The sequence below is a fragment of the Centroberyx affinis genome, unplaced genomic scaffold (assembly GCF_046629955.1).
Source record: "Centroberyx affinis isolate AG114_WGS23_722 - 3 ecotype Tasmania unplaced genomic scaffold, CSIRO-AGI_Caff_v1 ptg001725l_1, whole genome shotgun sequence".
In the NCBI taxonomy this organism is placed as follows: domain Eukaryota; kingdom Metazoa; phylum Chordata; class Actinopteri; order Beryciformes; family Berycidae; genus Centroberyx; species Centroberyx affinis.
In genome coordinates, this window is record NW_027280132.1 from 156,726 (window position 1) to 228,814 (window position 72,089).

The following is a 72,089-nucleotide window of genomic DNA, read 5'->3' on the forward strand; positions in this document are numbered from 1 at the left end:
CAGGGCGAGGGATCTCAACATGTCTAAAAACAAACTGGACAGTGGACACTGTAAATAGTTCAAGTTCATGGACTTTTTTTCCCGTTCTGTGTTGGAGACAGCCAGCAGCAGTTAAACGGGTGAGCTGAAATGATTTTCATTAATTACACAGCTAATTTACACATATTGTAAGTACAATATTAAAATGTTCCAAATGAACATGATATGGTGTCCAAGTTGAAATAAGGTGTACAGTAAGCCTACTTACATATTTACTGTAAGTATATGAATAAAAAACTGTTTCAGGAAATAGCCTTTAATGTTTATGGTGTTTTATTGATATTACAGTACATTTTGCAATTATAGCAATGCTGTTGGACTTTAAAAGGAACATATATGGATTTTTATGGGCATATTTTGAGTTCTGGTATTGGGCTGGTTTTTGGGCTGGTTTTGAGTTGCTGTTTGGCTACTTTTGTCTCACAGACCTGGCAACCCTGGGTTTCACTCTGTCCGCCATCTTGCTCTCCGCTGAGCTCCCGAGCCCGTTTCTCTAAGCAGGCTGACCTGCATGTAAGCTGAAGCTAACTGAAGCTATCTGAAGCTAAAGTAGAATCTGTACAATTATATCGTATCGCCAGTTATTTCGATGCATATGCGCGAGCTCAGTCCACCTGACGGCCATCTGTTCTGTAGCGGACAGACAAGCATGGAGGAAGCATGGACACAGACGAAGCATGGAGGTTTCTGTTGGGGCCGAGTGCACTGCCGACGCTTGCCGGAGTTTCCCGGTGGCACGCTGGCGGCCAGTGGTGGTAGCTGGACGCCGAATTGTTCCGGGTGGTCGGACGGAGATTTCGGCTGGTGTTTAGACGCCGGCGAACGGCGCTTTTGGCACCGATGGATACCAGAGCTAACAGGGCTAGCATCCGGAGCTAACTGAAGCTAACCAGGGATACAGTGCAGTCCGTGCTTGCGGTGGCAGGGCAGCGCCGGAGAGAGAAGCCGGCGAACGGGGTCACCAGAGCTAACAGGGCTTGCGTCGGGAGCTAACTGAAGCTAACCCGGGGGATCACCGTGGTCGCGGAGAGAGGAGCCGGCGGGGGCGGTGGACAGGACAGCGCCGGAGCGAGAAGCCGGCGAACGGGGGCACCAGAGCTAACAGGGCTAGCGGAGTTTTTATCAGATGGACTGATGCATTTGGGACAGAAGGACCGCGGTAAGTCAAAACAAACACACACAATCTGTACATTTAACGTTACTGGCGTTATTGCCCCTGGTGTGTAGTCCTATTTTTTTCCATTTAAATTTTTATTTAGGCTACAAGAGCTTGCTAGGCTATACAAATTAAATGTTTGAGCTCATTCATGTCAGTGCTTCGACACAGCCAACAGATGGCGACAAACACCATGAGTTGCCCACATAGGCGCTCTGTCAGACTCGGCTGGTGTGTATGGTGCATTCAGTGTCCTTGGAAAGCTGGGAATCTCTAGCTTTGTTCGATAGCAGACATATTGTTGTAGAGTGTTGAGAAAAGTATCCCAATGCCTTTGAACACAACTGGCTCTCATATTTAGTGAGTCTAGTCTTTGTCAAATTCGAAAGGGGCCAGTGTTAAAATCATAGAGATATAACACTAGAGGGGACATTCATTTGCATATCTGTATAGGCTACTGTGGATTTTAAGTTGATTGAAGTGTAGAGATGTTTGTTTTTACTGTAGTAGCCTACTTGTTTACATGATGGCATCTATATAAATTATTTATTTATGGATTGTAATCTTAATTGTAGGCTAAGATGTCATGCCAATAAAGTAAAAAAAAACAAAAAACAAAGACAATGTGAGGGCCTATGTCCATTATTACCTGCTTAAATTGGCTTAAAGCTGTCACACTATTTAGGCATTACATTTGCCTTTTATTGTATATTTTATCTGGGTGTATTGTTAGGTGTGTTTCAGTGTTGGTGATATTTAATTGTCTTAGTATGTCTATTGCTACAACAGATCATTTGGGGGGTTTTACATTAAAAATAAGCAGATTTTCATATATACTCTTAATGCACCTACTAAGTACCAAAGAAATCTGAGAATTATAAAGTCTTCTTGAAAAAAGGATTCATAGTTTCTGTAAAGTAATGCACCATTAAAATACTTCCAGAAGATAATCTTTATGATTGAAAACATAATTACTTAACATAGTTTAGCTATTTTTATCTACAAACTACAAAACATTTTAGACAGTCGTAGTGATGTCTCAATACAAAAAATATTAGCATTATAATGGCAGCATAAGGCACTATCACCACTGGTTCCAATGACAGTCAGCTGAGCAGTTGACCCAGGTAAAATGGCTGCCATATGTTCCCATTCCAGAATAGGAATTCTCTATGACAGCTCCCCTCTACTGTTATATTTATGGCTCTGTGTCTCTGTTGCTCTGAAACTTTCTTGCAATTCCCAATAATAGTTTTTTGGTTAACATGCCTATGCAAAATCATGAATGTAAGCACCTCAATGCTGAAATCTAGTAGTATAACATCATTTTACAGTTTTGGTTTATACAGGGTTGCTGTTTCTTGACTTAATCCAAGAGGTTAGGTGGTGTAGAAATGCAGGAAATTTGTTTTAAATTACTATTTTTTTTCTGAGGGAGTAGCCCTATATTTGTCCAGTGTAACTTTTATTTAGGCTACAAGAGCTTACATTGAACAGTTACGTGTTCAACATTTAAGATCGTGCTTTAAATGAAGACTTTTAGAATATTTAATTCTTGTGCACAGAGCCGCCAGAGACAGCTTTCTCTTGGTTTGGTGGCAAGTGGCAGCCGCAGCAGTAAGCATAGCCGCCCTGTAGGGGGCGGAGGGGAGCAGAGCAGCTATGATTGGCTCAAACTCCACCAGGATTTCAAAAGCAAACTAAACGTGCGATTTGAGTGGCTGACTAGGATCTAGCATCGCGAGACTGTGGTTGATTGCTTCTCCCCCGCTTGAATTCAAACAGTGGCCTCACAGCTACACTGATTGCAACAGCGTCCTTCTCAGGTGAGGTAAATTTTATGAATTCGTTGTAGTATTTGGATTAGGAGAATAATACTTTCCTTCATGTGGTAAAAGAAATGGAATTGAATATGTGTGGTGGTTAGAAAACGTTGTCTGAGCAAAGGTGCAGTTTTAGTCTGGTTGTCTTCCTAAGAAGGCTAGGCTACATTAATTCCACAATTTTCGTATTTCGTATTTTGCAATTTTCCACGGTTTTCGTATTGAGAGCTAGGACACCATTTTCTCCTCAAATGTGAGTAATTAATCTGATTAGGGTAGGTTTGCCAACCCTCGCGGATTTGCCGGGAGACTAAATTGTTTTGGATGTGTGTGTGCGTCGGGTACGTTGGCCGTCGTGTGCATCCACTGACTTTTTGCTGGGCTGTGCTTTTTACATATTTACTGTGTTGTTTTTCTTAGTTGTAGGTTTCATATTTAGCAATTGACAATGTGTGCTGATGGTAAACGGGACATGTACGTTGCGCATTTGGCATTGCCTAATGGTGAGGGGAACACGTAGATTTTGGCATTTAACATTGCGTAAATGCATGTCAGGAATGAAGTCATGTGCAAGTTTTTATAGTAGATGATCCTATTTTCTAGTTTTGCATGGTAACTGTGTGTGTGTGTGTGTGTGTTTGAGAGAGAGAGAGAGAACTGATTGATGCTGTGCGTCATTGGTGGCAATAACAATGGCATCATGTTATTAGTTTTAGTGTTTGTCTGTGTATTAAACCTATAAACCAGGCAATTTGTACCAGATAGAGCTATGTTGACAAAATACCAGCAATGGAAAAAAAAACACCAGCCCTGGAAAATTGTATATCCTACCATATGGTGTAATAATCTGCTCACTTAACTGTTACGGTTATGCATCGCTACATAATTTTAACTGCTGTTTTGTGTATAGTATTCAGCAGTTTATCTCTTTGTTCATAGATTGAGATACAGCTTGCGCCTCTTCACTGATCCTTCTCAGGTGAGTCGCCTGACAAACGCTGTGCTCATAAAAATGGCATTTTACATGGCTACATATTAATTTGGTACAGGGCCTCAGTTCGGCTACACCTTTAATTGACTAGGGGGCGACATAGCTCAATCAGTTGCAGATGACGTCTAAGTTGCTTTGCAGCAGATGCTTTAAAGTTACAACTGCCATATTTGAAATGAAAGACATGATAGGAGAGGAAAGAATTATTACACACAAATGACCTGACATTTGAAGTATTTGAACGTTTATTATAAGCAAGTGTAACTTTATGACAATATAATTCACATTAGTTGCACAGTAGTGAAAACATCTTAAAATATTTTGAAAATACCAAAAACAACAAGAAAAACATTGTTTATTAATATAAACGTTATTGGTGCTAGGTTATTGCCACACACTGCTGCCCCTTCAACAAACTCTGTGCAACAGCAAGTGCACAGACTAGTATCTAGTGTTTTGATAACCATTTGATAGCCATTTGATTGTTGAAGTGCCCTATGTGCTTGTTGTGACACAACTTAATTTCTTTATTCATCATGAAAAACAGCTGCTAAGTTGTTCAAAAAAGTGCCCCATTGTATCATTTCAACGAAGGCAATCTACAAATAAAAGTAGATTTCTTTGTTTAAATTTGGTGTTTATATGGAAAAAATAACCTACAGAGAATGAGTATACGGTGGAGGTGAAGCTCCTGAATTGGATCCTCCATAATCTTACAAGTCAGCTCTGCATGCAAAAAGTTTGTTTCACAGTCACCTATCAAAATGCCAACAATGCTGTTAACCCTAGAATACATATGATGTATAAAAAATGACCCATGTTTTTGTCTTCTTATCTATATGTGAGAGTAAACCATATTCATCCAAACTTAATTTTGATAAACCATTACACCCCTATTAAAATGACATTATGCAGTCAGTTACACAATTTGTGTTTAGCTGCTATCATTTTGTGTCTGTGAGGCTGAGTACTTTGTTTCTTTGTTGTTAGACTACTGTTCCAGTGCTACACCACTTCTGCAGTCCTTTTCAGGTAAGCCACCTCCATATTTCTAAACACATTTTTCATGGCATTACATAAAATGTTAAAGGTCCCATATTATGCTCTTTTTAGCTGTTTAAAACATTTCTCAGTGGTCTTTAAAATAAGGTTATGAATTCTGTTGCAAAAAAACACCCAAATCCAGGCTCTATGGGGCTTCTCCATCCTCTCAGTTTCTCCCCTCATTAACTATGCGCTGTTCTGAGTGGGCGGGGATGCTCTGATAATGAGGCGCTGCTCTGATTGGCCGCCTGATCGGCTGGGTGAGGGGGGAGGGTGCAGACGCGGAAAAACTCCAAGACCAACATGGCAGCTGCTTATAGAAGAAAACTCTGTGACACAACATGTAAAACCTACATTTTTGAGGCGGAATCTGTTAACCGAACAAGAGGAGGAAGCTGCCGAAGTTTTACAGACACGGTTACAGCAGGATGTCTCTGACTGGTAGGTTGAAATTTCACTGTTTTCGTACTTTCTCACCGTGTGTGTGTATGTGGTTGCGTCGGCTAACGTTATGTGGTCTTTCTGGATAGCCATAGCGGACAAATTTGTATCCCATAAAAACGATATCTAACGTTACCTGCTGGAGTGTCTCGCACTGTAACTATACCGTATGGTTTGTTTGATTCGTTTTTAGCCTGACGTTCACCGGTGCCGGTGGTTTGAGGCTGTCTAGTAAGCTCGTCAACACAGTAGGTGTCGGTAGCTTTTAGCTGGCTACTTGGATAGCTGCTGTAATGTTATTCCATGAAGTGTCTTCCAATTGCCGTTGTACTGGCTAGCGATAGGAAACAAATCCACACCAGACATTATGTAGTTATTATGTTCAAATACATCAAATTGATGTGAAGACGCAAAAGAACTCATCTGCAGTGGATACAAACATTGTCACGACACCGGCAAACATATGGTTATGTCCCATGCTATCTACCATTTGGACATATGACTGTCGTAATTTATGCCAGTGTTACTCAGCTATAACGCTAGCTCAACAGTTTTAGAACTATAGCTGAAATATTCAAAAACTGCATCTCATGGAGGCCTGCTGATCATTCCCCCTGTACATAACATCTTACCTCTTTTTAGAGTTGACACCTTTGTTTGTCCTGTACATTAGGTTGTACAGTACTCACATCTACTCTAAATTGTCTGTGCTAATAAACATATAATATAGATAAACGTAATCGTCAGTGTAATGTTCGTATAAAGCTTGCAAAATTCAGTAACAGTTACCCTTTCTCATTCCTTAGGTTACCAGAAGAATGAAGCAGCTTCAGGATCCACCTACATGCGTGTTGATCATCCTGGTCTGGAGCCTGTATGTTTGAATGTGTTCTCACTACAGAATGCAATGAACATTTATAAAGCAGACTACGGGCCCTTACAGCTTAGAGGTAGAGAGCAGTAAGTTTCTTTTATGCATTCTGTGCATGAATTGATTTGAACATGTGACTTTGGATAATACTTTACATGACAATAAATTTGAGTAAAATAACTGTGTGTTGTTATACTTTATTACACATCCATGTAGAAAAAACTTTAGCACACCTAAAAGTCTTTTAGTGACAGGGGTATAGGACAAAAGTTACTGAAAAAGTAATATAATCCAACACACTGTCTACACTTGCATGGTGCTTTATTACATTTCAGTCATTGAAGTGTAGTAAAGCACCATGTAAGTATAGACACTGTGTGTGGGATTATATACGTTTTTCCCTTTACACACCCATGTAAATTAAATGTGAAACCAATAAGTAACCACAACACTGACTGTTCATACAGAATACAATTATTTTATTTTAGAAAAGGCATAAAAAAGGCACATGTAGAAACATAACATATTGCTTATAGAGGACCATACTGGGCTGCTCATGTTACAAAATCTACATCTGTGAGTGTACACAGGGTGTATCAATCACAATAATGATTTATAATTTGATGTTTTTAGTTATCTGTTATGTATTCGTGGAAAACACCCAACTACAACCTGACCTCATGCCAGATAACCAAAACAACAATAGAAGTGACTAAGTATTCAAATGAAATATATTGACAGTATGTGTACCCTCTTCTCAGTGTCTAGCCTACAGATCCTTTGTCAGCTAGTGCTGGGGCTTTCTAGGTCTCAGGGTCAGAGTATTGATACCAGTGTGTGTGTGGTGCTGTGCAAATGCTGTGAGCTCCCTGATGCTGCCAGCTGCGTCGGGTTCAGACTGCCTCTTGATTGAACCGAGACACGTGGATGCAATGACGTCCTCCTTGGCTGGCCTGTCAGACCGGGCGCACAAGTCTTCTGGGATGGGGATCTTCAAAACCTGGCTCACATGAGGTGCAGGGTGCTGGAAGACTTGATCAAAGATGAGGTCCATCAACTCATCGACGTAATCTGTGGAGTAACAGAAACACAGAAGTCATCAGTTGTTCCATTACAAAAGAATATACATTGCATAGTGTGGCCTGACACTGGCGAGTAGCAAAATGTGCAATTTTGAGTCATAAATTATTTTATACAATAGTTTATACTTTGTTATAACATTTGTATATTTATTTAACGACTGTCTGAGATGTGCTGGCCCCATAGCAGGGAATAGCAATGTTTAATGCAACCAATTATCTCAAATATTGTTTAGGATATTGCATCATGAGTAATACCTACACCTTACAATATACTGCAATCCAGTAACATTACCACAAACTACAGCCTCAATAATTACCATGTAGTTGATTCTAAACACAGTCTCAAGTAAAATAGAACATTACAATCTCGAGAAAGGTAGCATTTATTGTAGTCTCATTGTTCAGGTTTTCTAGTTATTTTTTGCCACAACCCCAGCTGATTACAAGACTAGAGTTACCAGACTAGGTGCAAAGACAGAACGTGAAATATTACATGTCATCAGCCAGTAACTCCCTTCCATTCATTTGGTGTTAGAAGTGAAATGTTTGCGGTGACCAGAGTCCCCGATAAACAAAGTACTGTTCGAGTTTTGCCACGTTAGGTGCGGCTGTCTAGAAAGGAGATGTGTCCGCAAAGTGAGCCAGAGGAGCTAACCTTAGCTAACGCTAACACTAGATTAGCACGCCGCTAATGGCAGTAACTCCTAGCCTGGATCATAGTAGCTTTGTCCTTTCGGGACCTGGTTAACTAGACGATTGCTAACTGTTGTTGTCGTTGTGGCCAATAGACTTCCTCGTATCCACAGGCCCGCATCAAACTCCGTCCCATCGGGATTGGAGCTAAATTGCTACCCGATGCTAATCGGACTGAAACACCATAAACTACCGTATTCATTTCTCATTCTCAAGCTACGTTAGCGGACACATCTCTCCACACAAGGCAACTGATTTAGCAACAAAGCACCATAGACTGTGTTAAAAACAAACATGAAAACAATGTCGCAAACAAGCAAATGGAACATAAATTTACACACGTTAGCAAACCTCGACATGTTCTCAAGCCCAGCTGACTGTACCCAACTGTAAATATCATCACAAAGTGGCGACACTTACCGATTGCACATTTGCTGTTGGGCCACATCCAGTTGGTATAAATCCATCTTCCATCTTCCAGGAGCAGTGTTGATGTAAATCCTGCTTTGTATTGACACTGGTTTACGAAGCAGTCCGAGGTAAAGCGGTTAGCACAAACATGCAAATTTGGACTAAGTTTACTGTAGTCAGAACGTTATTGTAAAAAAATATCTTTTTATCTTCCGATGCTGAAAGGCAGTGTAGAGCTCCGTGTTCAGCCTTGAAGCCAACAACGGAACATTTAGCATGTTTTGCTCTTGCTTTTGACATCTGCTAAGCTGTAGTAGCGAAGGAAAACAATGGCGGCCGACAGCGCACAGAGAGCAGAGAGGAGTGGGAGTGGTTATCCACCATGGAGGTCGGCGTATGCAAATTGCTCCCCTTTGGACGTCACAAGGGGAGCCAAATCAAAACGGCTCGTTTTCTGGCATGTGTTCCCAGGGAGGAGGCTAGGGCAACAATGCAGAGGCATTCACTTCTCACATTCTGGGGGTTGTTAGGTTGAGGGATGACTAAAGTATATGTGTATGGGCAAGGAAATACGTGTTTTTCATAATATGGGACCTTTAAAGTTCAGTTTGGTTGGTATTTGGCCCTGTGTTGGATAATTGGTAGGTCAGCTGTTATAGCAATTGAAACAACCCTGCAAGGATCCAGCCTTCAAATCCCACTGACTCACACTGACAGTGTATGCAATAACTGTAATGTTAAGACCCTATCAATCTAAAAACTTCTATCTTTATCACTAAAAAAAATGGTCTTCTGATTGGTCATGTTTGCCATGTCAGATGTCTGACTGCAGTGTCTTTGTACAAAATAAATGTAAGCAAATATTATACTACATGTTTGCAACTGCTATTATATTCATTCAAACATTAACTAACACATTTAAGTCTTTTTCTGTGACTTTAAATTTAAAATACAGTTTTGTGAATATTTTCTGTGTGTGTAGTTTTATTTCAACATGCATGTGTTTTGATTAAAAAAAATGTATCTCTAATTAATAGTTGTATATCTCTATTACCTACAGGGTCACACCTGATAAGGGGTCCGGAAGACAAGTTGCACATTTACAGTGCTGAAGTTGTACATCTTGGTTAGTGTGCCACAGGATAGTTAACATGACTTTGCCATGTTGTCATTACAATTTCATGAACTTGCACTATGAAGTACAAATGATTGTGTGTTTTTGTGTACCGAAAGTAAAGATGCTCTTATTCATTTCTGTTTCTTTTTTCAGGCTCCCTGTGTTTACCATCTACCAGAGAGACCAATTACTTAAATCTTTTATATATTCATTTTGTAATTCATAGATTAGGTTTATATTGTAGTATTAGTTTTGAGTAGTTTAGATTATATTAGTTTAGTTTATATTGCATTAGATTAGATAACAGGTTATTAGATTAGGATAGATACTAGGATAGATATTAGGATAGATTACATATTAGGTTAGCAGTTTGATATTCACCAATACTTTTCAGGTGAGTGACTGAATACCTTTTTTCAAGACCTGTGCTCATAACAATGAAAATAACATTTTAAAATGGAATTGTGGTATGAGTTCCATCAAGTTCCATGTAGCTGCTATCACTGTATGTCTGTGAGGCTCAGTAGTTTGTTCCTTTGTTAAACAAATGTTCCAACGCTACAACAGTAAAGCTGGTTTGGATAAAAGCATCCATTAAATGGCAAATTGTTTGTGCACTATTTTCAAATCTACACATTATCAGCCCAGTCAAACGTTTCAAATTAGAAATCTAATTTCGCATGTAATTGAACAAAAATACATGTCAAGTGTACACAATGCTAAACTTACAGCTGTCTGTAATTTTGAGCTTTATGTCTTTACTACTTTGCAGGGTCACACCTGCTAAGGGAATCCAGGAGACTACTCATCATCTGATTTGCATTTCCGTGCCTCAGTAAGTTACATGTTTCTACAAACATTTTGGACACTGTCATGGCATTATGGCAAATGTTGCATCATTCCAGTGATACTGAAATTGTGAATCTACACATCAGCAGTCAGAGTACTATTCCATAAAGCCAGATTACCAGATCAACTAGATTAATTTCAGCAAGTCAATCTTATTTCCAGGGAATTAAATTGCACAGAGCATATTGAATGAAGATTGACATGAATTTCCATGTAAATGTAATCTACCAGACTTGCAACCCATGAAGCACCCAACTATTTTGGCTCCATAACAAATTATGTACTTTAGGTTAACTGCCATATATAGTACAAATATCACATTAACAGTCTGTCTGTATGTTATGCACATCAAGGTATTCAGTATTGTCAACATATGTACAAAAGCTACAACTTTAAAACTGGCTACCTATGAATTACACTAATACAATAAACAGATGATCTTTCATATAATGGTAAATCATGTCAAAATATATGTTTTAAATATTTTCTGGCATACAAAAACCATGCAAATGCTGTGAGTGGTGACACATTTGACATTGGAAGTGTACTGCACAGTAAATATTCACATTCAATTTCCCCATTCAATAGTAAATTCATGCAGGTCATTTTTGGCACACCTAGGTAAACTTGGCATTTTAACAAAAAAAATGTGTTTACTTCAAAATTAAAATGTGAAGGTAAAACATTTAATAGGGAGATATAAAACACAAATTTTGAATATTAAGTGGTGAAATGTTTTCACTGCAAAACAAATTGCATGAAAACACAGTCGGATCATTTTCGACCCACTTGTGCACCTAATTTAACTCATATCTGCCTTTCTTACCCTCCTTTGGGGAATAGGCTCCAGGTCAGAAGTGTCAAAATAAACATCCATTTGAAAGTAATTGAGCAAAAAAAAAATTTGTGCGTAAAGATTGGCCACAATAGTTGACCAGTCAAGTAGTGTCAACAGCCCCTATGTGACCAGGCTGATTGACTAAGTCCTAAATACTATAAATAATAAGTAATCTACCAATTTTATATAACCCAATCAAAGTTAAATCTATATTTTGAGCCTGTGCACAATGGCATGCACCACTGCATGCTATAGTTCATTTGTATATGTTTTTTCAGATGATGTCATAGTTGCCGAATCCCACTAATTTCATAAAGATTGGGAAAAGCTGTCTTAAACCAGCCCTATTAAACTTTCATGATTCATCTAAAATATGTCACGTAGAAAATGTAAACTAGATGAAGGCTGCAGGTCCATATTCAACAAAAACACAAAGGAAGAAATAGACCATAAAGATCTTTTACATTTCACTTTGCCCTTTTCTTAATTAATTTAAGGAGAAATTGCATTCTTCTTAAAAAATACACTGTTCATGTTTTCATCAACAAGATAACCCAGAAACGTATTCTTAAGGCTATCTACATTACAGCGCCATTTAGATATAGCCACTCTTGAGCTGACTACTTTACTAATCATTTGGACAACCCACCAACCACTCCACCTTGAGTAAGTGGAGTTTTGCATGTCCCTATGAAGTGTTCTCTTTTTCACAGCTTTATTTCATTATTACATTGCAGGGTCACACCTGATAAAGCAGCTCAGGAGACAGATTTTCTAGTGTTGCAACTTCTTGTCTTGGTGAGTGTGTCACAGAGTCTTTGACCTCTCACATTACTGTGTCATTCTATCTTCATGCAATATGGTAAATTGTCATTACAGATACAGTGGCTTGCAGTTAAGGTCATTGTTAATCTACTGAGTAAAAAGTAATGGTCGTTCTTTAAATTGCTGTTTCTTTTTGCAGGATCCCTGTGTTTACCATCCACCAGAGAGAACAATTTAAAGCTTCAGTCTTCAATATTTTCCATACATATATTATATTACATTTCATTAGCAGACTTTTGATAGGCCACAATTTTGCAAGAATTATTTAGTAATTACAACATTTTTGTTTGATATTTTTGAAGATGCCAAGGAAAGGCAAGAGATCCCAGGCTGCAAAAACCCGCTGGACAAATATGGACCTGGCAGATCCACAGACCATTCCGCCCGGCACCAGCAAAGAGGTACATTGTAAAGAATTGTGTATCCTTCTTCTGCATTTGACAATAATATCCAAGATATATTTGCACCTTTGTCTGCTAATGTCTGCTTAAAGGTCCCATATTCTACACTTTCCAGTGTTTTACTTTGTCTTGAGGTCTATTACAGTTTTTCTCAATCGCTTACACACTATAACTGGGCCTACTAACTAAACATCCCAAACCATGACGCCATCTACCAAAAGACAGACCCATTTGCCAAAACTATAAACACTATTCCCCTGTTTTCACACATATTCACATTTGTTGAACTTTTTGTGAAAAACTCTACACACAAATCCCTTCATATATCACTGGCTGCACCATGTGCTCATTTAGAAAGCACTGGTATTCAATATCATTAACTCAAGTCATCACAGCTCAAACCCAATTAACACACAATTCCCCAGGTGCAAACACTAAGACTCAAAATTGTTCACCCACCAATCAGAACCTCAGGATAAATACATAGATAGATAGATAAAAGAGCCATGGGTCAGTTCACTTGTTTTGGAACAATGGATCCACAAAGACCTGAAGGTAGAGGAAGAGGACACAGGGGAGGAGGTGGAAGAGGAAGGGCAAGGGCAAGGAGACAAATAGTTTCTGATGAGATTCTTAAATTGGGATGCTGAGGCAGAATAAATGTGATTTCTTTCTTTATCTACAAACTGTTTTTTTAAAATTGGTTTATATTGGTAAATACATGGACATTATTTTACTGTATTCTACGCTCTTTATCAGTTGCATATTTTTACAGTACATTTACTTTTTCACTCAATTTCAGTTTATTTTGCTACAGTACATTGAGGAATTAAAAATGTTGAAAATGTATACATGTGTTGTGTCTTTATATTGTGTTCATCATGTAAAGAGGTTGTTCTGGGGGAAAACCATAAGTGCCATTATTCATTGCAGTAACAGGTTTTTACAGTAGTGTTTTGAATTGATCTCACCAGTGTTTAACGGCTACTTTGTAGTGTGTGTGTGTATTTGATGGCTTTTGTGTGATGTCTGAAGGCAAAGTTTGGTTTAGATGTAAGATTACATGGTTTTGAGTGGAGAGTTTGATTTTGACATGGAAGTTTGAAGTTTGTGAAGATGAGTGTGCAGTTATGCATTTGTGTTTAGAGTTTTGGGAAATGGAGCATAATTTCAAGAAATGTGTCTTAGCAATCAAGAAAAACTGTAAAAGCTGTTTGTCTGGTATCATCTACCAAAAACACTCTCAATCCATTTTTACATGTTAATTTTGCACCACCTCTCTAAGCCTTTCCAATAACAGGTTGTTTCTGCTCCTGTGTCTTTAAGGCTTATTAATATTAATGACCCCTCTGTTGTGATTGGCTAACCGTTTCAAATTTCAAAGGTGACACACCACAGCACTGGCAGAGCAGGCAGCAGACAGGCAGGGAAAACTCTCCAGTAATAAACAATGACAACCGCTCAAACACTTAAAAAAAAACAAAAAAAAACACTGTTAGTCTATTATTTCTTACAAAAATGATAATGAAAGTTACGGAAGTCCAAACAGCTGGTTTAGAGGCTCGCTTTTCTAATATGGATTGTGTGGATTTAGTTGGCGACCGTGCATTTTGATACTTTCACGATGTTTAGATAGCACATCCAACTCCTTTATAATCAAAGAGGCAAGGAAAATCCTGTTGGGACCTTTAAAGAGCAAACACTTTGAAAAAATGACATGAAAATGTTACTATTTGTCATCAGATACCTGAAGGCCTGACAGACCAAGGGGCAGCAAAGCGCCGGCGTAAGATGGACGGGCCAACTGTACAGGCACCAGTCAAACAGGTACATACATTGTCCTACAGTGTACAGACACAGCATGGTGGTTCACCTCGGCGGGAACAGCATTGGCATGGCAGGGAACGACAGGCTTAGTTTAATGTGGCGGATGAAGTCAGATATCAGGGAAATTGATTTGTTGTTTCCCAACACCAAATTGATGTTCTCGGACATCCTCCCTCGCTGGAACTGGAGGGGTCAGACCGCTGCGAGCGGGTACGGCCTCGAAAGGACCAGGCGATGGCTAAACGGGGTCATGTTTGGCTTTATGTCAGACATGGGTATGGGATGCATTCTGCATCCCAACATTGGCTTCAATCATTTAGTTAGGGATGGCGTTCATCTAAATTTAGAGGGGAATAGAGTGTTTCTCCAAAACATTTGCACAGCTCTGGCCTTCGAGCTCCACTGATCACGCTGTCTGCCCTCAAAGGCTCTTTTAAGAGCCACCCACATTCTCATCAAAAGAGCATTAACCTATTAACTTACATCAGGAGGTGACGGGCACCTGTGGGCTACTCCCGACTCTCACATGGCAGCTAATGCAGTGTTTTTTATGGAAATTACATTTTATGATGAAACCGTTTCATTATTATTCATGATTAGGAAATCCTGCTTTTGTATAGCCTAGGCCTACTATACACATAAAATGATGACCTGTTATCCTAAAAAATAAAAAAATTACTTCAATATCAAGGTGACAGATAGTGACGTGCTGTCGTAAGTGTGACTAGCCTATTTCCACTGTAATACAAAATATGGGGGAAATAGACTAGTAATACAGCCTATGTGATTCAGCTGTGTCTGCTTTACTGTCACCGTAGGCTACTGATTTAAGGCAGTTTGTGGAGGTTAAAAACCTGGGATCTTGTATCCTCTGTCGTAACTGCACACCAACTGAAAATTATTCACTGTAAATTTGAACAGGTGCAACGCCATGTGGACATGAGGTTGCATTGAACTGCATTGCAAGGGGAGAGCTTCTAAAAGGCTGTGGTATGGTCCTCCAATTAGGCTATGTTAAGAAACTGTGTGATTCCCTGCACGCGATTGGACAACAGTAGGCTAGTTGAATCTAGAAAGGGACCGAGTCATTATGGTCTTGTGTGTGTGTATGTGTGTTGGGTCAAAGCATAGCATTTGTCGAATCAATAATCAATAATGAATATCGGAGAAACCTTATAATGGATATCTCAGGAAAGTAATAGGGCACTGCTTATGAGCCACACACTTTGATCGGAGCTCTCAAGCATTTCGGCCGGACGGCAGATCCTTCGTGACGCACGGGGAATGAGTCGCCCGCGCGGCGGGCTTGATCTGTCCTAGACACTGGCCAGCGTAGAGCGAGGAGCGAGAGCGAACAATTTTTCAAAATACTCCGCTCCCCCGCTCATTGGACCGTTTTGCAGACGTCATAGTCGCCGCCCCTCACAGGCAAGCGGACGTGTTTGAGGACAGCCTTTCTCTCCTAGAGTTGCCAACGTCGTTTTGCGTGTCCGCCGGCTACCCCGCCTCGAGCCTCTCCAGCCGTTTTGCCTCCAGCCCCGTTCTGTCTCTACCGGGCAGTGAGGCGGCATACAGCAAATTTCTCTCCTCCGCTCTACAGCTGTCTTAAATTAAACTTCATGTTCAGATGAAAATATTTCGCAAAAAGCTTTTAAAACCCATCTCAATGAACTGACTAAGAAACAAAAATTTAAACTGGGTTTTTTTTTTTTTTTTTAGAAATACGCAATGCCTTACCATGAGTAGTAGGATGCAGATTGTCCAAGCAACAGTTATATCAGTGCTTGATTAAGGTGCTGCAGGGTGATGCATTGTATAGGGATTGCTCTTGTTTTTCTTTTGGTTGTTGTTTTGTTTACTTGTTGTGTATACAGGCCTCTCTTGAAAACGAGAGCTCAATCTCAATGGGACTGACCTGTTTATATAAAGGAAATAAAACATTTTTTAAGGACATTATTATTAAAACTCTTTGTAATCAGACATAGTTTGGACAAAATACAGTTGGTTTACGGATTTACGGAGCAAAATGCTAAGGATTGCAATGCTACAGAGACATATGAGACATAAAAATGTGCGGCTTGTTGGGTAGCAGGGTGCTATTACTTTTCTAAGAGATTCATAATAAGGTTTTTGAGATATTAATGATTAAATGCCATTTTAGACGCAATACACACACATTGAAAATGATGAGAACCAGAGGGACTCAATCATAGGATCACAGAGCCAAAAAGTTAAGTTTCACTTTGTCCGCCAGTTAGGTTTCACTCTGTCCGCCATCTTGCTCTCCGCTGAGCTCCCGAGCCCATTTCTCTAAGCAGGCTGACCTGCATGTAAGCTGAAGCTAACTGAAGCTATCTGAAGCTAAAGTAGAATCTATACAATTATATCGTATCACCAGTTATTTCGATGCATATGCGCGAGCTCAGTCCACCTGACGGCCCTCTGTTCTGTGGCGGACAGACAAGCATGGAGGAAGCATGGACACAGACAAAGGCAGGGCAGCGCCGGAGAGAGAAGCCGGCGAACGTGGGCACCAGAGATAACAGGGCTAGCATCCGGAGCTAACTGAAGCTAACCCGGGGTATCAGTGCAGGGCAGCGCCGGTGAGAGAAGCCGGCGAACGGGGACTTGGATCCGGAGACGGGGATAGTTGGAGGAGACGGGGTGAGCTGGAACGGATATAGTATGGATGTATGGTACCAGAGCTAACAGGGCTAGCATCCGGAGCTAACTGAAGCTAACCCGGTGTACAGTGCAGCCCGTGGTCGTGGTGGCAGGGCAGCGCCGGAGAGAGAAGCCGGCGAACGGGGGCACCAGAGCTAACAGGGCTAGCGGAGTTTTTATCAGCTCTACTGATGCATTTGGGAGAGAAGGACCGCGGTAAGTCAAAACAAACACACACAATCTGTACATTTAACGTTACTGCCGTTATTGCCCCTGGTGTGTGGTCCTATTTTTTTCCATTTAAATTTTTATGTAGGCTACAAGAGTTTGCTAGGCTATACAAATTAAATGTTTGAGCTCATTCATGTCAGTGCTTCGACACAGCCAACAGATGGCGACAAAGACCATGAGTTGCCCACATAGGCGCTCTGTCAGACTCGGCTGGTGTGTGTGGTGCATTCAGTGTCCTTGGAAAGCTGGGAATCTCTAGTTTTGTTCGATAGCAGACATATTGTTGTGGAGTGTTGAGAAAAGTATCCCAGTGCCTTTGAACACAACTGGCTCTCATATTTAGTGAGTCTAGTCTTTGTCAAATTGGACAGGGGCCGGGACAGGGACATTGCAAGGGCGGCAAGCACAATTAAATTTTCTTTAGAAAATTTAGCCTTTTCTAGTTATTATTATTTTTCTGTTCTGCGCACTACTCCTCCTACAGTCTTTACAGTAGATAGACATATGAGGCATCAAAATGTGCGGCTTATTGAGGGGAAGTGTGCTATTACTTTTCTAAGAGATTCGTCGTGGGTTTTTTGAGATATTCGTGATTAAGTACAACTTTTTTTCCCATTGACTTGAATGGGATTGTGCAGGATTTTGCATAAAAGCAGCTGTAGCTCAGAAACCATAAGAGCTAAAGTTCCCAAACTTGGTGGATAGGTTCAAAGTCTCCCCTTCTACTCTGGTGTAAAAAATCACACCAATTGACCTGATGGTGGCGCTATAACAGCCCTTTTTACGTTTTGGTCAATAACTTTTGAACCATAGCATGTAGAATCAAAATTCTTTTTTCCTTGGATTCCCTGGGCCCATTTCCACCTAACTAGATTTTCCGCCATTTTGAATTTTGTCCAAAACAGTTTTTTCGCTACTGTTTGTCCAATCTTCACCAAATTTGGCGCACAGCATGTCTGGACCGTCCTGCTCAAATTTGCTGATTTGTTTTATGATATTCCATACCGTTTTGATGTTATACGCTTCCAAAGTTTGATCACATGTTGTGGGCGGGGCCTATGATTTAAAAATTGGTATAACTCATGAATGCATTATGCTATCCCATCTTGTACAGTTGTGCACATATCATGTCTCAGCCGACCTGTAAAATTTCGTGTAATTTCGCCAATAGGGGGCGCTACAGCGACCTGTTAAGTTTTAAATGATCGTAACTCAGTGACCGTAAATCCTGGAAACAATTATTTTTTCCCTTGGATTGTCTTTGTTCCCTAGTAACCTAGCAACCACCAGTGACACCCTAGCAACCACCTAGCAACACCCTAGCAACCACCTAGCAACACCCTAGCAACCACCTAGCAATCGCCTAGGAACGCTGTAGCGACCACTGCGCACCAGACAGTGCAGGAATACACAGATGATTGACAGTCTTTACGGTGATTGTATTCCATTGGATGTCCTTTTCCTGTCACAACGCTCACAAATCTTGCTGCTGTTTGCACATTGCTGTACTTCACCCAGCAGATATCTCTCTCTGTGTATCTATCTATCTATCTATCTATCTATCTATCTATCTATCTATCTATCTATCTATCTATCTATTTAGTTGGGCTTGCTTCAGCAACTGCCACTATTCCCACAATTTTCACAGCACATTTATTTTACATCAAACTGTTCATATACTTCTCCTCTCTCTCACAATGCCAATATCTAAGTGGTAGCAGTTGTAGTTTTGAAACACACACACACACACACACACACACACACACACACACACACACACAATACAGGTGTAATTAACATTAAATGACTGATTCTGCTTCCATTACAACTACTGCTGCTCCACCTGGTGGCCTATTCATGGCACTGTTGATTCTCCCTGTACAGTGGGAGCCCTATTGAAATAGGGTAAACGTCCCTATTAAGCCCACCAAATCCGCTTTTCAGACATTTCTAATATATACTGCCCCAATTTAAGTGAGAACATTTTAGTTAAAATGAAAGTCTAATTTCTCATTTGAAGTGTCAATAATTCATTTATACCAATTTCTAATGTTTTTATTGTTTAATTTGTCAAAATATGTCAAAAGTCTGGCATGGGCTTAATGGGTACCTAACGTACCCTTTAAGCCCATGGGTGTTCCAAATAAGCCCACTTCATGATTTGTTGATAAATAAATAAATATCTAAAAAATCTTAACAATACAAACTTGTTCTATTCAAATCTGTAATCTCTTAGCTCTCAATAGCTTTTTTCATTTTGTCTCCACTCCTATCCTATGGCCTGTACAACATGTCGTCTTTGGAATGTAGCCAAAAAACTATTTACGAACAAATTCAAAACTATAGTGGAAATTACTCTTCAATACTTCAGCTTTCAATATGTGTTGTCATTTTGTCTGTATCTCTATCCTATGGAGTGCTGTTGGCATTTGAAATTGGCCAAACTTTCTGGTCCAGCCAGCTGGTTAAAAGTGCAGATATTTTTATGAAGATTTCTGAAGACCGACTGACTGAAAGAAAAACAGTTTGAAAAAAAAAAATATATTGTTAATGTTAGGATAGAATATAGGCCTATCCAGAATGAATTAACCTATGCAATATCACTGATATTTAAATATGGGTATTAACTATGTGGATTATGGAGCTGATACATCAGGTGAGGTCAAAGGTAGGGAGGAAAATGGTTCAAAGGTCAAAAGGGAGAAAATCCCTATTGCAACACAGTCAAGTGGGCTTAATGGGAGCAGATGGGCTTAAAGGGAACATCAGTGAATTTATGGTTAAAAGACAGAATATTTTATTATACGCACATGACATTAAAAAAACAACTATATGAAATAAATCTATATATGGTGCACTAACATAACATGAAAAGTATAAATTGATCATGCAGAGAAGTAATTAGCTATACTCATTTACATCCACCCCAGACAGTGTGATTTTTTTGCTAGTGTCCCCTTTAAGCCCACCAGGTAAAAATGTTAATTAAAAAATAAATGAAGATAAACAAACACATTTATTGTCTATTTAACAGTATAATAATATAAAGTGCATACAAAAATGTAAACTATACATGCTTATCATGCTTTATGTCAATGCAGTGAACCATACTATGCAGCTACTGTACTGATGCAGCATGTGGTCTGTTTGCTAGCATGCTAAAACTCATATTTTGATTTCAAAAGAAACAATATTTCTAATTCAAGTAATATTCTAACATATGTCTTATTCAAAACACTAATCACTTAAATTCTGATAACAAATGAGTACTAACCAAAAACAGGAGTAGAAATATGCAAAAAATGTAATGTTCTGAGGGTACCAAAATCACCAAAGTTTTTTTGCAACTTCTTCTGGGATCAGCAGGCGCATGTCACACATATACGTCGATAACTCAATATCGACAAATCTGATTGGCTTACAATAAAAAGTGTAATTTATATAACAAGCATCTTCATTGGAAGAAACATCACACAGCAAAAAATGATGATGTAGTTTTTTTAAATTTGACTCAGAAGTTGCAAGTGGGCTTATATGGTACGTGGGCTTAATAGGGACGTTTACCCTAGTACTGTTAACATTGAAGACTTGTATTCAGTCACTGCCACCTAATTATTCTAAAGTTTTTCTAAAGTGATCCAGTCATTTGCTGTAGTCAAACATGACCATCTACAGTGTATTTCACTGTGTAACATACACACACATCTCTACTACTACTACTAGTAGTACTAGGCCTACTACTACTGCTGCTACTACTGTTACTGCTACTACCTACCTACTACCTATTAGAAATAGTAGTATTAGAAGTAGTAGTAGTAGTCTACTACTTCTTCTTACTAGTAGCTATGAGCTACTACTGCAAACAGCAGATCAAAATACTCAAAATGTACAGACATTTAAACACTTTGTCATCAATTCAACTGTCTTCAACCTGTCTTGCTGAAGCAAGCCCACAAATTTTCTTCAGAAAATGTAACCTTTTCTAGTCTATTTCAATTCAAAGGGGCTTTATTGGCATGGGGAATACATTCTCTCTCTCTCTCTGTGGGTCTCTCTCTCTCTCTCTCTCTCTCTCTCTCTCTCTCTCTCTCAGTGGGTCACAGTCTGTCTTCTCCTGGAGCCAGGTCTGCCTGTGGTAGTCTCTCTCAATGTCAGTGCTTCGACACAGCCAGCAGATGGGGACAAAGACCATGAGTTCTCCACATGGGCTTGCTGTTGTTTGTGGTGCATTCAGTGTCCTTGGAAAGATGGGAATCCCTAGTTTGGTTCGATAGCAGACATACTGTTGTGGAGTGTTGAGAAAAGTATCCCAATGCCTTTGAACACAACTGGCTCTTGTATTTAGTGAGTCTAGTCTTTGTCAAATTGGACAGGGGCCAGGACAGGGACATTACAAGGGCGGCAAGCACAATTAAATTTTCTTTAGAAAATTTAGCCTTTTCTAGTTATTGTGCTTGCCGTAGGCAAACTATTATCTCACATACTTATTATTATTTTTCCCGAAAATTCTGCGCGCTACTCCTCCTACAGTTTTTACAGTACATAGACATATGAGACATCAAAATGTGTGGCTCATTTAGGGGAAGTGTGCTATTACTTTTCTAAGAGATTCATAATAAGGTTTTTGAGATATTAATGATTAAATGCCATTTTAGACGCAATACATGAGAAAATGATGAGAACCAGAGGGACTCAATCATAGGATCACAGAGCCAAAAAGTTAAGTTTCACTTTGTCCGCCAGTTAGGTTTCACTCTGTCCGCCATCTTGCTCTCCGCTGAGCTCCCGAGCCCGTTTCTCTAAGCAGGCTGACCTGCATGTAAGCTGAAGCTAACTGAAGCTATCTGAAGCTAAAGTAGAATCTATACAATTATATCGTATCACCAGTTATTTCGATGCATATGCGCAAGCTCAGTCCACCTGACGGCCCTCTGTTCTGTGGCGGACAGACAAGCATGGAGGAAGCATGGACACAGACGAAGGCAGGGCAGCGCCGGAGAGAGAAGCCGGCGAACGTGGGCACCAGAGCTAACAGGGCTAGCATCCGGAGCTAACTGAAGCTAACCCGGGGTATCAGTGCAGGGCAGCGCCGGAGAGAGAAGCCGGCGAACGGGGACTTGGATCCGGAGACGGGGATAGTTGGAGGAGACGGGGTGAGCTGGAACGGATATAGTATGGATGTATGGTACCAGAGCTAACAGGGCTAGCATCCGGAGCTAACTGAAGCTAACCCGGGGTATCAGTGCAGGGCAGCGCCAGAGAGAGAAGCCGGCGAACGGGGACTTGGATCCGGAGACGGGGATAGTTGGAGGAGACGGGGTGAGCTGGAACGGATATAGTATGGATGTATGGTACCAGAGCTAACAGGGCTAGCATCCGGAGCTAACTGAAGCTAACCCGGTGTACAGTGCAGCCCGTGGTCGTGGTGGCAGGGTAGCGCCGGAGAGAGAAGCAAGGGCGGCAAGCACAATTAAATTTTCTTTAGAAAATTTAGCCTTTTCTAGTTAAATATAACTACAATAGCCTTAAGTCCTTGAGTAACTGATCTGTTATTTTGAAAAGATTATTACATGTGGAATTATTTTTGAACTAGGCTATTGAATTTTCTAAAGTGTTTTTTGTTGTAGGCCTATTGGATTTCTACAGACTGGATTCTTAATTTCACACACTGATGCCAAAGATGATTACAGAATGGACAGGTTTAGTATTCTTATATGGTACCTATATGACACACACATAGCTCAACTTATTTGATTAACTAAATTAATTTCATTTAATTTATTAATTCAAAACATCAATATTATTTAAGTTTCAACAGTGTCAAAATATGTTCTGTTATTGAAATAATTTTATAAATAATTTTATGTTCCATGTTCTGTTATCTAATATAATATTCCATTACTTTTCCTTATGTTTTAGGTTTTTGCCATGGTATTGTTTCGAAACCAGTATCACGATGATTAAGCTGGTATCAGTATCAAAGTCAAAATTTTGGTATTGTGACAAACTACTACTACTAGGCAGTAGGGGCTAGGGTGTGGGGTTAAAGTATGTGGACATGAAAAAAAAGGGGGAAAGTGTTGTTATTATGCCTGAACTGTTGTTATATGTGTGTTATATGTGTACACTTTGCTATCCCTGAACAAAAATGTAAAAAAAACAAACCAAAAAAACGCCAATATTTACCTCATTGTACTTGATTTTCCCCACTCACAAAGCTCTGGCCGCCCTTCAGCGATCTGGCAAAAGAGTCTTGCTGCCTTCAAGTGCTCCTTGTAAGCTCCTACTTCTGAGTGGAAAGTCGTAAATACATCTTGTTATTTTTGGTCAGAAATAACAATAGACCCTGAAACAAAAGTAGCTTTATTGGTGACTATTTTAGAAACCATGTGGTACAGAGGCACTTTGTGCTGCAACGGCAGAATGAAGAGAAGAATGTTTGCATCAGTGCTGTAATTGATATTTTAAGTTTATTGGATAAAAGCTCCGTGACACCTAAAATCATGTAAAATTTGACCTTCCCAGTCATATTTACCACTTTATTGGGTCGTTCAAGCGTGCTCTACCCATAATTACAATATTTCCAACTGCATTTGAAGGCAGCATCTGCTTGCTACTGTTGTGTATGTTACTTCTACATACTACATGTTTAATTTCATCACATTTATAAATGAACAGAAAGACAATTATCCCTTTTGAGTTTCATGCCCTACTAGGGGATGGGAGATCAAAGGGGGGACCTACAGCTTGTTGCCTGGTGTTTCCCATACTGACAAATTTTGAGATTTGAACGCTGGCTTGTGAGGAAAGCATATGTGGGGAGTAACACTGACAAGTTGGCTTCGGTAGAGCTGTGTTTGGCGCTGGCATAGCCCCATCCGGCTCAGCAACATCAGGATGTCCCAGTGAAATCCCCTTGTGAGTATAGCATAGAAAAATGGCTGTGCGCAAGAATTGATAGGATAGAAGAGCACCAGCAGCACCTGTGGGGACAAACAGATTAGTCCTTATTTTAGCTATCAGGAAAAGAAATAATGAAAATTTACTGAATTCAAACTCAAGAGTGAGTCAAACCTTTGAATCTGTGACTGATTAGTGGTCGGTGGAGAGTTGCAGACAAGCCATAGAAGGAGATGGGTGCTAGACATAAGAAGTTGGTAAAAATAAGAACAGCCATGCGTTTGGCCATGCTGGCATCACATCTGCTCGACTGGTGCTGGGGACAGTATATGTGGAAGTAGCACAAGCATACCACTATGAAAGCCAAGACATTGAGCATCAGGATAGAGACCACATAAACTTGACCAGCAGTTGTCTCAGTATCCATAGGTAAGCAGATGCTCACCCTCTGATAACTGCTCACACCAACCACTGGCAGCAGCGCTAGGATCAGACAAAGCACCCAACCAACAAGCATCAACACAGCTGCATGGCGTAGTCGCAGTTTCCTCTCTGGCCTCATTGCAAAGAAGATGGCGTGCTAGCGTTGAAGGGTGATTGCAGTTAATGTGTAAACAGACAACTCGCTGGCAAAGATGGATAACGCCCCTGCTAGATTGCAGCCAGCTCCTGTCTGCCAGGCAATTGCGTGGTGGTAATATTGGGAGCGTGTGTAGAGGTCAACAGATGCAATGAGCAGCAAGTACATCCCCATACAGAAGTCTGCAAATGCCAAGTGACAGATGAGGAAACGGGTGACAGACAGCTTGTGGTGGCTGGTCAGCAAGACGAACATTACCAGGAGATTAGCCAGAATGGCTAACAGACTAACTACCCAGACAGACACCCTCAGGAATCCTTGGCTTATCACATCCTCACATGGGTTGAACGCATCAGGAAGGGGGCTGCAGGGAAGCCCATGATCATCTGTGTTAAGTTCATTGCACAGTGCATAGTCAAAATCCTTGTCAGGACGCTCTGTAGACAACTCTGTGTAAAAGCCGTCATTTTGACACTCATCCGGAGGACAAATGTAGCTGTTGTAGTAGTAATGATAGTGATATGGGTTGCCAGTGGTTTGGAGAGCATAGCTATCTTTCAGATGTGGATGCTGGTAGTAGGTTTTGTGTCTCCTATAACTCTGAGAGACAGTTCCAGAAGATTTCTGCAATTGTTGTCCCGAGCCAGCCCTGGTCAGGTTGCAAATAACTGCCTCAGTGTGTCTTGAGCACAGAAGGCAAGGATTATTCATCAGAGAATAACAAGTAATTAACTGCAAATTAATTAAATGCATATGAACTTTGAAGTTTGAACTAAAATCATTATAAAAATTATTTAAACTAAAATGCATAAAAATGAATACCCCAACTGACATAACTCTTGTGGAACATACAGTAACTCAATAGATGGGGGAAATGTACAAAAAAGAAGAACAAATACCAGAAGTAATCAAGTATAGCGTGGAAAACATTTTTTAGAGGACTTTCTATTCTCTTACTCACCCTCTCCATCTTTTCAACTTTTTGAGGCCACAGCAGTGGCTTGGGAAGGTCAATTCAGCACTCTGTAAATGGAGAAAGGCTCTAAGTGGGGGTAGTTTCTTGAGGGTCCAAGTGTTTTTAGCTTGGAATTTCTCAATGGCCTCCAGTCCTATTGACGGCAAAGAGTTCACTCTGGTCTCTGAAAGGTCTCTGGGAAGACAAAGAGAACGAAGCTGAATTTATATGGATACAAGTAGGGCTGCAACCAACGATTATTTTCATTGTCGGTTAATCTGTCGATTATTTTCTCGATTAATTGATTAGTTGTTTGGTCTATAAAATGTCAGAAAATGGTGAAAAATGTTGATCAGTGTTTCCCAAAGCCCAAGATTACGTCCTCAAATGTCTTGTTTTGTCCACAACCCAAAGATATTCAGTTTACTGTCATAGAGGAGTAAAGAAACCAGAAAATATTCACATTTAAGAAGCTGGAATCAGAGAATTTTGACTTATTTTTCTTAAAAAATTACTCAAACCGATTAATCGATTATCAAAATAGTTGGTGATTAATTTAATATTTGACAACTAATCGATTAATCGATTAATCGTTGCAGCTCTAGATACAAGGCTAAGGCTGTTCCTGTCTCCTGTTTTGGTTTACAGTCTGAGCTCAGTGTGTTTTGTAGGGGTAGAATTAGGATATTCTCTGATTCAGTAAAATACAAAATTATGAAAAAAAACATATGTCTAGCTGATTTGGGGTTCCTTCAGAGAGAACAGATAATTAACGATAATCCCTGTCTAGCAAACACTGTATACTTTTCAATCACTCACAAGAGAGTTGGGCCATGAATCACGCCAGAAAAAGCAAATTCATCTAGTCTTTCCAAATCCACATTCCTGTGAAGATACCTGAGCAAATGAGAATAGATTAGGGGCAGGGGAAAGTGGCAATATTTAGGAAGTTTTGTAATTGATATCATTCCTTAAAGTAATAATCCACGAAATTTTCATATAAATAAATGTCCGTTTTGCTACTCTCTATCACTGATTGATATGACACAATAGTGATCCAACCCTGTTTATGAAAGCTTTTACATTTGCTGTTCTAAACCTGGTGTTGGGTCTGGTGCACAGGAAGTGATGCGTTTTATGTTTCCAGTTTATTTGGAATAATCTACATTTACAGAAACTCAAATTTCATCAACAGAAAATCCAAGGAAAAGTATGTCACAATAATGAGCGCTTAGCACCAATGATGGCGACAAAATTTAAAAAACACCACAGCAATAACCTCTTGGCATCAAAGATGGAGACAAAATTTAAACACCACAGCAATGACTGCATAGCACCAAAGATGGAGACAAAATCAATAAAATTACAATCTCGTGGATTACCACTTTAAACTTTTGTCAACAACACAATACTTAAGAACTGCATACACTTTCTCAAGTCTGCTCCCATTGAAGGCGTAGCAGTGGATCTCTTTCAGGCCATTGCTATTCAACATACTACAAAAACACATTGTTATTCAGTTATAAATCTGAAGTACCTCAATTTCCATACAGTACATATTTGGGCTCAAGTTGTCTGTCAGTGGCAGTAGGTTGTACTTTCCTGTGGCTGTCCCATGTGATGTAACATATTTAATACTTTGATGTGCTCATGTATAATGTAAGCAATGTCCACCTGGGGTCACTTTGTCCACATTCTTTATCCAGATCAATATGCGAAAGGCTTATTCCTGTTATATGTTCAGATGTTCAGATATGCTTCATGAGACTGCCCTGAGCCTATATGATGATCACAACAATATGGCCAAAATCATGAGGAAATAAATTAGGTAATGCAACCTCACTAACCCCATAAGAGATAAAAACTCTATCTTCATTAAACTTCACATAAATATTCACTATGTAGCATTTTCGTAAGACAAAAATTTGTATTTGAGCTGAACAAAAAAATCCACCCAACAGTGATCCATGAGACTTCCTGATTTTGCCCATATGAGCCCATTTGATCAGGAAGGACCACTGATGGGAAATCTTCTCTACATACAGGAAGTGACAAATCAAAATGGAAAATGCATGCTTTATCTTTAAAATAAAAACACATGGTATGAATTTTTCAGAATTGATCACAGATCAGCTGGGGCTGTGTACAGTTTACTGATATCACCTTAGATGATATCTGGATAATGAAGTCCTCAAAATGACCTCAGAGTTAAGTCTCGCTGCCATTTGGGGCCCAGCTAGTAGATAATAGTAGCGCAGAGCTGGACTAATGTACATATTATGGTAATATCAAAGAAAAGCAACATTTGAGATACAGAGGAAGCAGAACTGTCTAAATCCTACTTACATGGATAGATCATTTTTAGATAGGGATGTAACGATACCAAAAACTCACGGTACGATAATACCACGATAAAAAGTCCACGATACGATATTTATCACGATATTCAAAAAAAAAAAACTAAGAAAAATTATGACTTGAAAAAAATGTCCTTTATTAAATAATAAATCTGACGTGTCCAGCATTTTTTATTCATATAAACTTTGTTTTTCCTTTTAACTTAAAGTGCTTCTGCTTTCCTTCTTTAATAAAATAAAATAAAAGTAGCCAGCCATGACCTAAGCATGTGCAAAAAATTGGCATGAATTGTCTTTGGCAATTAATGATTGAACTATGTACAATTGCAAAACAAAAACAATGCAGCAGTCAATAGCAGTCCTTTAATAAAATAAAATAATAATATATTATTGCAGCAGCTGGATCTTGTAAACAAAACAAGTCACACTCACAGTGGAACATCAGTGTTTTTTAGTACCCCCTAGTAGGCTAGGCAGGCCAAAAACATAAAGTCAAGTCAGACAGTCAGTCACAGACTGAAACAGGAACATCCAGTGTTTTTTTTTACCTACTCTACAAACAGAAAGTAGGCATTTTCTTAGTGCCACTGCATCTCACACATCAAATAACAAACAAGGAAATAAAATAATCAGACCCTGCAATAAAATAAATCAAGTTTCACTTTAGTTTTTCAAGTAACTCAACTCAAACAAACTGTAAACTCAAACTCACTCACTCATCATCAGACAGGTTTTTTTTTAGGAATATGAGCATGTCCACATTTCCAGGTAGAAGCTGGGATCTTTGGGCGTTGACAATGTCCCCTGCTGTAGAAAAAACTCTCTCGCTCGGTACTGAGGTTGCTGGGACAGAGAGATATGCTTTGGCCATGGATGACAGCAGTGGGTAAAACCGTGCATTGTCTCTCCACCACTTGAGAGGACAGTCAGAGAGTAAAATAGAGGTCTTTTTGTGGTACAAGTCAATTTCAGTCTGGATCCCAATGTTGGGCTGTGCGCCGTCCACTCCTTCAGTGAAAGATTCCCCAAGGAGATCTTTGAGTGCTGTCTTTTTGGAAGGAGGAGATTGTTCCTTCTCAGCTCTATGTGCTGTGTGTGGCAGGCCATCACCAGGCTCAGGCTGTCCAGCTGCATGTGTGGGGCTGCCCAGTGCTGCTCCTTCCCCTTCTGTTTCATTAGGGTTCTGTAGAAGCAAGCAGAGGTAGAAAAAACTTCCTAAATGTCTCATCTTGTTTCTTTTCACAAAAGCAACAGAGCAACAGAGGCAAGCCCTGCACAGTCACACTCACTATCTCATACACACAACTTAAAAGTTACCTGAACAAGTTACACACACACACAAAGAATATTTAAATAAATACCTGGTTCTGCATCTGTGTTGCTTTCACCTTCAGCCTGTTGAAAACGTCCTCCCTCTGTCCGTCGTTTAGCTGGCGCAAGCTCCGGAACCGGGGGTCCAACGCAGTGCTTTCTAGCAGAAACTTGTTTTGCTCCCCTTGGTATCGGTCTGTCAAGTCCTTCAGTATGGCTCTCTTCATTTTGGCGATGGTGGTGGAGTCCTCATCGCACTCTGCCATGCTCTGTTCTATCATGTGCTTGAGGGGCACAATGAGAGAGACTGTAGGTCGAGACTCAACGCACAACACGGTGGTTGCTTTACTTGTGAGAAGCCTTACTATGTCGGCTCGGTCCAGAGTGTCTATGTCATGTGCGTTGCGCCTGACTTCATCACTCAGTAGCGCTGCAGCGACTGCTTGTTGTTGCTCCAGGTAACGCTCAAGCATGTCGAGCGAGCTGTTCCATCGTGTGACTACGTCCATTATCAGTTTATGTACTGGCAGGTTTAACATTCTCTGTTTGGAGGCCAGCACAGCTGTGGCAGTTGAACTGTGGTGAAAAAACGCTGCTACACGCTTGACTCGACCCAGCAGACGACTGACGCGGCCTATGTTCAAACCCGCTTGTGACGCAAGGTTTAAAGTGTGTGCAAAACACTTTATGTGTGGGGACAGTCCGGCCTCTCTTACTGCTACATCCATGTTTCGTGCATTGTCTGTAATGACAATAGTGTCTGTGTCACTTTCGCTTTTGTCTCTTGGTACAGAGCTGGTAACACTGTGCGACTAAAGTATGGCCGTGATGGAATAGTATACTTCGGCTCCAGCGTGTTTACTAACCTCCAAAATCCATCGTTGTCGACCACAGAAAACGGCCTTAAGTCTTTGGCTATGTATTCACCGATGCATCTTGTTATTTCTTCAGCTCTCGGACTGTTATGAGGAAGTGGGGCTCCAAATGCTTCTTTCAGGGTCCTTTGGCCTGGCTGAAGCTTTTTCATCACAGTACATTGTTGTTGTGGTCGGAGCTTTTCTGGGTGGTGATGTGCCAAACGGCTTCTCATGTTTGATGTATTTCCCGTGTTGTAGCTGACCGTCGCCCGGCAGTATTTGCACATTGTTTTGCATTTGTCAGTTTCCTTTTCGCCATTGTCATTTCTTGAAACGGGAAAACCGAAATGCTGCCACACATCAGCTCTAAAAGTCGATGGAGCATCGGCAATCTGAACTTCACATTTTTCATTTCGTGGTTCTTCGCAACGTTCATCTTCTTCATCCGCCATTTCTCGTTGGGTCTACTCTGAGCCTGTCAAGACAAGACGCAGTGCTTGACTTGCACGCAAAGGATGACGGGAGTCTGTCTTCTTGACTAGTATGATTGCGCCCTCTGCTGCTGTTCAAACAAAAACAATACAATTTTCGACAAGGAGACATAGTAGAACGCAGCTCTACTAGCGAAATAACCATGTAATATCGTGGTAGATTTCCCACGACGGCATCGAGACATTTTTTCATCACGATACCGCGAAATTCGATATGCCGTTACATTCCTATTTTCAGATATTCCATTGAAAGAATTTGCAGGTATTACTATGAAGATATTATCCACTATCTCCCTGTTGAGATGATATGGACATTTCACACCAGACAAGAGTAAAGTTCAGCTACTTTGACTAACAAATGAGATGTGCCATTAGGTACAGTATTCAAATGCTACATACAAGATAAACTCCTCTTGGTTGGATTGAATGTACTGTAGGGCAGGAAAGGAGGTGAGACCTGTGTTGAAAATACCACTGTATCAAAACAAATTTCAGTTAGCAATAATGACACCAAAGAGTTAAATTCTAGATAGGAAACGATATAGCATCAAGCATATTAGCACCATTTATGTATGGTTTTCCTGTGAAAAACGTGATATACTTATGTAGACTAACGAAAGCAAATGAGATTTAACTTACAGATACTAAATTAGGCAGATCCTTAAATGCTTCTGGGTCAATCTGTGCCAGTGTTTTGATACTTCTTACTTCTCTGTTGGACACACACACACACACAGACACACACAGACGCATACACAAACACACAGACAGAGACAGACACACACACACACACAAAAAAAAAATCTGTTTCACATGCCAGGTTTCAAGGCATTAGCTTCCAGTAGCTTGATGACGTGTGAGCTGGCTTGTAGATTCTGCAGTTATAAATGGCCACCCTAGACCACCACAGAGAGGCTTCCTCATTTTTTCTCAGATTTCAATACAAAACCTAATAATAATAATAATAATACATTAGTCTTGTATAGCGCTTTTCTAAGTACTCAAAGACGCTTCACAAACAGGGTAAAATCATTTAATAAGTGTATTTAAAAATAAGAAAATAGTAAAAACAAGAATAAAAGTAGGTGGTTAAAACTAGAGGAATCATGAGGTGGACGGACGGGAGAGAGAGGGAAGGAGGTTAGCAGGTGAAAGCAAGCTTGAAGAGGTGGGTTTTGAGGGCCTGTTTGAAGGATGGTAGGGTGTTAGCCTGACGGATGTGGTTGGGGAGGGCGTTCCAGAGGGAGGGTGCGGCAACTGAAAAGGCCCTGTCACCCCAGGTCCGGAGCTTGGTCCTGGTGGTCTTTAGGGTGGTTGTGGCCGCAGACCTGAGGCATCGGGTGGGGGTGTGTCGGGGGACGAGGTCGGAGAGGTAGGGAGGGGCCAGGTTGTTTATGGCTTTGTAGGTGATGAGTAGTATTTTAAAGTCAATCCTGTATTTAACCGGGAGCCAGTGGAGGTTGTGACAAGGTTGTGAAACATACCATTTTGTAGATCTGATCTTGCTCTTCCATAAAATGTAATAGACGCACTCGGATCCATAGGTGCTGATTTAAGTTGTGTCACATGCTGCATACCATTGTATTTTGCTTTAGTTACATTCAGCTGTAAAAAAAAAAAAGATGAGTTAATATGAGGCAGTTTGGTTCATATGGCCCAGGTGTTTACTGCACTGTAGCTTCTCTATTCACTTTACAGCCTCCAGAGGCTCAAGAAATAGCCTCACAACCAGACAAAATTTGTGTTACATATGGCAGTTCTATGCTATGTAGCAATGATATAGTAATTCAAGTTTTTACTGTCCCATATCTGTGGGGGGTTGTTGATCAATACCAATGACAAAACAATTACTTTTTAAAACAATGACTAATTACACTGTACTTACCTGGTGATTTTTTTTGGTCAAGATTAATGCAATATGCTTCCACAGTAACAACTCTGACGTGAAAACCAAGTCAAACTTGTTGTGCATGTATTGAACAGTGCTTGGCGGATAAAGGTGCTTCTGATTTGGATTCTGAACCAAATTGTGGGACAGTGGCCAGTGCAGTACTAATGCAGGATAGATGCAGCATGATGGAGAACTACTCCAAGGGCTACCGCAGTGTTCATGGTGGCGCTGATGGAGTGGCTTCATTTTAATCACAATCAAGTTGCAATGTTTAAAGGGTACTTACATGTGGGTTGCCCAGGGCAGGTTATGGAAAGAATGCCTCTCCAGAAGTCTTAAAGTCTCATTATCAGAGATGTAGCTGAAAAACAAATCAGAAACCAAAGGTCATTCTACATTTGGTTTCAGAGACATGGTTTGCACTTAGGCATACAGTTTTAATATTTTCAGATATTGAATAAAGATACTACTCTTGTACATTTTTGTCCTGCATTATTTTTTTTTTATCATTTATTTTTTATTGTAACACCGTCAAGTTACAGACAATACAACAGGTTGCCAAATACATTTTGATTGTTTAACCCAACTATCCGTCTACCCCTCTTGCTGATGATAGTTCCAGGTAAGGAATGTCCAAAAAGCTCCGAAGCCAGTGAGTACTTGAAATATCATGAGGAGGTTTCCAATGCTGGACTACAATCTTCTTAGCTGCAGTCAGGCCTGCCAGCCAGACTTTGCGTGTTTTTTCCGTAAGGGAAAGGTGGGAATCATCATTTAGAAGATGTACAGCAGGGTCCATTGACAATTGTACCCCCGTTAGTTCTGCAAGGGTACTAATAACCTTCCCCCAAAAATCAAAAACCCCTGGACACTCCCATACAACATGTATAAAGGAGCCAACGGTACCCTGGGAGCAAAATGAGCAATATGTCTAATTCTCTGCGTTAGATATGCTCTATGACAAAATTTCACCCTGCATTATTTTTTAAGTGGTTTGATTATGAGTAATCTTTGAGAAATTAGAAATATAAGCATATTTGAATGAGAACCACTGAATAAACCGACTATTGACTTGAAAATAACACGGCTATAGCCAAGACATTTTACTTTTATTTTCTTGATCAATATATTACATTGTTATATGAATCATATTGACACTATATTCTAAATAATTATAATCCTTGTATTCTTATTTTTTTCTGATTGATGACCGTGTTTTTTTAGACTGTGCAAACATTGTACACATACCATACATAAATGTTCAGTTCATTATAAAAATAAATAAAATGGAGTTTACATTACAACATAAAGAATAAATATTGTTTATTCTTCTTTGTAAAAGAGTTATGTTATGTATGGCAAATGATGCTATTTTAAAAGAAAATCGTACATGTGGGAAATGTTGACCAAATTGGCAAAGGCATCCTGAGGAATGGAAGAAAGTCTCGTCTCTACCATCCACCTGAAATGGGAATACACATTCTAGTGGGATTTAAATTGTTTAGCCATAATAAAATAGTGATCCACAAGCTGAAGTCATTGTTGAAAGATTTTTGGCAACTTACACCTCCTCTGTGCTGGGATGGAAAACGGGCATGACTTCAACTCCGAAGCATGAAACACTATGAGTGTCCCATTCACATTGGCAGTGAACCGGGCAATATTCCAAATTAAGTGTGGCCTCAACACTTGTGATGAAGATGAAAATCAGGTGATGAAAATCAGGATTCATTGTGACACGCAGTTTGAAAGCAGTGGCGAAGACTCCCAGGTTACGCACAGTGAGAAGGGAGGGGAAGGTATTCACTGGGCCGTCCTGGATTTTGGCAACTAGTGTCAAGCAAGCCAAAATAACAAGAAGGACTTCTGGTCACAACTTTCAAAATTATAAAAATATTTTTTGAGTCATACAAAGTACAGAAGAAAAAGTAAAGAATGCATTTAAGGAGCAATTTGTAGTAAATGAAAGTACAGATGCTGCTTTTCTGTATTTTTGACAGATGCTATTTTTCAGTTTTTCATATTAATAGCCATATTGGTCTATACAAGATGCATACAAGGCTGCCAAAAAAGAAAAAGAAAAAACTCAAAACTTATACCAGACAACTTGCAAGGGTTCTACTATTGTCCATTTTAACCCATTTTCAATACAGTTGTACCTAAAGGCTGTCAGGCAGCGGCCTCCTCAAATTTTTTTTTAGTTCATAGGAGAACGCCTTCTGGCTCTAGGTAGTACTTTTTTGAAGTTTAGATTTAGAACTTTCAAAGACAGATTAATCTAGAACCCTTACCAATTGGTTACATCTGTATCTGTATCTGTTGTGTTCCATCATTTATATTAGTGCTACTTTCTACCACTAGGCGGCACTGTCGTAAAGTAGGTACTAGTTGAGACGCTGTGTATAGACAGATTCAAGATGGCTACTACTGAATGTACGATGCTATGCCGCTACTGAGAATATGTTTTGCTTTGCTGTTAGCCTGTTGAAGTAAACGGCACTTGTTAAGAGTCTGGCGTTTTATTCATGAGCCTACACTATAGTATCTGTATCAGTAAGTGGTTACATCTGGAACTGGGGCTGCAACTATGATTATTTTCATTATTTTTTTGATAAACTGATTAATCATTTAGTCTATAAAATGTAAAAAATAACGACAAATGCTCATCACAAGTTGCCAGAGCCCAGAGTGATGTCTTAGTCTTACCAGCATGCCAACCCCCAAATGTAATCAGTGATGGAGCAGATACTGAATGATGGTAGCGCTCCACTCACACCGTTCTCTCAAACTGCAGCCAAAAACAAAGCTGATGACGGCCATTTTGTTGTCATAACAACATAGTTGTTGTCGCACTCTGTTGTCATACGTAGTATTGTCCCGCCTACATCGACTGTCCAATCAGGTATATGTCAGTAACTGCCGGTGAATACGCTTGCGTCCCAACCCTTATGAATCGCCATGCAAATTCAAGGGGGATGAGGGAGGGGAATGCAGGGGGCTCCCAGATACAGTGCCCCCCCCCCCCCCCCCAGCTCCGAACCCCGACCACAGGGTGGGCGGCCCCAAAACACAAGCAGGGGAGAAGGCAAGACAAGGGGGACAGAGGTCAGGTGACCAGCATTCATGGGTGCACCCGTCTGAGGCAGCCCCCCAACCCTTAGGAAGGAGCTTGCCCATCACATATTGTGCTCTATGTTCATCTTGGTCAAATTTTTATTTATTTATTTATTTATATATATAATATATATTTATTTTCCCCTTTTCAATGATGTGGGGATATTTCCCAGAGAGACCCCAGTTCCCCTCGTATCACCACCAACACTCACGCTCCGTGTCATAATCCTCTAGGGATTGTCTCCTCAATAATAAAGGGTATGTAGCTGAACTATTTTTTTTAACACTCAATAATAAATTTAACTAATTAAATATAGCCACTAGCAGTGATGGCTGGGTTCATGGCAGCACAGCAGTCAGAGCTGAAACATGGAAGTTTGCATAACTGTCAGTTTTGTCATATTAGGCTGTTGATCCATCAGGCCCGAAGCTATCAAGTTCTGAATGTAATAGCAAGTTAAAAGATGTCGGGGGGTTAGGGAAATGTGGACTTTGTGGACAAATTTTGAATGGGAACGTATTGCCATTGTACGCAATGTGGTCTCAATGGCTTTGAGACGAAAAAAAGTGTACAATGCCAATGCGTGGGAATGGGCAAGTGGACGCTGCTCGTGCCGACCTCGTTTTTCCTCCGGGGGGCACCAGCGAAGCACAGGGGTGTCCGCTGGCCAGGCCTTTGTCCACTGGCAATACCCTCAATGTTAATTGGACACTACATTGTTGTATATGGGGGAAATTAGACTATAAGTGGGTATATGTGTTTTTTTCCTCCCAAATCAACATTTTTTCATGGAAACTCGCTAAATTTGGCCCAAAGGACCTAAACAAAACACTTTTGGCGGGGACGGGGCCCAAAGCAGTCCGGGTGGCTTACTTTTTTTTTTACTCGTCCTATCGAGCTGATATTCGGGGGGTGGCATGGCGGACCCAAAGACAATTGCTAGTGTACATTTCAATCAGAGGGCTCGAAATTTTCATGTTGTCCAATCGTCACCAAATTTGCCGAGCTCAAAGTCGGGTCCCCCTGGAGGGCTGCCTGATAGTCGGTGGACCTCAATAAAAGCGTGCTTCATTTTTATTGGTCGTAAAAGTTTCCCTTACTTTTTGCCCATTGAAAGGTATTGGAAGTGGACAGTTTGTCCACTTGCCAATACTTTTGCATTAAAGTGCATTAAAGTGTCCACTTGCAATGTAAAGGTATTGCCATTGGACACCCCAGGGTATGGCAAATGGACAGTGTCCAATGGCAATACCCTAACATTAGGCCAAAGGCAATGTAAATGTATTGCCATTGAACACCTCAGGCATGGCAAATGGACAGGGTCATATCTCAGCAATGGGTGAGTTGGAGGGTGACATTTTAACAGTAAGACCCTCTCATCCTGAGGAATCAATGCTGCAAAAACCAAACAATAAATAACAAGTTGAATTTTCACACCGTTTCTCCTTTTATGTTTAAACAAACTTGCAGGGAGTGTGGAGGGAGAGAGCTCTCTCCGATCTGCTTGAACTTTCATTGACCTCTCAGTCAATTAAGGGTTTTTAAAGTGATCCACAATGAATTTCAACCCCAAAATTGACTCAGTTGATCTATGCAAACACCTCTATGACTGTACGTTGCTTCCGTGTCATTTCGACACTCCTGGAAGAAAGTAGCCTTAGGAAGGAGTTAGAAGCCTGGAACTTGGCACACTAAGAGTACCCCATGGAGGGATGAACATACTGCAGTTTCAGCCTCCTACCCCAAGACACTTTGGAGATATGGCCCTGTCCATTTACCATACCCTGGCCAATGTTAAAGTATTGCCATTGGACACTGTCCATTTGCAATGTTAAAGTATTGCCATTGGACACTAGTAATGGACAAACTGGACTATGGACTAACCCTAACCCTCAAATTTACTGTACAGGCGCCTTGATCCATCTAGTTTACACTCCTAAAATTTGGGGGTTCTAGGTGCTGTAGAAAAAAAGCCTTCCATTTTTCTCCCTCTACCCACATCGGACGGGGTCAGCGTCTTAGAGCATGAGAAGATCTGTGTGGAGTCGGTCATTGTGGGGCAACGTTTTTTCTACTGCATCATTGGGGGCTGAGGTCAACATATGTTGATCCGCAGGCCCCCTAGAGCAATCTAAGCTTGCATTCATATCTCTGGGATGTTTGTATGCTGTGTGGGAAAGTGTCCGTTTGCCATTAAGAATGAATGGGGTTTTTTAGTAAGGGTAACTCCATTTAAAAGTATTGGAAGTGGACAGCTCATATTTTGGACAATAAAGCTCCAAATGCTCTGAATTGACAATGGAAGTTGTTTTCCACACTCTGATGTAGGATATTCAACCCCAGGCTCCCACCTCCTTCACAGGGCTATTTTCTTCCAGGAGTGTCAGAATGACGTGCAACCAATGTACACTTCTATAGGTGTCTGCATACATCAACTGATTCAATTTTGGGCATGAAATTCAGTGGGGATCACTTTAAAACCCCTTGATTGATTGAAAGGTCAACAAAAGTTAATCTGCCCACTTGCCATACATTTGTATTAGAGCCAGGGTAGTGCAAATGGACAGGGCTGTATCTCCAAAGTGCCTGGGGGTAGGAGGCTGAAAAAGTAGTATGTTCATTCCCCCATGTGGTACTCTTAGTGTGCCAAGTTGTAGCCTCCTAGCCCAAGGCACTTTGGAGATATGGCCCTGTCCATTTGCAATGTAAAAGTATTGCCATTGGACACCCCAAATGTATGGCAAATGGACAGTCCATTTGCAATGTAAAAGTATTGCCATTGGACACCCCAGGGTATGGCAAATGGGCAGGGCCGTTTCAGCTTTGCAATCATACTCCCCCCAGAACCCAAAGACTTTGGTTTCCCGGACGCTGCCCAGTGGGTCATGGGAATGAATCATGAATGTTTTTTGCCAACCATTTTTCTAAAGCATGCTGAACAGCTTTAGATTTTTGTATTAAATCTACCATTCCAGGTGTTCATTGTTTTTTATTCATTGCTTTATATCATATAATCCCACAGTGTCACTCAGTCAGCCTCCCCAGTGCAAAATTCACTGACCACACTAAATTGTTAATTTTAACCAGGTAGGTTGTGCTAGCATGGAAAGCCTGGGCTTGTTGGAAAGAAGAGAATGTAAGCTTTAATTTGATGTACAACATTAAAAGATTGGATCATGTTTAGGAGTAAAAAACAGGAAGAAAATTTAAACATGAATATGTTGAGACCCCGTAAAATGCAGCCCATGTGCTGGATGGAGGAGGATGTTTTCCCAGTCTCAACGATGTAAGCATTGTTCAAATTTAAGTGAAAACTTAAACATAAAATGTATTAACAAATCATATATATTACTTTATTCCTTTTTTTGGAATTCCTTGCTGTCTTATTTTTCTCTCCATGTTTAAAACCATTTTTCTCTGTCTGTCTTGTTGCACTGTCCCCAGCACATAGCCTCCCCAGTGCAAAATTCAACCAGAAGCAGTTTGTCAACATTCTTAAAACAGAGACCTGTAGTGTGCCACAGTGATTAACCCCTGAATAGATTCATTATAGTCCAGTCAATCTGTGGTTTTACCCAGGGAAAATTGCAATAGTAATCATTCAAGGTTTTGTGTGATCCCTAGGGACATCCAAATAACATATTAAAAGTATACCATTATATACTTAGTGGATCAATGTAAATTCAGGGGTTGAAATTTGGGGCCTTCATGTCACAGCATCACACAAAGAAGTGCGTATCTCTGCTTCTGAACATGCTATTTTCATATAATTTATGTCTATACATTGGTTTTCACATACAAATTTGTCTTAGTAATATGTTTTTCCATGAAAACCATGATGCATATCAGCACACAGATTGAAACCTTAAATGAGATCAAGCTTGAAACATGCCTTGACTGTAGGCCTACATGTAATCTTCACTCCATGTCCTCATCCAAATGTTGTGCCGACATATTCGTGCACACACCTCTGCACTCTGAACAGGCTAGGGAGCAATCAAGTCCTTGACGCAACCTGACAATTGCAGCGCACAAGCTCCAACAAGGATTGAGGAGCGGAATGGATGGGAATGAGGCATGAGTATTGGATCCTCCAGCCCCATTCCTCCAGTGGTAGCGAGTTACCCATCCATTCCTGAACCTGATGGTACACTCTGAAGTTGTGAAACATGGCAGACAAAGATGTTGCTGATTTTAAGAGGGGCATAGTTACTTCCACCGTTACCTGCGCTTTATTGCATTTCTTCACTTTGACATTCAGAAGCACTGGGCAGAATTCACATCGTTGTCAACCCCACCGAGGCGGAGCTGCAACAATGTAGGACCTCGGCCATGGACAGCCCGCTCGTCGCCACCAATACCAATCTATTGACCATCGAACTCCACAACCATGGATGCTCTGCCAGCCGCCACCGATACCTTCTCCATATTGACTGACAGAGAGTATACTTGAACTCAAGAACTGAGCCAACGTATACGTCCATTTCGTGACATTTAACGAGGCACGTCCTCAGGGGATCACCCACCCCTTCGTCATCCATAGTCGGGGATTCGACCACACCGAGGTGGAGAACAGCCCAAGCTCTTCCAAACTATTGAACGCAACCAAATAATTCCCTAAGGCACTGTGACAGAGTTCGGCTACTATTAAATGCTTCCCTGGCCCGGCCACCCCTATACAAAACGACCGAGGGATGAACGCCCAACGAACACCGGGTTTGAACGCCCTAAAAGAACCGGGGATGAACACACCCAACTGACTGTTATTGTTCGGAATAATTTAATAAAGAACACACAAACGAACTTTCTCAATGAACCCCAAATAACAGTCTAACAGAACAATCAAATAAATCACGCAACAAGTGCATGGAACACCTTAAGGGTGTCCACTGAATACAGCAAAGTCCTCCTGCTAAACAGCTTTGCCAGTTGTTGCCGCCTTCGCAGCGGGACTCCCATTCCCTCCAACACCCATTCATTCCTCTTTAACCACTTGCCCCTTGCTCCCAGGGGAAAACCCTCAATTCTGACTCTCTGACAAGTGGCCATCTCAGACGCACTGCCTTGCCCAGCGGTGTGTATTTGAGAACCTTTTCTTGGTATGCATCCTTGAGTGTCCCCTCAGCCGACTCAAATCTTACCGTCACGTCAATGACCATCGCAACTCGTGCTTTGATCATGACCAAGTCAGGGACATTCATTTGACCATCTGCATTGGTCAAGTGTGGTTCTCTGTAGACCTGCCAGCCTCGCCTCTCAGCCTCTTGGGCCAAGATCTCACACAACTTGTGTCTCGCCATGCGGTTCGGTTTAAGGCTCTTACAAGCGCTGAGAATGTGCTTCACTCGCTCTTCCACACAGTCTACAGAGCTTCTCACACTCACCACCACCTTTGCCTCTTGACCCAGTAATAGTGTGTTGTCAGTAATGACGTCCTGTAACCCACAAGCACCATCATAAGTTATATATGTATATAAACATCGAACAAAAAGTTCGGAAATTTGTGTTTGGTAGATTATTTCTCTGTTGTAACAATGCTTCTTGGCAATACATTTTATACCGTTGGAAAGCCTGTTTATTTCCCTTTTAAATGGTGCCTCATTTGTAAGGAACATGCATTTGTGGGATGAGCAGCACAGCTGAGTATGTGGGTTGCACTCATGTAAAATTTGCCAAATCTTCTCTGCCAATGCCAAACAGCTTATTCTGCTGTTGCTATTGGCTCTTGTTTGGTGTTGTTTGGTGGATTGGATGACTGAAGTCTATCAGTAACAAGGAAGAAACAAGACATATTGGCAATTTTACAATTTATTCATTTAACAAACAGTCAGGAGCCTCAGTAGCGTGTGGAAGAACCATACACAGCCACAACAGCCTGGCACCTCCTCCTCATGCTGGTCACCAGCCTGGTCACACACTGCTGTGGGATGGCATTCCACTCCTCAACCAGGATTTGTCACAAGTCAGCCAACGTGGTTGTGTTGGTCACTCTAGCAGGAACAGCATGCCCAAGCTGATCCCATAAGTGTTCAATTGGGTTGAGGTCAGGACTGTTGGCAGGCCATTCCATTCTCTCTACTCCCAAATTCTGGAGGTAGTCTCTGATAAACCCCGCTCTGTGGGGGCGAGCGTTGTCCTCTTGGAGGATGGAGTTCGGTCCCAGACTGTGGAGATATGGGATTGCCACTGGTTGCAGAATCTCATCTCGATATCTCTGCATTGAGATTGCCTCCAATGATGACAAGCCTCGTTTTTCCAGTGATGGAGATGCCGCCCCACACCATCACACTGCCTCCACCAAAAGGTGTTACTCTATCGGTGCAGCAATCAGCATAGCGTTCTCCCCGTCTTCTCCACACTTTGACCCTACGATCCAACTTCCGTAGGCAGAATCTGGACTCATCGCTGAACATAACGTTCCTCCACATGTTCAGGTTCCAGTGCAGGTGTTGCCGACACCAGCGCAAATGGGCCTGACAGTGAAGGGCAGTCATGGCAGGCCTCCTGGCAGCCCCATGAGCCCGGAGATTGGCTGCGTGCAGTCTGTTCCGGATTGTCTGGGCCGAGAGCCGTGTGCCATATCGTCCTGCAAACCTTGACTGCAAATCTGTAGAAGACAGCCTACGGTTCCTAAGTGCTGAAAGGGTGAGGAACCGGTCTTCTTGGGGTGTCGTCTTCTTGGGACGCCCACTTCGCGGTCTGTCTCTGACATCCCCCGTTTCATGGAATTTGGCCTTCAGTTTGGAGATGATACTATGGCTCACTCCAAATAATGCCGCAACTTGCTTTTGTGGAACACCAGCTTGAAGTCGCCCTATCACACAGGCCTTATTGAGATCAGACAAACGTGGCATGCCGATTCTTGGAGCAGACACCAATTGACCACTGTAGCAGGGCCCATGCTCACAGGTGCTGCCAATCAGGTGCCAATCAGGTACCTGATTGTCAGCACCTGGGGGTACCGGAAGCTCAAAACAAGAGTCAATAGCAACAGCAGAATAAGCTGTTTGGCATTGGCAGAGAAGATTTGGCAAATTTTTCATGAGCGCAACCCACATACTCAGCTGTGCTGCTCATCCCACAAATGCATGTTCCTTACAAATGGGGCACCATTTAAAAGGGAAATAAACAGGCTTTCCAACGGTATAAAATGTATTGCCAAGAAGCATTGTTACAACAGAGAAATAATCTACCAAACACAAATTTCCGAACTTTTTGTTCGATGTTTATATAACCTACTATATATACATATTTCCCCACGGCCATCCTTGCCTTCGTTTTTTGATCCCCATGATTTAGGTCAGTGCATCAGTATCATCAGTCATAGTGTTATGAGCCACGAGATGTGGATTTTATCTCCTCTGTGTGGTTAGGGACGTGGACAAGCTCGGTGTGGGGGGTATATGTTCCCATATGTGGTGACGTCAAGGTCTCGACTGAAAGAGAACGTTGGGGCTATAACATAGCCCTGGTTCTCTGAGGGAGAGAACGAGACGTCACCACAGTGGGCCTCGCTCTGTCCGGTGCCTCAGTGTGTTCTGGCCACCGCGAATTAAGGGTAAATGAGGTAATTTCCGCTGTCACATCATATATATATGCTCAGTTGACGAGGGATGATTGACAGCTCAATCAGCCATTCTGGCGTGGTTTAGAGGACTTTGGAGCAAAGCGCCTCAGGAAGGCGTATCCCATATGTGGTGACGTCTCGTTCTCTCCCTTAGAGAACCAGGGCTATGTCATAGCCCCAACGTTTCACTGACTTTACAAGTTTTAAACTTGAAAAGGATTCTTTTCCTTTCTGAAAGGATTTTATTCAAACAGCTGAAGATTTTTCTTCTGCAGGAGGACATTTTCTTGAGAAGATTCTGAAGTTGTTTTGGGAAAAAAATTCTTGATGTTTCTATTCTATTGCATGTGAAATTTGCTGAAATGCATTTCCTCTGTCAGAGAGACAAACTCCACAAACACACTGTATATAGAACTATGTTTATTCTTGCTGGTTTCACTGTACAGAAGGTGATTCTCACATGTGTCTAATGGACAATCCAGCCACAAATTAAGGAAAAACAGTCTTAATTTTCACTGTTATTATTACTCTTATTACTTACTTATACTATATATATATATAAACACTGTTTACTTTCTCTCTTTTTCTCTCACAGCGAGAAGGATCGACGCATCATCCACTGCCTGCTGCGCGAGAAACCCCAGGACATACTGTCTACCCACCTGGCCAGGGTCTGCATGAAGAGCAACACCAACATCTTACACCAGGGGTTCTCAACCTTTTCTACTTCAAGGCCCACCTATTCATACTTGTAACGGGCCAGGGACCATTAAAAAAAAAAAGAACCCAAATTATTTTGGCTAATCTATTCTATTCTAATAATCTAATCTAATAATCTATTCTAAGTGTATTAATGAACTACAACAACACCACTCCCTGTTATACAGGTGGGAGCCCTCGAATTAAATAAATACAATAAAAACAAATAGGTTCTTTAAAATTGTATGGGTGTGCCAGAAGCCAACATAAAACCATAAAAGCAGGGCATTCTCAGTCAAAAGGGATTTATTATACAAAAAAAAAAATTCAATAATTGCCACAGCAAACAAGGAAGTAACCCGTCTTTAGGTCTACTCAACAAGTTGCTCAACCAAGCATAATTCAAGAGTCGGGACCCCCGACAACGGACGTTAGTGTTTCCCACAGGCTGGACATGTTTTCTTTAGGGTTAATTACTTTAAATTGTCTTTACATTGTGTCCAACAGAACCCAACTGGTGGAATATGCAGTGAAGTCTCTGCACTGCACTCATGTTAACTTTATGAGTGTTGAGCAGCGTTAGAATTGTCCGATTGAAAAGTATCAAGTTACTCTTTACCGTTACAACATGTGCGAGTTCGGCGAAATTGTGGAATTTTATATTTTTTTACGAACGTTTTCAGAACAGGAGACGGACAGGTTGAGTACAGAGCTGCTGCATCGCCACATGACAGACATGACGTGATGCACACAGACGCATTACAGAGCGATTTAGATCCATTTCAATACATTGATTAACTGTTTATGTTGTGCCGGCCATGCCGATATTGTGGCGCTGTCACAGTTTATGTATTGGAAACAATGGCACGACAATCTACTGTTTTATTTAAGAATAAGAGCGTATCTACGTGGTCAGGGATGAGTCCAGTGCGCAGCCTGGTGACAGTCAGTCCATCCGCTGAAACACACGCAAAAAGTGAGCTTCAACTTGAAAACATTTCCCGGCCCACTAGACGGCGCTCACGGCCCACACATGGGCCGCGCCCAGTGGTTGAGAAACACCGTCTTACACTATAGTAGGGCAGAGTGTATTCTGCTCTCTGTGTTGCTCTTTGCAGCCTGTAGACTTATTAACATCTCTATAGTGTGACAACAGGCTCATTGACACACACACACACCCCCATACACACAGAGACTGCAGCTCTGTGTGTCTACACACAATAATCAGTAATAACAGTTATTAATCAGTAATAACCACAATAATAACTGATTTAGCCCTGCGTTATCAATTCACACTTCTTCTCTTCCTCTTTCATCACAGGTAGACAATGTCTCCAGGATGCTGAGGTACATCCAGCCGAGCGGGAATGAGGTGAGCATGGACTTTCTCCTGAAGAAACCCAAGACTTCCTTAACAGGCTGAAGGGAGTGCAGATGGGTCCATCCACCATCATAAACTACATAAAGAACATGATCTGGTTTGTCCAGTATTTCAAGACACGCCTGAATTTGGCTGCAGCGGACCCAGACTTCCACAGGAAGTGTCAGGCGTACATTGAGCTGCTCAACACCTTGAGGAAGCCAGTGGCAAAGGCTCTCAGCAAAGCCACATGCAAAAAAAGGTGAGTTGTTAATCTCCCTACTCTTTCTTTCCTTTAATGACTTCTCTCATGTGGATAGTACTTGGAAGGCTGCCAGGAAAAATCTCGAACTCCTCCTCATTGGTGTTTTGTTTTATCATATCATTCTAGGTACGACCACTTCATTAATGGCCAGCTGGCTCTCCATGACTGCCAGAGAGTCCTCCGCGAGTCAAAGAGGGACATGCTGGGCATCTACAAGAAGCTCCTTAAGCACCAGCATGTGGAAGAAGAGGAAAAGACGCTGTTCCGCTACTACTGCGAAGCCATCCTGATATCCTCATTTGGTACAAAGTATTGCATGTAGTCAGTAGAAAATATTGCATGTCCAGATTCAAACAGAACACGGTTACTTTGTTCATGTCATTAATTCCCACTGTGTCCTTCATTGTTTTCCAGGCATCAGAGTGGGTCAACCAGAAGCCCGTCAATGGACGAGTCTGTGTGGGAGTCAGCCATCATAAAACGGCCACAATGCAGATTGCGACATTTGCCCTCACCGAGGAGGAGGTTGCAGTAAGTTCTCTAACAGGCTGAAAAAACTCACCATGAATAACTGTAACACCAGAATCAGAATCAGTTCCTGCTTTGCCTTGCTGGTCCATTTCTTCACTGTTTTGACCAAAGGCTCCATCAATAATTTCTCAAGTATTAACTTCATTCATATCTTATCTCCACAGATGCTGGATGCATACTACCATGGGATCTGCCAAGGATGTATGCAGGACGGTGTAGATGATGAGGGCAAATTTATCTTGTCCAAATCCGGTGGACCAATTTCGAGCTCCACCAACGACCTCAGGCGTCTGCATGAACAGTAAGTATTAGCAGAATCCCATGTACTAACATGTTAATATGTACTGTACAGAGAAAGAAGCCAAGGATTACATTGATAGACTGGTTTTGTACTCTTTCTATAATATTATTCAAATAATATTATTTTCTGTAAAAAAAAAAAGAACTGAAAGAATTCAGGGTTGAGAGTGGGATTGTAATCTGAGATTTCTTCTTCATTGCAGCTACAAATTACCAAACATCACCAGCCAAGAGATCAGAAAAGTTGCAAAGGAGCAGAAAACTGCAGCGGCACACTACATGGCCCACTCTACAGCGGTGGCCAACGTCCACTACAGGATTAGGACCCTGGAGGGTATCGTGGCCACCGCCAACCTGTTCAACAGTTTCGGACGGTATGTGTCACCATCCAAAACACACAACATTCAACTATTCTCTCTCTCACAGCTGCTTCCAAGGTCAGTCCAGCTATTTGTCAGTGTTTAACCATGAAATCTTCTCCATCGTGCAGCTCTTCTTCTGATGAGTCGGGATGAGAGGAGTGGTCAGGGACAGAAGAGAGGCAGAGACACCGCTGAACAGGACGGCAGAGACGTTGCAGCGTTTCTCCAGCACTTCCCGGTGATAGCAACTGGCCAGCAGGTGGAGGGCTGTGCAGTATGGCAAGCGGGAGGAATACCTCTTGTGTAAGTGTAAATACTTTATTATGCAATGATTAAATTAAACGATTAACAACATTTCTATAAACAAAAGTAATGTAGAATTCACAAGTGTGGACAAGAATTTTAATTTAAATTTTCTCTCTTTGACAGCCCAAGGACAGCCCAAAGACACCCCCCAACTGTCCAGAAGGTCGCAAAGGTCATCAGGGATGAGGGGTGGACTGCCAACCATCCCCGTCCTGAGGACATCGTTACAAAGTGGAAACCAGCCAAGAGGGTGCAGGTTGAGAGTGATAAAAGAGTGTAAAAATGTCTTGTGAGCAGGAGAGCATTAATCCAGCAGTCAAACACTTAGATAATTATAAGCCTATAATGGACAAGCACACTAATGTCACCTTCTTTTGACCACAGGAGTTGTTGCCACCAAAGCCTTTGCCAAGGGCTCCATCATTTGTGATTATCATGGCAAGGTAATCACAGCAGCAGAGGGCAGGAGGATGATGGAGTCCATGCAGGATGAGATGGGCTACCTTTTTTTTTCAAGGCTGGTGGTCGCGATCTCTGCATCGACGCCCAGACGTTCCCCTGTGAGTGTCACCCATCTGAAGACACAATTGGCAGAAGGATGAACCATTCGCGGAAGAACGGCAATGCGAGGCCACTCCACTGCAAGATGAACTTCCCAGAAGGAGCGAGGGATGTCATCCTGTTCCAGGCCTCCAAAGACATTTCAATTAGCGAAGAGGTCCGGTTCGACTACGGAGTGAACCGGAAGTCTTTCCGGGGAGAAGGACTGGACCTCGAGTGGCTGGATGACTGACCAACATAGCAGCAGGTAAAGTTACACAGTCCTTTCATCAGTTTGACTAAGGTGTTGTGGCTTATTAGCATCTCTATAGTTTGAATGCAGGCCCATTAAGAGACACTTGTGTGTGTGTTTGTGTGCCAGAGTTGCCAGTGAGGGGCCCTGCAGGCCTCTTCTTTTCTTTCACTGCATCAATAAATTCATACTACTTCTCTTTATCTTTCATCACAGGTGGACAGTGTCTCCGGGATGCAGAATGAAGTCAGCACAGAAGAGGACAGCAGCAGCGCTTTTGATGAAGAATTCTGATGAAGCTGACCTGGTGCCGGCAAAAGAGGCCAATGTGAAGTGTCCGCAGGTGGTCATCTCTTTCTATGAAGAGAGATTCACTTGGCACTTTTTTCGCTGAGACGCTGGGCATGGATATCCCTGACGGACCAGAGATGTTAGACTGGGCACATCGCCTTGCTTCTCGGCCAGGCTTGGGTCCAAATGCTCCCCCTAGACCCATGATTGTAAAGGTACACCATTTCAGAGTGAAGCAGCACATCCTCCAGCTGGCCAGGGAGAAGGGCCCGCTCACCTTCCGTGGACACCCGGTGCACATTTTCCCGGATTTCACAACTGAAGTCGCTAAACGGAGAGCCTCCTTCAAGAACATCAAGCAGAAGCTCCGGGCTGCCCACATCAGATACGGTCTACTGTTTCCTGCTCGGCTACAGGTTTCGTTCGACAGCGGGAAGTATAGCTTTGTCACACCGGAGGAGGCAGAGAAATTCTACGTGGAGACCATAGCCCTGACACTCCTGGCAGGTCAAGCAGACGGCGCTAATGGGTGACTTTTCATCGACTCCCAGTTTCTGTTACATAACAGCCGCACAGGCTGACCATTTTGGACGGCTAAGGACATTTGGGACCCATGTTAAAATTATTCCTTTTTAAGTCGTAAGTATCCTACATGACTGAGTGTGGTGAGTCTGAATAGCATTTCGGTTCTGTTCTGTTTACAACCTATTTTTATTACAATATTTTTTCAAGACGTTTATAATTATATATTGTTACATGTGGAGCACTGGTTTAGTGCACACATTTTTTTTTTTTATTGATGTTTTTGCGTAAATCTTACAATATAGTACAGTCCTTACATGGTATAAACCATCACCATCATACAGATTTACATTATTTTTCTCAAAGAAAACAACATAAAAAACAAACCAAAACAAAACATTCATGCCACAAGTAAAAATGAAAATAAACAAATAAATAACAAAAAAATGTTTGTGAACCAACCGACCGACAGAGCGAGCTATAGAGCTGCTGGTCGCAGCTAAAAACAACGGTGGACACCGGTAAACTCCTGACGGAAGTCTCTGGAGCATGCCGCCGTCGATTACCGTAATTATCGTAATGCATTGCAGTAACAAAAAAACGGCTACCTAACGAACCCCAACAGAAGCAGATCAGAAAACAAGGAGGCTTCATACTAAAATATGAGCAAATATACTTGTCAAACAGAGGGAATTAGAAATAAAGGCCTGTCTCTAATATAAGCCTGCTTCCAATAAAGGCCTGGTCCCCTTTGCAGTTGAGGTAAATAAAGGCCCGGGCCAATATTAGAGGAAATACGGTATATCGTTTTCCCAACTCAATTTCAAACCTTTCAACTTGGGTGCATGAGCATCCCTAATAAAATCATAAAACCTTGAAGCACTCCCTCTTTTGTGCCAACCTCTATAAAATAATTCTTGAATCCCAGTTATAGGGTCAGGTGAAGTTTTAATCACTGCCGCTATACAGTGCCTAATCTGTAGGAAGCTCCAGAAATTTTTATTATTTAGACTATAATCATTCTTAATTTCCTCAAAAGGTCTTAACCCATCTTCCCCCGCTACATCCCCCAATACATGAATTCCTGATTTGACCCATTCCTCCCACATGAAGGTCCTCTTATCAATTTTCAGTTTTTTATTGTACCATATGGAGGCTCTTGGTGTGAGATACAGGTTAGCTCTAGTTAATTGATGTGACTGGTTCCAAGTTTCTCTAACAAAATACAGAAGAGGGTTCTTAAAAGGCACAGCTCTGCCTGATTGGGTTAGGAAAGCCTCTAGAGAAGAGGGGAACACCAATTCTTCCTCAATCCTGACCCAAACTGGTGCTTGTTCTGCAGAATGATTCATCTTAGATAGTTGGGAGAGTGAGAATGCATAGTGATACCAGTCTAATTTTGGCAGAGATAAACCACCAACCTTTTTCTTTGGCTGCATATAGTTTGGTATGGCTAAACAACGGCCTTTTTCCCGCCCACAGAAAATCACTAACTATTTTATTATATAACTTAAGCAACTGAAGCGGGAAAGTTAAGGGAAGCATATATAAGAGGTAGTTTAGCTTGGGAGCTATTATCATTTTCACTAAATTGATCTTACCAAGAAGTGAAATATTCATTTTGGCCCAATTCTGCATCATAGCTTTAATATGTTCAATTACTGGGGCAAGATTAGCTTGCATTATTTATTTCAATCCTGGAATTAACTTTATTCCTAAATAAGTCATATCTGAAGGCCTCCACCTAAATTGCCAGTCTTTCCTAATAGCTGGTGGGCAAAACCTAGATAGAGGCATAGCCTCTGACTTATTCCAATTTATTGTATATCCAGATATTTCTGAGAAGGACTCAGTGACTAAACCAATATTTAGAGCTGCCGTTTCAGGATTGCTGGAAACCAGCAAAATATCATCCGCATATAACAACAATTTGTGTTCCTCTTGCCCTGCCATTACCCCTTTGATATTTTGATATGCCCGTAATGCAATGGCTAGCGGTTCCAGAAACAAAGCAAACATTTGGGGAGAGAGTGGCGAGCCTTGTCTAGTACCCCGTCCTAAGTTAAAGGACGAAGACATTATCCCATTAGTCAGAACAGAGGCCAATGGATTTGTATATAACAATTTCACCCACCTAGTAAATGATGGTCCAAACCCAAAACGCTCTAAGGTGTGAAACAGAAAGGAATACTCAACTTTGTCGAATGCCTTTTCAGCATCCAACGAAAAGGCTACTATAGGCTCTACATCATTCCTAACTTTCCACATAATGTGTAACAGCCTACGGATGTTATCAGCTGAGTTCCTACCCTTCACAAATCCCACTTGGTCAGGGTGCACCAAAGTTGGTAGTACATCCTCAAGTCTATTTGCAAGAATTCTTGCTAGGATTTTTTCATCAATGTTAAGGAGGGATATGGGTCTATAATTCCCACAAAACTGGGGATCTCTACCTTTCTTCTGAAGTAATGTAATAGTGGCAGATCTCATGCTAGTTGGCAAGGGTAGCTTGCCAACTGTTATTCTGTAAAGAATCCTGATAAACCTTTAACAATCTTGGAGATAAATCCTCACTCAATCTCTTATAAAAATCTGGTGTAAACCCATCATCACCTGGAGCCTTTCCCACTTTAAGACTACGAATAGCAGATTGTATTTCTTCAATGGATATGTCCCCTTCCAACGACTCCATTTGTTGTTCAGATAGTGATGGTAATTCAATAGTAGAAAAAAACGCTTCTATTTTTTGTTGGTCTATTGTTGCTTGTGATGTATATAAATCCTGATAGAAGGTCCTGAAGACATTATTAATTTCTTTTTTGTCCGTAGTAATCATGTCATCTTTAGTATGAATTGAGGGTATGATATTTTGATTGTGTAACTGCTTCACCCTATTTGCTAATATTTTACCAGCCCTCTCCCCTTGTTCATAATATTTTTGTTTAGTACAAAACAATGCAAATTCAGCTTTCTTTTGAAATATATTGTTCATCTCATACTTGTATGTATTTAACTTATTCCATATTTTCCGGTCTGGTTGTTGACTATGTTGTTTCTCAAGCGTTTTAATCTCTTGATCTAACTCAATCAGTCTCTGATTCTCTGCTTTCTTTATGAGTGAACTATATTGTATGAGCCGACCTCTTACATAAGCTTTAAAAGCATCCCACATTATGCCGGTATCATCTATTGACCCCTCATTAAATTCCCAAAAGTCGCTAAACATAGATTTAATAGATGAACAAGATTCTTCACTATTTAACATTGAGTTGTTAAAGCGCCATTTTAGTGATCGCTGCCCATCCACTTTGGATGATATAACCAACACAACTAGTGCATGATCAGATAATACAGTGTTGCCTATCATACTATCAATTATTTGACTCACCAGCGTACTTGAGACCAAAAAATAATCTATTCTGGAGTATGTGGAATGAGGAATAGAATAAAAAGTATATTCCTTTCCCTGAGGATGTAATATCCTCCAGATATCCACTAGACCCAGCTCGTCCGACAATACATCTATCACTATATTTCCTTTATTATTGATAATGCTAGGCTGAGAAGATATATCCAACAATGTGTCTCTGACTTGGTTAAAGTCTCCACCTATAATTATGTTACTATTCCCTATTTTCCTAATAACATCACAAACCTTGTGAAAGAAGTCTGAGGATGTTATGTTAGGTGCATAAATAGTAGCAACAGTGATTCTCTGACCCTCCATACTTGCATCTAGCACAACCCACCTCCCCTCCTGATGAGAAAAACTAGCATGTACTTTGAAGTCTATGTTCTTTTTTATTAAGATAATTACTCCCCTCTTCCTTGAAGAAAATGTGCTATAATAAATTTGACCCACCCAATCCCTCTTCAGTTTGGATTTGTCATCATTTAAATGTGTTTCTTGGATTAGAGCGATATCTGTCTTGTTTTGCTTCGAATACGTCATAAGATTGTTTTTCCTTTTAATAACATGATGGCAGCCATCTATATTCCAAGATATTATTTTAAACAAACCCATTAACCTTGATATCTAAATGCTCTATACGTATGTGAATCAATAGACAAGGCATCATTAACCATGATCTATCCATTATAGTCTTATGCATGGGACCATACACTGTAATTGGTACTGTCAAGGAAGATACTATAGAACAATGAACTCTACAAACACACAATTGGCAGAATACCCAATCGAACACAGAACCTAACTTCTTATCCGTAACACTTGAAGGCCCCAGCGATGGCTCCCTCCAGCCCCGTCAGCACCTCATCCCATACCACGATGGAGGGCCTGATGTAACGACCGTTCCCCACCATATATCAAAAATAGTGACCGTTGTATCTGAGTCCTTTACCCAGGTCTTTCTTGAACATATTAACAATCGATAAAAACAAGTAATAGTTTATATCAAGGATATTTATGACACTTAAGAATAAGGTTGTCAGTCCTCCGTGTCCTCCAATGCGCAGCGCTCCCTGCAGCCGGTGTGTCCCCCGTCACTCCCATACCGATGAGAAACTTCTTCACCTCCGCGGGGCTGGATGTGTTTTTGGTTTTCAGGATTGTGTTTGTTTAGTTTTTATGTTATTGAACATAAAAACAAACAAAAAAAACATTGGTATTGTGCTTCTTTGCATTTTCTTTGTCTTTTAACATCTTGGGACCATGTTGGAAATAAGTGTTTTCACTTGAACATTTTTTTGTTTTTTGTCTGCTAATCCATAAATAAAATCAATCAATCAATCAATCAATCAATCAATCAATCATTTAATCAATCAATCAATCAATCAATCAATCAAAAGGATACTGTTCAGACCAGAACATGTGACTATCAGGTCCAGCTGATAATGACTTGTGCAAGCGTGTGTCCTCAATGCTTTGTGCTGTCGTCTTGCTTTGAAAAAAGGAGTTTGTGATGCATAGATTCATTAGATATGGGCAAAGTTCTAGGAGTGTCCATATTCATTTTTTTTTCTAATGCTAAAATGACCTAGGCAGGTTGGTCATGAGTTGTTGTCTGACAGAGCCCTGCCATTGTAAGCAACTACACAGAGATATTCTAAGTGTGGTGTGACTCTAGCAATCTTTGACCCCAGGTCAGTGGGAAACCATCAGCCATAAGGTATTAAACTAACTAACTTTTTATGTGTGCTGTACGGCACAAACGCAGACGTGCACTAGCTACAGCTCTCGCATATGCTACAGTCAGTTGACTTACTATGTTTTATATTGTGTAAGTCAAGTGTCTGAGTGAGAAGCGTTTAGGTTCAAACTTGTGAAGTATAGTGCACTGTTTTTATGGTCTTGGTCTTTGAATGTGTACTGTAGCTGAGATAATTTTGAGTTGTGGTATGTGCAAAACTTGAGTGCAAGACAAATTTCTTCTTGGGACAATAAACTCTGCCATACGGTATCAACAAGCCAAACTGGGTGCAACCAGGCCATATGTGATCTAACTTCTAGGTTGCTCCGCGTGATGCCTGAGGGTGACATTCTAACACCAATAAATTAAAAAAAAAAAAAAAGTTTTAATTTGTCTTACAGTTTGGTTAAATATTGTCATTTACATTTATACAACTACTATTATCTTTATTAATAATGAATAACAATACCTTTCTTAAAGATAAATGAGAAAAAAATGATAATAAATGAATGGATGACTGAGTGAGTAAATGAATGACAGATCAGCACACTAGCTGCCATGGGAAAACAGTTATTAATATGTTATTTTGATATTATTAACTTTTTCATCCCATCTTTTCACTGTGTGGCATTCCAAACAAGTGGGAATTAGGAAGTCCCACTTTTGAGCCAGAAAATTCTTATGAATAGGCTTCAACTTCTTTGTTAGCGATACAGATTTCTTTTATTTTTTTGTTCAAATCAAATCAAATATTTTCAATACTGCGATGGGTCTTTAGCTCGATTGTAGTTTGATCTTCTTGCTGTCTTGCGGTTATGTATCTGTGGGAGTAAGCATAAATTCAAGTTGGAGTTCTCCCATTTCCGGGGTCTTTTGAACGCAGCATATCCTGCTTGACGCAAGCGCGAAGAAAGGCGCCCAAAAGACTGAAATCAGAGGTGGAGGGATTGTCAACTGCAAACGTAAAGTCACGGTAAGTTTTAAATGAAATGATAAATCTGTCTTTCTGCTGGCAATTGGTATAATTAGCTATTCTCAGTTGGAGCCTACGTTGCATGTTATGCCGTGATATTAGAGTTAGCTAATGATGAGTCAACAAATCGTTAGCTAGCGAACACATTCGTTTGCTAACATTATTTGAAGAGAAATTATATTAGCAGTTCAAGGGGAATTCTTGCCATCCCTGGCATTTCAGGGAAGATGTTTCAAAAATAAATGTTTCTGCAGAGAATTTGGCTGAATGAAACTTGCTAGCTACCTTTAGCATCAAGAAGCTTGAAGCTAGCTAGCTTGAAGCAGAGCAAGAGCACGTGGTTTGCATGCCTCGTGATAATTATGTCGGGTTACAACGTGAAAACATTCAGGGTGGTCATCATTTAGCACCTCCGTTGAAAGCATATAGGGGAAACTGCATAATAGCAAAAATATCCTGTTACCGGTTCAGGACTTATTCCTCTGTGTATTTTAAATTGGATTTTTATTATCCCCTAGGAATTATAAAATTGCTTGTCCTACATAATGTTTTTGTCATGTAATGTTTTGTGTCATGATGTTTTAGACCTTAACAGTCAGTGTGCATACTAATGTTACAGAAATTTGCTGGTGGGCATAAAATAGGCTACAGAGTGGCAAGTGCACTATCACCATTAAATTAAGCTGCTTCCATGTAATACATTTGCTGCTATACTATATGAAGTAGGCCTATCAATGTTAAATGTTGGTTCTTCTTTATTTTTCATAGTATCTGGCTGTTGACAACATATACAGGTTGGCTAATTCTCAAAGAGTAATTACTAGTGTAATTGCTGTGTCATGGAGAGGGAAAAGTGGAATATCACTCGCAGCAATTTAAGGAAAAGGGCTGTTAAAAGAGTCAACCAGTTGTTTGAATCTTTGAATGATGAGGATAATAGTGTTGAGGATAATACTGAAGAGGACTATAGTGTTGAACATGGTGCAGTCGCTTCAGGCTCTGATTTGCCACCAAACTGTGGATCAGAGAGTAATGGGGAAAGTGAATTTACTAGTGACGAGGATAGCCATGTTGATGAAAGGGGGGATTTTCCTAAAGATGATTTAGCGAGTTGTTTGAGAGACTGGGCAACACGTTTTGGTGTTTCACTGATCGCTTTGTCTGCCCTTTTGTCTATACTGAAAACCCATCACCCCTCTTTGCCAAAAGATGCAAGAACATTACTCAAAACACGGACTTGCCATAGTGTTGCTTCCTTGGCGGGTGGATCATTCCATTATTTTGGTATACAGAATATGTTCAGCCGAATATTTCAGAAGCTTGCATCAGTTGTCCCGAGTCATCACAGTTTCAAATTACAATTAAACGTTGATGGTCTTCCAATTTTTAAAAGTTCAGCTGTACAGTTCTGGCCAATTTTGGGAATGCTCCAGGGGTATACTAGAAAACCTGTGCTGATTGCTCTTTTCTGTGGGAACTCAAAGCCTCAGTCATTGTCAGAATATCTGAAGGATCTGGTCTGTGAGTTGAAATCCATGAGCAGTGGATTTGTTGCTAATGGTAAGACCTTCTTTTTTTATTTTATTTTTATTAATGAAATTAGTGAAATTACACAACTACAAACTAGATGGAACAGGACAAGTAAGGTGCAAAACAAAGCAAACAGACAAAAAAAAAAAAAAAAAAACCCTACAAAACAAAACAGATAGCAGTTTACATCAGTTTTTGAGTTTGAGAAGAGAGTAGGTGTGTGTGTGTGTGTGTGTGTGTGTGTGTGAGAGAGTGAGTCTGTGTGAGTGCGTGCGTGCAGGTGTGCGTGGGGGTGTTTGGAGGAAAGATAGATGGGTATGACGTTAGTGTTATGATGTAGTAATAAAAATATGAAATCATTGTACAATATGATACAGTTCAACAAAACAAACGTAATAGGAGTGTGCTATAACACTGCATAGGATAATATGATAATATGATGATATGATATATGAATATAATACAGTATAGTAATACAATAACAAATCAGTTTGATATAAAGCATGAAATAGGGGACCACAAACAGTGTGATAATAATAATAATAATAATAATAATAATAATAGTAATAATAATAATAATCGCTAATAATAGTCACCATCATAGTAATAAAAAGAGGAAGGGGAAGAGGAAGCAAACGAAGAAGAGAGAAAAAAAAAATAAAAAAAAAAAAAATGAATAAATAATAATAATGAGAAGAAGAAAAAAAAAAGGCATAGAGAGGGGGGGGGGGGCGGTGCCAGATTGGGGAATCGGAGAGGGGAGCGAGAGGCCCCCCCACCAAGCCCCAAGCAGAACAGCCAGAGGCCCCAGCTGCAGGAGACAGGCGAAGTGGGGAGCGAAGGGCACTCCCCGAACTCCCAAACGCCCCGTCCCTCCTTCCCTTTCCCTTTTGTCTCCTCCACTTTCCTCTTTCACCACCAATGTTTCTTTTTTATTTTTCATTCATTTTTCTGTACAGTCTGTACTTTGGGGGGAGGCAATCTGTGTTTTTTATTTTTTATTTTTTATTTTTTTTTTTATTTTTTTTTTTTTTGTTTGTTTTTGAGGGCGAGAGGGAGAGAGAGGGGAAGGGCTCCTTCAGCCCCACGCCCGCCCACCCCCGCCAGAGGCCCCCCCCATATCAGCAGAGGGCCCAACACGGAGCCACCGCTCACCCCTACCTCAACCCCACCCAGACCACCCCCACCATCATTAAGCAAGAGAAAAAGAAAAAATAAATAAATAAGATAGACAACTAAAAAAGAGGGTAGATGACAAAATAAATAACATTAAGTGAGAACAATATTTAGCTATAGTAGTAGAGCTGCAATGATAATGATAATTATGATAATTAAATATACTTATTGACTAATAATAATAATGATATTATTAATAATAATAATACATAATGTTGATATAGTTAGTACAATAATAACAGTAATATATCATACTATCAAATATAACACCATACAATGACCACCATATTATCAGTATTATAATTGGGAAAGCAGAAAAATAAGTAAGTAAAATAAAATACAAAATAAATAAATAAATAAATAGTGAGTAATAATGATATAAAATTACAACCACAGTGACAATGATAATAATGATGATAATCCTTAAAAAAAAAAAAAGAAAGGTGTTGGGTGTTTGTGTATGAGGGGATTGGTTCTCAGGCAGAACAGCTACAGTTGGTGAAATAAACACAGGGGACAGGTTAGGTCTGCAGGAAGTTGATGAGTAGAGACCAGATGGAGAGGGGTTCTATTACTGGGTGTTGGGTGAAGTGTTCCATGGAGATGTGGTCAATGAGTAGATTTTTCCACTGTGCTATACTGATGTTGTTCTTGGATTTCCAGTTCATGAGGATTGTTTTCTTGGCGATAGTTAGGGCTATGAGAATTAATTTGTTGTTGGGGAATGTCAGGTTTATTGTTGAGGTGTCGCCAAGTAAGCAGAGAGATGAAGATAGGGGGATGTGGCAGCCCAAGAAGTTTGTCATTGACTTTGTGACCTCATACCAGAATTGTTGAACAGGTGTGCAGTACCAGATGGCGTGGATATAAATGTCCGGTTTCTTTTGAGTGCAGTTAGTACAAATTTCAGATGCGAATCCCATTTTAAACATTTTTTGTCCTGTGTAGTGTGTCCTGTGAAGAATCTTGTATTGTATTAACTGTAGATTTGCATTTTTCGTCATGAGATAAATGTTTTGGCAGATTTGGTTCCAGAAGTTGGCATCAGGAACAATTGATAAGTCCTTTTCCCATTTTGTTGTCGGTAAGGAGAGCGTTTTATCTGAATATGAAATGATTCTGTATATTTTGGAGAGAAGTTTTTTTGATGAATGGATATTGATTAAATCTGAACATGAAGGTGGAAGGCTCAGGTTAGTAGTTTTAATGTGGAATGCTGCTTGGATTGAGGATTTGAGTTGTAAGTATTCAAGAAATTGATCGCTCCTGATTAGGGTTGCAAAATTCCGGGAATTTTCAAAGTTGGAAACTTTCCATGGGAATTAACAGGAATTTATGGGAATTAACGGGAATTTATGGGAATAAACGGGAATAAACCAGGAATTTACGAAATTGAAGGTGTGCTCTTAATAGGGAACTTAAATATAGTTGGGGAAAATATATTTTAGCGTAATCCTGACTAAAACAACCAGATATCATGCAAGTACAGTTGAATATCTATGCTATTCCTCAATCACATGCACACATAGCACACTGCTTACTGCAGGGCTATTGAGACCACGCCCCCTACATGCACTGTGCATTCCTGTGCATTTTTGTTAATTTTTGAATGGGTTGGGTCGGGGGGATGAGTAATATTTAACTCAACATTCATGTTTTTGTTCTTCAATGAAAGAATTGATTGTTCAATAAAATATTTAACACTTGATAAAGTTCTACTTACAAATAAATCTGTTTTAATTGTATTATTTTGGATGGATGTCTGCTTATAACAAAACAAATATTTATGCTTGGATATGATACCTTTCCATTAAATTACCCTCAATTCCCAGTTAATTCCCATAAATTCCCATTAATTCCCATAAATTCCCATAAATTCCCATAATTCCCATGGAAAGTTTCCAATTTGGAATATTTCCAAAATTCCCCAGCTTAACTTCCCATGGAAATTTACCGGAAACTTTCCGGAAATTTACCGGAAACTATCCGGAAATTTACCGGAAACTTTCCGGAAATTTACCGGAAATTTTCCACCCCTTTGCAACCCTACTCCTGATGCCAAACTCCTGGACCAGGTGAGTGAATGAAACCAGTGTGTTGTTCTGAATGATGTGCTGTAAGTGAGTGATCCCTTTATTTGACCATGAGTGGAGGTGAAGTGTTTTTTTGTTGCTGAGAAAGTCAGGATTGTTCCAGATCGGAGTAAACTTAGATGGGCCTAATGTGGAATTTGTGGCTTTATGAAATTTCCACCAGGCTGTCAGAGTTGCTGATACTGTTATTACTTTGAAACATTGGTGGTGTTTAATTGAATGATTAAGAAATGGCAGGTCTGAGGTGGAGATGTTTTTGCACAATGTCTGTTCTATATCTAGCCATGTATTGTCTGATTGATGGGGATGGATCCATTTGTATATGTACTGTAACTGATTTGCGAGGTAATAATGAAAACTAGAAAAGGTTAAATTTTCTGAAGAAAATTTGTGTGCTTGCTTCAGCAAGAGGAGGCTGAAGACAGTTGAATTTCATTACAAAGAGTTTAAATGTCTGTACATTTTGAGTATTTCTATCTGGTGTTTGAAGTAGTAGCTGAAGTTATAGTTGTAGAACTATCAGTAGAAAGAGTAAAAGAGTGAAAGTGTTTGAATTAGAGCTGAAGTTATAGTTGTAGCAGTATCTGTAGAAAGAGTAAAAGAGTGAAAGTGTTTGAAGTAGTAGCTGAAGTTATAGTTGTAGAACTATCAGTAGAAAGAGTGAGAGTGAAAGTGTTTGAATTAGAGCTGAAGTTATAGTTGTAGCAGTATCTGTAGAAAGAGTAAAAGAGTGAAAGTGTTTGAAGTAGTAGCTGAACTTATAGTTGTAGCAGTATCTGTAGAAAGAGTAAAAGAGTGAAAGTGTTTGAAGTAGTAGCTGAAGTTATAGTTGTAGTACTATCAGTAGAAAGAGTAAAAGAGTGAAAGCCAGCGTAAGTCTATAAAACAGCTAGAGTGGAGTAGAGAGACTGCTGACTGTAGTAGCTGCAGCAGTAGGAGTAGTACTACAGCACTAGAAGTTTCACTGTTTGAAGTATAGTTCAAATGTGTAACTGAACAGTAGTAGGAACGCTACTAGTATTAGAAGTAGTAGTAGTTGTAGTAGTAGAAGTAGTAGAAGTAGCAGTAGAAGTAGTAGCAATATTAGAAGTAGTTGTGGTAGCAGTAGCAGTAGCTGCAGTAGTAGTAGTTGTAGTAGTAGTACAGTACTAGAAGTTATAATAATGGATCTTATTAAGTGTACATGAGCTCTTTATCTAAAATAGTTTAGGTGTTGTCAATATAATGTAACATACAGAATGTTTCAAATTGTCAACCTGAATTGACATGTAATGAAATGGAAGTCATGCTGTATTTCAAAATAATGTATTTCTCAATTTATACAGGAATAAAAGAGAAATCATGGGTATTACATTAGAACATAGACTACTCGACAAACATTAAATGTGTCTTCAGATTCCTGATGAAACATAAATCTGGTATTGATAATGCTCTATAGTCTAAAATCTGATAAAGTACATATTAAAATATACCGTGTATTGGTATATATTTGATCAAATGTACATTTATAATAAATTGGTCTCAGTATTGACAATACATATTACAGACATGAGATGAGAATATAAAACAATCTAAAAAAAAACAAAAAACTATAAGGGCGATGGGGTAACCTATCAGGCCTTACAGTGTTTCCACCTGCCTGTAGGCCCCCCATCAAATCAGGGAAACAATTAAACATCAAAATAAAAATACATAAACAAAACCAAAATCATAAGTGCGATGAGGCAACCAATTAGGCCTCAAAGCCTGCTTGTGGGCCTCCCATCAATTCAGGGAAACAATTAAACATCAAAACAAAAACACAAAAAAATCAGAGACCATAAACAAAACCAAAATCAAACTCTGGAATGAAGGAAAGAAACAAGGAAGAAAAGCTATGTTCTTTTCTTCCCTTTGTTTCTTTCCTTCATTCCAGAAGGAAGAGGGAAAAAGGGAAGGAAGGAATGACCTACAGCTGTTGGCTTCAACATTTTTCCTGAGAGCTTTGTGTGACAATAAGGGCAGAACACAAATCGTTTTCATGAATTCAAAATTGAAGATACAATTCTGAAAATTATGGCACTTTATGTACACAATTATTAATCTTTGGAAAATAACTTTTACTAATAAAAGTCTAAATATTCAGAAAATGTAGTTGTTGCAGGAGTTCAAGCAGGGGAAGTAGTTGAATTAGTAGTTGCGCTACTGTAGTAGTGTTGTAGTACTAGTGCTAGGGGGCAGTAGAAGCAGTAGTAGAAGTACTACTAGAAGCTGAAAAGGTTAAAGGTTTTTAAGTAGATGTAGGCCTTGCCGCCTAATAAGAGAAAAACAATAATTGTTTCAACACAAAACACATTAAATTAAGGAAGTAAGATGTCAAAAAATAAAAAGAAACAAAATAAATAACAAAATCCATTGGAAGAGTGGAAGGTGTTTCCCCACTCATCGGAGAGGCTTCTCCAGCTGTACTGAATGGTGGAGAATTCCCTGGCATTTAACCTGTGTGGGTGATTCACACCATGAACATGAGAGTCTTTCGAGTCGCATGAGTGGAGGTGTGAATAAGTCTGAAACTGCTGGAAAGATGTTGAAACTTGGCATTGGCACTATGGTCCTCCAGATGCTATGACAGCGTTGTATGTAGCGGTGATGTTGCACTCCTCCCCTCTGTTTAGTGAGGGTCGTTCCAGTTTGATGTATATGGCCTCCTTAACAACAGCCTCTTTCTCTGTCTAACATTATGATCCTCAAAGCTGTGTTTCTTCTCCTGTAGGTGAGTGAAAACCACTGAGTCTTGACCTGAGGTGTTTGAACTTCTGTGTTGCGCCATGTGTTAGTTGAGTGGCTGTTTAGGCTCGCAGACGCACACGTCTTTACACTCCTCACTGCCCTTGACAGCATAGACAATGTTGCAGTGTTGGTGTCTGGTAAAAATCCACCGTAACTTCTCAGAAATCGCGTGGTAATCCGTTTTCCTTGTTGGTCTGATGTTCTTTCTGGATCTAGTTTTTTCGATGAAACCACAGGTTTTCAAAGCCTGTTTGATGGGATTTTGTTTCCTTGGACTCCGTACTTGTAGACACAGTCTCTGTCCGGTGGTGTAAGGTCCGGATTGCTCCCAGCTTGTGTTCCAGTGGATGGTGTGAATCAAAAAGGAGGTACCCACAGAGGTTTCATGCCAGGGAATTCCTCAGCATAAAGTAGAACTGAAGAAGTATCTCGGATGAGTAGTGAAATTTTGTTTCTTTGTTGTTTTTTTGACATCTTACTACCTGGACCACTAAAAGGAATCTACACAGACATAAGGAAGTAACATGCTGTTTCAAGGGACTTTAAATTTAAAGGTTATTTAGAGGTTATAAATGGGCCCTAGATTCCCTCAAATACTCAAGTACTGTGCAAAAGTCTTAGGCACATGTAAAAAACAAAACATAAGCGAAGATGCTTTCAAAAATGATGAAATGAAAAGTTTCTAAATATCCAAAAATGTACTATAGCAGTGTACTGACACTAATGCAGAAAACAAATAAACATCACCAACAAAATTTACATTAAAAAAATCAAGGGTGCCTAAGAGTTTTGCACAGTACTGTATCTATTCTATCTATTTTTTTACTTTGTATAAAAACTATAACAAATCTACCAGCCACCCCACCACCCCCTCCCCCGCCCCCCAGCCATCACCACCACCGCACCCCTTGTTATTTTCAAAATCCCTCATCTCCTCTGCTAAGTAAAAGTTAACTGCATCCTAAAAAGTCAAGATCAAAATACAGAAACATCCTTTTCATTGTTCTCATTTTGTCCATATATGCTATATTCTACTGTTGCTGTTCATGACACTGTCCAGAGTGAAGATGCGCAGTGCTGCAGTTAGACGACCTTTGACATTTCCTGTAGAGATTTAACTTCCTCTCTTCTCTGTGCAGTATTTGGTGCCTGAATGGTGCCAGTAGTGGAACGGAGCCCTTAAAAATGAAACGGGGAGAAACGTAAAATATGTAATTCCAGTAGATATCCAGTAGCTCCAAATTGAAAAGTGTACACAAACAATAATCTCAAGAGAGTTCTGTTTGTTGGTCAGTGAATACAATCTTATTGTTGAGAAATGATACAGATCCTTACCTTTAGGTTTGGTGTGGAGAGAAGCTTATCGCTGCACTGAGGAGATGATGCCTTTCTGTGATCCAGCATTGATGGGAGCATGATGTGTCACATTAGGTCCACTGATGACAGGTCTGCAGCAGTTGACTTTCTTGCAGCAATTTGCATGAGCACTTAAAAAAGCAGCCTTTGCTTACTAGTTGTTGCCTTCTACTGCTCCGTGTAGCGCTGGGTGTCCAGAAGGTGATGTGGAAAGAGGAGGTCGGTGGTAGTTCTGGAAAGAAAAAAACAGTTGTCATACAGTGTAGAGTAACAATAATGTGTAAAAAGAAGTATGTGTGTATGTATGTAGTATGTAAAGTAGTATTGGTTAGTGAAGTTCTATGTAAAATAATATTTAGTAATCAAATACCTTATGGACTGCTGCAAGGCACGAAACCAGTTTCTCTCCACCATCATTTCAGCCTGAACATTTGTGCAGGGCTGCACAACATCTCCTGCAGGACCTTCAGAGGTGTTTACTGTCCTCCTCTCTGTGCAGTCCTGAGTGTCTGGTTTCAACCTCTCTGGATGGTGTCTGGATGGTGAAGTGGAGAGATGACATTGGAGGAACCCTGCAGGAAGACATTAATGTTAATATGATATAGTCTTGGCTGTAAAAAACAAAGTCAAGTCTAACAATGTCACGCAGACAATAGCATTAGTGCAAATAATCAACAACAACTATGTGTGAAAAGTAATATTTAAACATTCAATACCTTTTGGACTGTGAGGAAGAGCTTAGCACTGTGCTGGAGTCCACCATTGATGGGAAGGTGGTGGTGCATCCACTGGTCTGTGGCAACATGCTGTCTTGGTTGTCATGAGCTGATCCAGCACCTCACAGCACACAAGGGCTGGAGGAGGGGAGGGGCCACCATCAGTAATAACCTCTGGCAAGTGGCCAGAGGCGGAGGTTGAAATTTTCCAAATGAGTTGATAGGTTGATTAAGGGGTGGGGTGGTGGAACGGTGGGGTGGGCGGTAAAGTAAGGGAGACACAGAAGAGCTGTGTCTCCCTTCCACCCAAATTTTCCAAATGAGTTGATAGGTTGGTTATGTTGACCAATTAATATAGGGCTTGTGATATTAGGCTCCAAAAATTAGATTATCAAATAAGTTACCAAATGCAAAGTCTGCTATCATAAGTTGAACAACAATAATGTAACCATTAATACAAGATATGTAACATTACGCTCCAATAATTAGGTTATCAAATACAAAGTCACCAAATGCAAGGTCTGCTATTATAAGTTCAACAACAACAATGTAACCATTAATGCAACATGTGTGATATTACGCTCTGATCATGTCATGTTTGAAGACAAAACGCAGAAGGTTGGATCATGATAGCTGTGGTACGTTTGCAGAACACCTGACTGCAGGCATCGCTCTGGTCTGGAAATGAAAATGTGATCCAGCAGGGTCTGCTTCTCAGTGGTGGCAGTGTTGATGAGTTGTGTGTATCCTCTCGATTGAAACAGCTCAAAGATGGGCTTCCTTTCTTTTGATAACAGATCCTCATTGAAGTCTCCACAGACAATGATCGGGTGGTGATCTATGATGTCCAAACAATCCAGTAGGCTGCGCAGGTTAGACAGGAATTGCAGCAGGCTGTACTTTGGAGGTTTGTAGACTACAGCAATCAGTGCACTCACTGGGGCCTCAATTTTGACGACAACATACTCCAGGTCAGTCACATTGTGCATATACTGTATGGCCTGAGCTTCACAGTGGTTTTTCATGTAGACAGCAACTCCTCCACCGTTTTTGTCAGAAATCTGAGAAGAGTTTGTGTACGAGGCGTGTCTGTTGCGTTTGAACATGTTGTAGCCTTCCAGTTGGAGACTGTCATCAACAAAAGAGCCTGAAAGCCATGTTTCCGTAAAACACAAAATATCTGCAAGTCTCAACTCATGATGACTTTTGATAAACTGAATGTGACACTGTAATCCCTCTGTGTTGTGATGAATGATTTTTAGAGTAGGTGCTTGATTTGATGCTTGTGCAATTTGCAACAGTGGCATAATATGCTCAAGTGATGCTTTTCTCATGCTCTGCAGAGAGTAGGGTTGCAAAGGGGTGGAAAATTTCCGGTAAATTTCCAGAAAGTTTCTGGTTAATTTCCATGGGAAGTTAAGCTGGGGAATTTTGGAAATATTCCAAATTGGAAACTTTCCATGAGAATTATGGGAATTTATGGGAATTTATGGAAATTAATGGGAATTAATGGGAATTTATGGGAATTAACTGGGAATTGAGGGTAATTTAATGGAAAGGTATCATATCCAAGCATAAATATTTGTTTTGTTATAAGCAGACATCCATCCAAAATAATACAATTAAAACAGATTTATTTGTAAGTAGAACTTTATCAAGTGTTAAATATTTTATTGAACAATCAATTCTTTCATTGAAGAACAAAAACATGAATGTTGAGTTAAATATTACTCATCCCCCCGACCCAACCCATTCAAAAATTAATAAAAATGCACAGGAATGCACAGTGCATGTAGGGGGCGTGGTCTCAATAGCCCTGCAGTAAGCAGTGTGCTATGTGTGCATGTGATTGAGGAATAGCATAGATATTCAACTGTACTTGCATGATATCTGGTTGTTTTAGTCAGGATTATGCTAAAATATATTTTCCCCAACTATATTTAAGTTCCCTATTAAGAGCATACCTTCAATTTTGTAAATTCCTGGTTTATTCCCGTTTATTCCCATAAATTCCCATTAATTCCCATAAATTCCCGTTAATTCCCATGGAAAGTTTCCAACTTTGAAAATTCCCGGAATTTTGCAACCCTAGCAGAGAGGCTGCGATTTCAGGATCTGTGTAGATTTTCTTTTCATCCAAATGAGTGACATGCAATCCACGGAGGGAAGTTGTTCTGCTCAGTGCAACATATGCCATGCCTGGTTCAAATACACGTTTCAGTGAAACTACTGCAGACTGTGTTGTCATGCCTTGAACTTTGTGACTTGTGCACGCAAACGCTAGCTTCATTGGGAATTGCCTGCGAACCACTCCTTTTCTGCTCAGGTTTTCCTCTATTCTCTCAATGTACACCAGGTTATCAGGTCCACCAGGTACCTTGTTGCGGTGTTTCTGTCCTGCACTTGAACTGTCAAGCTCTAGACCAAGCATTTGTACTCTGCTCACACCATTTAGAGTCTGAGTCACAATTCTGGAAATCTTGCCAAACGAACCGTTCACCAGGCCGTCTTCCACATCTATATTTCTGATGATCATTACACGGGCACCCTCGGCAGCTTGTATCGTGTCAGGCAGATCTCCTTTCTTTGATTTAAAGGGTTTGGCTTGTCTCTGCATCTGTCCTGTCCGTGGATCTTTTTTGTAGTCATCTGCATCTATATTAATGATATTGCTGTGAAGAGCGGAAATTGTTGCAGCATTGTGTTCATCCACCTCTTTGTTGGTCGCAAATATGTGTATCACATCATTGGGGCAGTTTGCCGGGTCAGTCACAGCTTGTGAGAGCAAATCTTTGTCATCCTCAGATAGGGGCTCTGTCTTTTGTTTCACCCGGATTCTGTTCAGCAGTTGGGCAAAAGCAACATCCTCTTTCTGTCGCATGATCTCTGTCAGCATGATCATTTGAAAATGCTCTTGCCAGAAGTCGATCACATGATCCTCAAACACGCAGAGGGCTTTTGCTTTTTCAAGTGGGGGCAGCTGATGAAAGTCTCCAACGGCTATAACTGACATGCCTCCAAAAGGTTTTTTGCTGCCTTTGATCTGCTGCAATCTTCAGTTGACATAGGCAAACAGATGTTTCGAAACCATTGACACTTCATCAATGACAATTATCTCTGCATTTGACAGTGTAGACCTCACTTCATCTAGTGCATTTCCAAGTCCTTGATAAGGTGGCTTTAAACTTCTCGGCAGTTTGAGAACGGAGTGCAGTGTTTTTCCTGATATGTTTAATGCTGCGGTACCAGTGAATGCAGTCAGTAACACCGTGGGCATCGATATGTCTGTCTCTTCACAGAGTCGGGGGAGTTCATGCAGTATCTTATTGGCCTCAGCATAGATGCATTTGATGAGATGTGACTTGCCACAGCCGGCTCCTCCAGTGATGAAATAGAAGAACTGCTCAGGATTTTGGCCCCACACGCGCTTTGTACACCAATCACGGACTGTGTAAAATATAGAGGCCTGTGTCTGGTTCAGGTTTTGATACATTGAGCGGATGACTTTATTGTTTATTTTAGGAGCTTCCACTGCTGGTACTGTTCCTCCTCTTTCATCTGAGCGAGTGCTGTAGTCTGGAATATCATCTTGTTCATTTTGTTCATTAGGGTCTACTTGCTCTTGTTCTGCAATGCATTCCAACCGAACTAGATCAATTTCAGGTGCAAAAGTGGACCATGCATCCTCAATATGGCCATTCTGTTCAAACTCCTTAACGGCTCTCTCTACCTCTTCTTCATGTTGCTCATATCGTGCTCTGTTCTCATTCACAATTTCATACACAGACTGGATGTACTCGGTTCCAGGAAGTTTCACACAGGCACCTTTGTAAAATGCTTCATATGTTGGGAATCTCTCGGTTTTCAGCTGTGAGTCAGAGCGGTTAGGGAGATACAGTTTGAGTAGCCGGCCATAGGGTTTCTCTGGATCTCTTTCCTGGGAAAAGCGGGCATATCTGATAATTGCAGGTTTCCCTACTGTTCGTTTTTGAATAAGTCCCGCGTCATTGAGTAGAGGCACAACATTCTTCCCATTCTTTTGCCTGCCATAGACAACTCTACAACCTGAAGCAAAGTCTGCCAGACACATAGTTTCAAAGTCAGGTGTTTCTGGTCTTGCCCTGTATTTCTCTGGCAATCCTGTCATCCACACATCCAGTGACTCTGGTGTCTTGTTCTCCAGTGCACTCATGGGAAGGCTCATTTTCAGGGAATTGTCATCTGTCTGTATAAACACAACGTTGCGGGAGCATTTTTTCAGTGGCAGGCTGCACGTTTGGGCCACAGACTCTTGAGCGCTGACTTGTCTATGTTTAGAGTAAGCCTGCATAATTTGCTTCATTTCCTCCTGCTGAGTTACATCTGTTTGCCTGACATCTTGGATTATTGCCTTTAGATATTCACTCATGTCGTGTTCGGGTTTGGATATGTAGGACAACATGTACATGACACATCTGTAGTGGTCGAGAATGTACTGGATATCCATGTTGGCGTTCCAGGCTCTCAGTAGATCTGCATTGTATCCATTCACCCAACAGTCTTTTGGATCTCGCTTCATGATAATCACACTCGACTTGGTCATTGCCTCAGCGCATTGCTTGTATTCCTCCAAGCTCAAATTACATTGGGCTAGCAGCTCTGATAGACTGTCAAAAGAGGCGTTAGGGTCGTTGAGCAGATCCCACACTGGTTTGAGCTTCAATTTGGCTGCCTGTGTGTCTGAATCATTGTTGTTTGACTCGTTTGGAACTGAGGTGTCTGCTTCATCCATGTCTGCTGACCTTGGGCGAGTTATCTTTGTCTGTGGCATAGGTGGCTTTGGAAAACCAAAACGGCAGACTTTAGAGCCTTTCCTGAATGAAGCGGAATGATTTCTGCTGTGCGTCTGAACCTCCGTAACTATGCTGTACAGCTCAGGGTCTTTGATTGCATCTGGCAGCTGGCATGTTATGTAGCGATCGACAAAAGCACACACGGTTGCATCAGAGTCTTCTTCGAATACAGGCGCATCTTGTATCCAAACCATGAGATGAATATGCGGGCTGCCTCTAGCCTGGAATTCCACACGGTAAAAGTAATCGAGTACCTCACCAATGGGCTGTGCCTCTGACATGAGCAGATCTCTCATTAACGCATCAACACGTTTCTCAAACATGCGCATGACTGTGACGGGGTTGCTTCGTAGTATGTCACATTTTGTAGTCCAGTCAAGCTCTGAAAATTCCACCTGTTCACCTTGTTGTGCTTTTATTGCTGTTATAACCTCTGGCCATCTCATCTCTGCAGCACTGAATGTACAGAAGAAAGTAGGCTTCCCCAACTGTCTGATCATGGCGAGCAGATCTTTTAGCGTTTTGTCCCAGTATGCTGGAGTCCCTCTCAGAGGCTGCATGAATCTTGTTGCATCCTTATTGTGTACCAGTTTCTCAACCTCACGCTTATCCCGCAATAGCCTGTTAGATATTTTGCGGCCATCTTTAGTTTCAGCTTTCCCTTTTCTCAACTGTATTGACATACTAGATTTGGCCATGTGTATCTCTGTGACAAACTGGGCGAAGAAGAGGTAGGTTTGGTCTCTTGCGAAACGAGTATCTACAGAAAACAGCCTCGCATTGAAGTACATGCTTGGAGATATTTTTATCTGTCTGACCTCATCGAGTGTGTTGTTTCCAGTAGGGAACTGAACAGGGAAAGCCATTGCTTCTAGTTTTGGTGTTTTAAAAAAGCTGACTGGCCTTTTTCCTTCGGCAGGGGCGATACTGAATATTCCTTCACCATATGATAGAATATCCTGTCCAATATCAGTGGGTTGCAGGCAAGTGTCAAGGGCAAGACCAGGTCTCAGATCATCTTTCTCCTCCTCTGAGTTAGGTGACTGCTCATTTTGTCCATCACTTTCATTTTTAAGTGTTGCATCTGTGTTCTGCTCAAGTACGTTATCATTATCAACCTCCATCACATCACTTTGGGAATCTGATGTACTAGTTTGTTCATGCTGTGCATCATGTTCTCCTACAGGTGGTAAGTGGTGCTGTGTTCCTTTTTGATTTGCCAAACCATGCTCTTGTTCCATTGTCAAATCACTGCCATCACAGTTGTCAACATCCATTAACTCAGAGTCATCATATGACACAGCCATGGCATTTTGTGATGCACCATTTTCATCAGAGGGCATGTTTACGCTTTCAAATGACACTGGCATAAAATCATATGGGGCTTCATCAGCATGAATTTGGAACAACGTGTGAATCCTTTCAATCATATCACTCAGATGTGTAAAAGTGAGCATCACAGCAGTTCCAGTGTTACCAGGGTGACGCAAACCATCAGCAGTTCTAGAGTGAGAATCAAAGAAACCGAATCTTCCTGATCTGTCACTAAACACAGCAATGCACTCAGGAGATACAATAAGCAATGCATGTTTGACCTCTGATGACAGACACTCAAGTCTTGTGGAAAGATCAAGCCACCAACTCTCCCAGTCAGCACGTGAAGCTTTGGCTCTCAGGTATCCCATCATCACTGGAGACTTGATCACTGTGTATTCATCTCTCTCAGTTTGAACAGTCTGTGGCAGTTGTTCCATGGTCAAGTGGTTGTCTCTAAACTTATCCTCTGCAATGAGCTTTTGTTTGACATCAGTATAGAGAGAGTCACCACGCTTCAGTATGTTGTCAAGATCTGCACTGCTTAACTCTGCTTCCTCATTATGGTGGGCCAAAAATGTGAGAGCCATACATGTGCATTGATGGTTTCTTGAAAACTCCTTATAGTCCTTGTGAGCCTGACAGTGAGATGCCTGCACAGAGATAACACCGGGTGCGCTGCATACTTGTGCCCCTGTCACTTCATCGTCATCAGTTTGGTCATGTGTCGTGTTGTCAACATGAAAGACAGCATTATTGTTGATTGTTATGTCTTTGTATTCAGAGTGAGTCTCTTTCAGTTTTGATAGGCCAGCAAGTACATTTTTCATGTTCACTGTCTGAAATTGCTGGTATGATTTATAACTCAGGCGTCTCTTCAATTTCACTTTCAAGAGCTGGGAGGTGCTGTGAGATCTTGGTAAGCTGGTCACTGTTGTTTCCACCTCAGATGGTACACACACCATAGCACCGTGTATAGCTCTCTGTTTTCCTTTTGCCAGTGTCACGATCTTTGAAAAGGGCAACATTTTTGCCAGGAGTTGTCTTTCCAGTATGTTTAAATCACGCAGCTCTGATGGAATTGGTGACAGCGCTAACTTATTGGCCACTGCTATTGTTGGCATACGTCCTGACTTGAGATTCTCATGACAGCTATGACAGATCCATTCTGTTCTCCTCTCAGGAATGCAGCATTGTTCAAGGCCTGCACATGTTTCATTGCATACATGAACATAGGTACCAGTCAGGCAAGCAGGAATGATAGTGGGTTCTTTATGTATGCTGCATGGTTGCATTGTTTCACTTGGTCAGGAAACAGCGCTCTGTGACACACTGTACACACATACGTCGGGGCACACTATGATACAGCTAGCTATATCATCTTTCAAGCAGGCTATCTGCTTGAAAGATGATATAGCTAGCTG

General features: G+C 40.8%; 1 long non-coding RNA gene and 1 pseudogene across 1 annotated transcript; one reads left to right on the top strand and one right to left on the bottom strand.

The window, feature by feature from the left end:
- Nucleotides 1-7,152: 7,152 nt before the first annotated feature.
- On the bottom strand, nucleotides 7,153-34,377 carry LOC139651900 (thyrotropin receptor-like; annotated as a pseudogene).
- Nucleotides 34,378-46,733: 12,356 nt separating this feature from the next.
- On the top strand, nucleotides 46,734-47,404 carry LOC139651894 (uncharacterized). The gene is made up of 3 exons (XR_011695731.1): nucleotides 46,734-46,856; nucleotides 46,973-47,147; nucleotides 47,274-47,404. It is a non-coding gene; the product is annotated as an uncharacterized lncRNA (long non-coding RNA).
- The last annotated feature ends 24,685 nt before the right edge of the window (nucleotides 47,405-72,089 follow it).